The 71,383-nt window shown below is 49.9% G+C and overlaps 10 long non-coding RNA genes across 12 annotated transcripts; all 10 read right to left on the bottom strand.

Moving 5' to 3' along the window:
* Positions 1-5,142: 5,142 nt before the first annotated feature.
* LOC132326872 (uncharacterized) lies at positions 5,143-9,580 on the bottom strand. The gene is made up of 5 exons (XR_009486350.1): positions 9,461-9,580; positions 9,324-9,368; positions 9,179-9,222; positions 9,057-9,097; positions 5,143-8,975 (listed from the first exon to the last, which is right to left on the bottom strand). It is a non-coding gene; the product is annotated as an uncharacterized LOC132326872 (long non-coding RNA).
* Positions 9,581-28,644: 19,064 nt separating this feature from the next.
* On the bottom strand, positions 28,645-33,437 carry LOC132326870 (uncharacterized). Of its 2 annotated transcripts, XR_009486348.1 has the most exons (5): positions 32,642-33,435; positions 31,867-32,030; positions 31,703-31,783; positions 30,215-31,625; positions 28,645-30,118 (listed from the first exon to the last, which is right to left on the bottom strand). It is a non-coding gene; the product is annotated as an uncharacterized LOC132326870 (long non-coding RNA). The 2 variants fall into 2 exon arrangements; XR_009486349.1 differs by having other exon boundaries at positions 28,645-31,625; positions 32,642-33,437.
* Positions 33,438-37,205: 3,768 nt separating this feature from the next.
* LOC132326991 (uncharacterized) lies at positions 37,206-61,091 on the bottom strand. 2 transcript variants are annotated; one of them, XR_009486413.1, is made up of 3 exons: positions 60,930-61,091; positions 37,861-38,061; positions 37,206-37,460 (listed from the first exon to the last, which is right to left on the bottom strand). It is a non-coding gene; the product is annotated as an uncharacterized LOC132326991 (long non-coding RNA). The 2 variants fall into 2 exon arrangements; XR_009486414.1 differs by having other exon boundaries at positions 37,206-37,457.
* Positions 40,578-41,366, bottom strand: LOC132326990 (uncharacterized). Its single transcript, XR_009486412.1, has 3 exons — positions 40,938-41,366; positions 40,829-40,856; positions 40,578-40,721 (listed from the first exon to the last, which is right to left on the bottom strand). It is a non-coding gene; the product is annotated as an uncharacterized LOC132326990 (long non-coding RNA).
* Positions 41,638-42,554, bottom strand: LOC132326989 (uncharacterized). The gene is made up of 4 exons (XR_009486411.1): positions 42,526-42,554; positions 42,251-42,418; positions 42,087-42,167; positions 41,638-42,009 (listed from the first exon to the last, which is right to left on the bottom strand). It is a non-coding gene; the product is annotated as an uncharacterized LOC132326989 (long non-coding RNA).
* LOC132326988 (uncharacterized) lies at positions 43,962-44,806 on the bottom strand. Its single transcript, XR_009486410.1, has 3 exons — positions 44,332-44,806; positions 44,223-44,250; positions 43,962-44,115 (listed from the first exon to the last, which is right to left on the bottom strand). It is a non-coding gene; the product is annotated as an uncharacterized LOC132326988 (long non-coding RNA).
* LOC132326987 (uncharacterized) lies at positions 49,085-49,787 on the bottom strand. Its single transcript, XR_009486409.1, has 3 exons — positions 49,423-49,787; positions 49,314-49,341; positions 49,085-49,206 (listed from the first exon to the last, which is right to left on the bottom strand). It is a non-coding gene; the product is annotated as an uncharacterized LOC132326987 (long non-coding RNA).
* On the bottom strand, positions 50,302-51,039 carry LOC132326986 (uncharacterized). Its single transcript, XR_009486408.1, has 4 exons — positions 51,011-51,039; positions 50,736-50,903; positions 50,572-50,652; positions 50,302-50,494 (listed from the first exon to the last, which is right to left on the bottom strand). It is a non-coding gene; the product is annotated as an uncharacterized LOC132326986 (long non-coding RNA).
* LOC132326985 (uncharacterized) lies at positions 51,999-52,736 on the bottom strand. Its single transcript, XR_009486407.1, has 4 exons — positions 52,708-52,736; positions 52,433-52,600; positions 52,269-52,349; positions 51,999-52,191 (listed from the first exon to the last, which is right to left on the bottom strand). It is a non-coding gene; the product is annotated as an uncharacterized LOC132326985 (long non-coding RNA).
* On the bottom strand, positions 54,176-54,712 carry LOC132326984 (uncharacterized). The gene is made up of 3 exons (XR_009486406.1): positions 54,514-54,712; positions 54,405-54,432; positions 54,176-54,297 (listed from the first exon to the last, which is right to left on the bottom strand). It is a non-coding gene; the product is annotated as an uncharacterized LOC132326984 (long non-coding RNA).
* Positions 61,092-71,383: the final 10,292 nt, after the last annotated feature.

Below are 71,383 nucleotides of genomic sequence, written 5' to 3'. Positions count from 1 at the left end.
ACCCTAACCCTAACCCTAACCCTAACCCTAACCCTAACCCTAACCCTAACCCTAACCCTAACCCTAACCCTAACCCTAACCCTAACCCTAACCCTAACCCTAACCCTAACCCTAACCCTAACCCTAACCCTAACCCTAACCCTAACCCTAACCCTAACCCTAACCCTAACCCTAACCCTAACCCTAACCCTAACCCTAACCCTAACCCTAACCCTAACCCTAACCCTAACCCTAACCCTAACCCTAACCCTAACCCTAACCCTAACCCTAACCCTAACCCTAACCCTAACCCTAACCCTAACCCTAACCCTAACCCTAACCCTAACCCTAACCCTAACCCTAACCCTAACCCTAACCCTAACCCTAACCCTAACCCTAACCCTAACCCTAACCCTAACCCTAACCCTAACCCTAACCCTAACCCTAACCCTAACCCTAACCCTAACCCTAACCCTAACCCTAACCCTAACCCTAACCCTAACCCTAACCCTAACCCTAACCCTAACCCTAACCCTAACCCTAACCCTAACCCTAACCCTAACCCTAACCCTAACCCTAACCCTAACCCTAACCCTAACCCTAACCCTAACCCTAACCCTAACCCTAACCCTAACCCTAACCCTAACCCTAACCCTAACCCTAACCCTAACCCTAACCCTAACCCTAACCCTAACCCTAACCCTAACCCTAACCCTAACCCTAACCCTAACCCTAACCCTAACCCTAACCCTAACCCTAACCCTAACCCTAACCCTAACCCTAACCCTAACCCTAACCCTAACCCTAACCCTAACCCTAACCCTAACCCTAACCCTAACCCTAACCCTAACCCTAACCCTAACCCTAACCCTAACCCTAACCCTAACCCTAACCCTAACCCTAACCCTAACCCTAACCCTAACCCTAACCCTAACCCTAACCCTAACCCTAACCCTAACCCTAACCCTAACCCTAACCCTAACCCTAACCCTAACCCTAACCCTAACCCTAACCCTAACCCTAACCCTAACCCTAACCCTAACCCTAACCCTAACCCTAACCCTAACCCTAACCCTAACCCTAACCCTAACCCTAACCCTAACCCTAACCCTAACCCTAACCCTAACCCTAACCCTAACCCTAACCCTAACCCTAACCCTAACCCTAACCCTAACCCTAACCCTAACCCTAACCCTAACCCTAACCCTAACCCTAACCCTAACCCTAACCCTAACCCTAACCCTAACCCTAACCCTAACCCTAACCCTAACCCTAACCCTAACCCTAACCCTAACCCTAACCCTAACCCTAACCCTAACCCTAACCCTAACCCTAACCCTAACCCTAACCCTAACCCTAACCCTAACCCTAACCCGCACCCTAACCCTAACCCTAACCCTAAACCCTAACCCTAACCCTAACCCGCACCCTAACCCTAACCCGCACCCTAACCCTAACCCGCACCCTAACCCGCACCCTAACCCTAACCCTAACCCTAAACCCTAACCCTAACCCTAACCCGCACCCTAACCCTAACCCGCACCCTAACCCTAACCCGCACCCTAACCCGCACCCTAACCCTAACCCTAACCCTAACCCTAACCCTAACCCTAACCCTAACCCTAACCCTAACCCGCACCCTAACCCTAACCCTAACCCGCACCCTAACCCTAACCCGCACCCTAACCCTAACCCGCACCCTAACCCGCACCCTAACCCTAACCCTAACCCTAACCCTAACCCTAACCCTAACCCTAACCCTAACCCTAACCCGCACCCTAACCCTAACCCGCACCCTAACCCTAACCCGCACCCTAACCCGCACCCTAACCCTAACCCGCACCCTAACCCGCACCCTAACCCTAACCCGCACCCTAACCCGCACCCTAACCCGCACCCTAACCCGCACCCTAACCCTAACCCTAACCCTAACCCGCACCCTAACCCGCACCCTAACCCGCACCCTAACCCTAACCCTAACCCGCACCCTAACCCGCACCCTAACCCTAACCCTAACCCTAACCCTAACCCTAACCCTAACCCTAACCCTAACCCTAACCCTAACCCTAACCCGCACCCTAACCCGCACCCTAACCCTAACCCTAACCCTAACCCTAACCCTAACCCGCACCCTAACCCGCACCCTAACCCTAACCCGCACCCTAACCCGCACCCTAACCCGCACCCTAACCCGCACCCTAACCCTAACCCGCACCCTAACCCGCACCCTAACCCGCACCCTAACCCGCACCCTAACCCGCACCCTAACCCGCACCCTAACCCCTAACCCGCACCCTAACCCCTAACCCGCACCCTAACCCGCACCCTAACCCTAACGTGCACCCTAACCCTAACGTGCACCCTAACCCTAACGTGCACCCTAACCCTAACGTGTGTGTACTAGTCCTGCATGTATGTCTGAAGTGTACACCCTAGCCCCTGGCAACTGTGGGGTGGGTGCTTGGGTTGGGTGTTTGGGTCTTGGGCCTGGGTACTGGCATCTGTGGCCTTGGCCCCAGCTGTACCCCCCAATCATGGTGTGTGGGTGCGGTTTTGGGTGTGGGCTTGTGTTGTTATTTGGAGGCCTTGATATTGAAGCTTTTAGAGGGTTTGAAACTATTACAATTGTGGTCATTAGGGGTCTCTTTCTAATTACCTCGTGGCATCCAATATGGCGGCGCACGGGGGTCACGTGGTGGCGGGGCAACATGGCGGCGCACGGGGGTCACGTGGTGGCGGGGCAACATGGCGGCGCGCGGGGGTCACGTGGTGGCGGGGCAACATGGCGGCGCGCGGGGGTCACGTGGTGGCGGGGCAACATGGCGGCGCGCGGGGGTCACGTGGTGGCGGGGCAACATGGCGGCGCGCGGGGGTCACGTGGTGGCGGGGCAACATGGCGGCGCGCGGGGGTCACGTGGTGGCGGGGCAACATGGCGGCGCGCGGGGGTCACATGATCGGCTGCAAAGATGGCGGTGTTGTCTGGGGTGGGGTGTGGGTTGGGGCTACTGGTTATTGTGGACTGGGAGCAGGTGAGGGGGTAGGGATTATGGGTCCCTATAGGGTATATAGTAAAAAGAAGAAAAACTATATGTCTGGTGCAGCAGTAGAAACTTTCAGGCTCCCCGGGAGTAAAAGGGTGTTTCTTTTTTTTTTTTTTTTAATTTTTTTCTTTTATTCCCGGGGAGCCTGAAAGTTTCTACTGCTGCATTTGTATTCTAAAGCTAGAAAGGAAGACAAGTTATAGAAGAGGGGGAGAAAGAGAAGAGAGAAAAGAACAGAGAGAGAGAGAGAAGAGAGAAAAGAACAGAGAGAGAGAAGAGAGAAAAGAACAGAGAGAGAGAGAGAGAGAGAAAAGAACAGAGAGAGAGAGAAGAGAGAAAAGAACAGAGAGAGAGAAGAGAGAAAAGAACAGAGAGAGCAGAGAGGAGAGAGGGTAGAGGGAAAAGAACAGAGAGAGAGGAGACGGAAAAGAACAGAGAGAGAGAGGAGAGGAGACGGAAAAGAACAGAGAGAGAGAGAGAGGGAAAAGAACAGAGAGAGAGAGAGGAGAGAAAAGAACACAAAGGGGGAGAAAAGAAAGGTAGAGAGGGAGGGAGGTAGAGAGAGAGAAAACAGAGGTAGAGAGAACAGAGAAAAAAAAAGCGTGAGTACAAGAGAGGGAGAGGGAAAAAGACTGAAGGAAGGGAGTAGAAGGAAAAGAAAGGGACAGGGAGAAAGTGAGGAAGGGGTTTGGAGTTAGAATGAAAATAAAAAGGAAAGGGAGAGAGTGAAGGAGAAGAGGAATTAGAAGGGAAAGTGGTTAGGGTTAGAGTTGAAGTGAAGACGTGGGCTAGAGTGAAAAACAAAAAGAGTACGAGCGAAAAAGACGAACCGAGTAAAAAGAGAACGCGGAGCGGAAAAGAAGGGAGAAAAGTTAAGGTTTAGAGGGAAGAGAAATAAGGTGCAAATTATAGACAACAGACAGAAAAATGAATACGGTCAGAGACAAATAGGGAAATGGACAAACAGAAGAAAGGAAGCGTATGGAAACAGAGTTACAGAGGCAGAGGCACAGAGCTAGAAAGGGTGAGAAACAGAAACAAAAGGTTAGACACAGATGGAAATGAAGTCGAGTCAGAAATAGAAAAGTCAAGGGAGGAGCAAAAGGGAGAACTACAGTGGAAAAGAAAAAGACAAAACCACAGCGAAAGGAGGCAGGGGCCGGGGTGGGGGTAGGGGTTGTCTTTATTAGGGGTGATTCAACTTTATTAAATGAATATTTTAATTTACACGTCAGCAAAATACATGGAAACGGTCTATACAAATGCAAGTACAGATACAATCTATAGACACACAGGTAAAAGTCTAATTTACATACAGAGCAATACGGGGAAATGCAGCAGCTGATGCCAATACAGAGCAATACGGGGGAAATGCAGCAGCTGATGCCAATACAGAGCAATACGGGGGGGAAATGCAGCAGCTGATGCCAATACAGAGCAATACGGGGGGGAAATGCAGCAGCTGATGCCAATACAGAGCAATACGGGGGGGGAAATGCAGCAGCTGATGCCAATACAGAGCAATACGGGGGGGGGAAATGCAGCAGCTGATGCCAATACAGAGCAATACGGGGGGGGGAAATGCAGCAGCTGATGCCAATACAGAGCAATACGGGGGGGGGGGGGAAATGCAGCAGCTGATGCCAATACAGAGCAATACGGGGGGGGGAAATGCAGCAGCTGATGCCAATACAGAGCAATACGGGGGGGGGAAATGCAGCAGCTGATGCCAATACAGAGCAATACGGGGGGGGGAAATGCAGCAGCTGATGCCAATACAGAGCAATACGGGGGGAAATGCAGCAGCTGATGCCAATACAGAGCAATACGGGGGGAAATGCAGCAGCTGATGCCAATACAGAGCAATACAGAGCAATACAGAGCAATACAGAGCAATACAGAGCAATACAGAGCAATACAGAGCAATACAGAGCAATACAGAGCAATACAGAGCAATACAGAGCAATACAGAGCAATACAGAGCAATACAGAGCAATACAGAGCAATACAGAGCAATACAGAGCAATACAGAGCAATACAGAGCAATACAGAGCAATACAGAGCAATACAGAGCAATACAGAGCAATACAGAGCAATACACATTAACACACTGTGATAACCTTTTTCATATTTTCATTACAGGTTGATTTATTGTTACAGGAAACCCAAAACAACAAAAGCACATTGAAAACAACGCTCATCTACCATTAACACCCCCTTCCGACACAAAATCGCCATCGCTCTGAGCACAACTGCTAAATTACACACTGGCAGTCTTTGGTCCCCGGGAACACTGTTCCCAGAAGCCTCCAAAAAATCCTCCTGCCTGACGAAAACCCCGGTCCCTGGAGGTCCGCGCCCAAACTTTGGCGATGAACGTCGCCTCGCGGACCGGCCGGGACCGAGGAAAAAAAAACCCAGCCGGGGGGAAAAAAAAAAAAACCCCCCGGCTGGGGATTTTTTATTCTAAATTTAAAAATGAGTTGAAAAACCTGAAAGGCAAAAGTCATACAAGGTGTTAGAAACCTTCAACACACACGCTTCCTTCAGCTTACGCACAAAACCACCCTCACTCACACCTCAACAGCTCTGCTAACCCATGGCACTCATTCGCAGCGCTCCTCGGGAACACTGTTCCCGGGAGCCTCCAAAAAAATCCTCCTGCCTGACGAAAACCCCGGTCCTTGGACAGTCCGCGCCCAAACTTTGGCAATGAACGTCGCCTCGCGGACCGGCCGGGACCGAGGAAAAAAAAACCCAGCCGGGGGGAAAAAAAAAAAACCCCCCGGCTGGGGATTTTTTATTCTAAATTTAAAAATGAGTTGAAAAACCTGAAAGGCAAAAGTCATACAAGGTGTTAGAAACCTTCAACACACACACACACACTTCCTTCAGCTTACACACAAAACCACGCTCACTCACATGTTAAATCCCTCTGCTAACCCCCGGCACTCATTCGTAGCGCTCTTCGGGAACGGGGTTCCCGGGAGCCTCCAAAAAACAATCCTCCTGCCTGACGAAAACCCCGGCCCCTGGACGGTCCGCGCCCAAACTTTGGCGATGAACGTCGCCTCGCGGACCGGCCGGGACCGAGGAAAAAAAACCCAGCCGGGGGGAAAAAAAAAAAAAAACCCCCCGGCTGGGGATTTTTTATTCTAAATTTAAAAATGAGTTGAAAAACCTGAAAGGCAAAAGTCATACAAGGTGTTAGAAACCTTCAACACACACACACACACTTCCTTCAGCTTACACACAAAACCACGCTCACTCACATGTTAAATCCCTCTGCTAATCCCCGGCACTCATTCGTAGCGCTCTTCGGGAACGGGGTTCCCGGGAGCCTCCAAAAAACAATCCTCCTGCCTGACGAAAACCCCGGCCCCTGGACGGTCCGCGCCCAAACTTTGGCGATGAACGTCGCCTCGCGGACCGGCCGGGACCGAGGAAAAAAAAACCCAGCCGGGGGGAAAAAAAAAAAAACCCCCCGGCTGGGGATTTTTTATTCTAAATTTAAAAATGAGTTGAAAAACCTGAAAGGCAAAAGTCATACAAGGTGTTAGAAACCTTCAACACACACACACACACTTCCTTCAGCTTACACACAAAACCACGCTCACTCACATGTTAAATCCCTCTGCTAACCCCCGGCACTCATTCGTAGCGCTCTTCGGGAACGGGGTTCCCGGGAGCCTCCAAAAAACAATCCTCCTGCCTGACGAAAACCCCGGCCCCTGGACGGTCCGCGCCCAAACTTTGGCGATGAACGTCGCCTCGCGGACCGGCCGGGACCGAGGAAAAAAAAACCCAGCCGGGGGGAAAAAAAAAAAAACCCCCGGCTGGGGATTTTTTATTCTAAATTTAAAAATGAGTTGAAAAACCTGAAAGGCAAAAGGTCATACACACAAGGTTAGTTCCAGTCAGGGTGCACTCACACGTGCGGAGACGAGCGGACACAGACGGCCACGTGCTCTCGCACGCTTCCGACTTGAATGCTCACTGCGGCCCTTACTTGAAACGCTGGAGAACGTGCTTCGACGCGTCTTCTGGCTGCTGCTCCTCGATGTCAAATGGTAGATTCCGGGGAGAAATCGGTAGGCTCGGGGACCTGCGAGACGAGAGGAAGTGGTCAACAAGGGGCTGACAGCTAGGACTTGTCCCCACTCTGGACCGATAAAATTTCTACCCAAAATCCCATAGAAGACAGATGAGCGGTAAAGTTTTCGTAACTGTTCTACCTAGCTGTGACTACGTGCCAGGGCAGGGCAGCTCCAATCGTAACAGGTACAAAATAAGTAAACACGATATAAGCCGACGCATACGGTGCAAGTGTACGTATGGTGTAATTACAGACAATACAAGTACATAAACTATAAGCCAACATAGGTACAGCCAACATAGGTACAGACACTATAAGTACAGACACTATAAGCCAACATAGGTACAGACACTATAAGCCAACATAGGTACAGACACTATAAGTACAGACACTATAAGCCAACATAGGTACAGACACTATAAGTACAGACACTATAAGCCAACATAGGTACAGACACTATAAGCCAACATAGGTACAGACACTATAAGCCAACATAGGTACAGCCAGCATAGGTACAGACACTATAAGCCAACATAGGTACAGCCAACATAGGTACAGACACTATAAGCCAGCATAGGTACAGACACTATAAGCCAACATAGGGACAGCCAACATAGGTACAGACACTATAAGCCAACATAGGTACAGACACTAAAGGTACAGACACTATAAGCCAACATAATTACAGACAATATAAGCCAACATAGGTACAGACAATATAAGTACATACACTATAAGCCAACATAGGTACAGACAATATAGAGTACATACAATATAAGCCAACGCAGGTAGATACAGTATAAGTACACAGAGTATAAGCCAACACAGGTAGATAAGGTATAAGCCAGGACTTGACATAACTCTCTGAAAGATTAATTCTTGAGCCCTATACCCTTTGAGAAGATGGAACCTAGAGAACTACTGCGGTCACGTGAGGAGGGTGTAAGACACTCCCTCTAAAAGTCCAAGAGAATGGCGTGGAGGAAAAGGCGCTACCAAAGCCGGTAGCGAGAAGGAAGATGGATGAGGACATCTTGTGTAATCCTTCCTGTCTCAAAGAGTAAAGATTTAAAGATGCCGGAATAAGTGAAGGAATGTGTGTAAAATACGGCCGATATGGCAAGAAATAGTGCCCGTAAAGAGCTGGGATGGAACGAAGGCCTACGACATGGAAGACGGTGGAGACAGACTACGTAACACGGACATGGATGACGTAACATAGACACGGATGATGTAACGGAGAGACAAGTGGAAACTGCCTGGCGCTTTCACCTTATGGACCCGAGATTGCTAGCGCAAGATGAGCCGGGGGCTGATGATGCAAAAGGAAAGAAAGCCGTATGACGATAGGATGTAATGATGAAATGTAACTCGTTAAACGAAGTTAGCGCCGAAGCGGTTAAGAGGACGCTCGAGAGGCTCGGTGGGCCTAGAGAAGGAAGCGGAGACCGCCGGTTGACCGTGGCCGTAGCTCCGGACCTGAAGGCGAACTCCTCGGGCGAAAGATCCGTGACGATGTCGAGTTGAAGAAGGCTGACGACGCAAAGTTTACGACAATGTGGAGATGGGTCGGAACTGCCCTGCCCGGCAGAGGCTGTGGTGAGGCTGAGGAGAAACCCTCTCCCTTTGCTTCCAGAGAGCCCGTCCCGCTACAGACCTCTGCGCTAAACTGACATCAAATTGCCCCCTGTGATACTAAAGGTTTTTCCCCTTCTCCCAACTACTGGCCGCGACACTTAGCTTTTGGAAGACGAGCGGACAAAATCCATCGTCGGTTGTACGTGGACGTCGGGACGTTCTCCGTGTTTGCTTCGGTGCTGCCGTTTCCAAACTTTGGCTGCAAACCTCCTCCGGGTACCTAAGACGATACAGAAAATGTGACTATTGCCCTCAAAAAGAGTAATCCCCGGGACTCCTCTGCACCGCTGCCCCAGCTCACCTCAAATCCTGATTCTACTCCAGAGGCTGCTCAAAGGATACCTGCAAAAAGAAAAGGTACAGGCTTAGCATGCTGCTGCATAAAACTCACCTATGAGTCACCCTGCCTAAACACAGACTCACCTGCTCTCCTCTGTTCTTTGGCATGCCTGGAGCGGTGACAGCACCTGGAAAAAAGCAAAGCAGAAAAGCATGCTGAGATACTGAGAAAAGATAACCTCCCTAATCTGACAAGTATGCCATACTGATACCTTAAGCTTGTACCCACCTGACATCGGGCATGCTCGGCCAGGAGAGATGGCAAGTGGACCACCTAAAATAAAAAAATTAGGAGTAGATGTTTAGAGCTGCAGTGGAAACTGAGACCTCAGCAATACCTGCTTCTGGAAACTACTCAATGCTCACCTTGCCTACTTGGCCTTGACTGTGGCTCTCTGCCTTGACTTCCGAAAAAGACAAAGAACAGCGCTGTAACAGAGTCACCATTTACACTTCTGCTGCAGAGACAAACAGTGACGGACCTGCTCAGTGGGACTCCCAGACCCAGGATGGGGCCCTCGTGCACAGATATTATCCAGATGAATCTGAAAAACAAGTAAGAACAAACGTCAAAGGTCTCCAGGATAACTTCCCAGCTGCAAACATCTTGTGTCCATCTACAAATGCCATCTAGAGTCCAACCACACCCCACATTACCAACTACAAGGCCCCGGGACTTCCCCTATTGCACCAGGCTATGCGGCAGGGCAGAGCGGCTCCGGCACAAATGCGTGCAGACACCCGTGACACAGGACGGGACGTGACAAACAAGGGGGACACAACACGGACAGAAATCTCTTGGCAAGGAAAATGACTGCAAGGACTGAGAGAATGAAGAATGAGATGACCGAGGTGAGACCGATGGAGAGCTGATGAGGCTCAGAGAAGCCTGGAGGAAGAAGATGCTAACTGAATGATTTATCTCAAGAACTGCCAAGATGGATGCCTGGGAATCCTACGGTCAGAATCCTCTGCCTAGAGCTCGCATTCTGACAAGTCCTAACCTGCCGTAATGGATCCCTTGCAGGGAGCGGCTTCCCGTACAGCTCGGGACAAGACCTGAGAAGACATCTGACTGGATGCTTCTAAAGAAGAGATGCGAGTCTGATGGCAGTCTGAGCTCCTAAGTCAAAAGTTCTATGGCATTGGTGCCAGAATAAAGAACGCGGATCACAGATGCCAAGAATGGTTTCTGATAGGCCCCTCAAAGGCCTGAGGTAATAGACATGACATAGACAAGTGACACGATACACACCGGACCTGCTCTGCCCTGTGCACCTTGGCACTCTGATCAAAAGCGATACTTTCCCTTTACAGGGCCTAAGGGGGCACTGCTTGGACATCCTCGTCTCCAAAGACAAATCGAAATCCCCTCCCTGTGAGTTGTGACCCAGACCCCGCTTTCATCCCCTCTCTGGGTCGTAGCCCTCTACTTATCTCTCGGACAGGTGGGCGTGCCGATCCGTGCTGGGTGGAAAGAAAGCGGACCCGCTGTCTGGGAAGTCCCTGCTGACACCAGGCTGTTGTCTCTGAGTCTGCCAGGAGAAAGGAAACCAAATGTGAGCACACAATCTTAGCAGCACGGCGGTCAAAACGTGACAATTTTCCCACTCACCGTTCTCCTGTGAAGGCACAGCTCCTCGGGCCGCACGCTTCAGGCCTGCTCGGCAGCTGACACCGTCATCACACCTGGGTTAAAGTGAAGACAAGGTGACCTGGCATTGCTGAGACCTGAGTGGAGCCTCCCTCCTCCTCCCTGCCTCCTTGACTCACCGCAACTCCTTGGCCGTTCCTGAGGGCTGCCAGGATGGGACCATGAAATAGCAAAGTTGAAGGCTTCATCATCACAGACTCCTGTAATACTTCCACGGGGCTCACATTTGCAGGAAACCAGGTGCATCGGCCGGTTGGTGACGGGGGCTGGATGTACGCCGAGTCGATTGCCTAAAGTGCATGAACGAGAATGGATGCTTAGAGTTGCACCAGAAATTGAGACGTCAGCAATAACAACTGCTCCTGTACACTGCTCAATGCTCACCTTGCCCACTTGGCCTTGACTGCGGCTCTCTGCCTTGACTTGCTAAAAAAAAAAAAAAAAAGACAAAGAACAGTGCTGTAACAGAGTCAACATTTACACTTCTGCTGCAGAGACAAACAGCGAGTGACTGACCTGCTCAGGAGGATGCCTGCACCCAGGATAGGGCCCTCTGGGACAGATTTGATCCATATGAATCTGAAAGGAAAGTTAGGACAATAGTCAAACTGTTGAAAGATAACTTTACCTGCAGAGCTCCAGACATCGTGTGCCCATCTAGAGTCCAACCACACCCCACATTACAAACTACAAGGCCCCGGGACTTCCCCTATTGCACCAGGCTATGTGGCAGGGCAGAGCAGCTCCGGCACAAATGCGTGCAGACACCCGTGACGAACAAGGGGGACACAACACACACAGAAATCTCTTGGCAATGGAAATGACTGCAAGGACTGAGAGAATGCAGATTGAGATGACCGAGGTGAGACCGATGGAGAGCTGATGAGGCTCAGAGAAGCCTGGAGGAAGAAGATGCTAACTGAATGATTTATCTCAAGAACTGCCAAGATGGATGCCTGGGAATCCTACGGTCAGAATCCTCTGCCTAAGCTCGCATTCTGACAAGTCCTAACCTGCCATAATGGATCCCTTGCAGGGAGCGGCTTCCCGTACAGCTCGGGACAAGACCTGAGAAGACATCTGACTGGATGCTTCTAAAGAAGAGATGCGAGTCTGATGGCAGTCTGAGCTCCTAAGTCAAAAGTTCTATGGCATTGGTGCCAGAATAAAGAACACAGATCACAGATGCCAAGAATGGTTTCTGATAGGCCCCTCAAAGGCCTGAGGTAATAGACATGACATATCCAAACACAGAGAATGCACAATAGACAAGTGACACGATACACACCGGACCTGCTCTGCCCTGTGCACCTTGGCACTCTGATCAAAAGTGACATTTTCCCTTTACAGGGCCTAAGGGGCCACTGCTTGGAAATCCCCATCACCAAAGCTAAATTAAAATCCCATCAAAGTGAATTGTGACCCAGACCCCCCTTTCATCCCCTCTCTGGGTCGTAGCCCTCTACTTATCTCTCGGACAGGTGGGCGTGCCGATCTGAGCGAGGGGGGAAGGAAAGCGGACGCGCCGTCTGGGAAGTCCCTGCTGACACCGGGCTGTTGTCTCAGTCTGCCAGGAGAAAGGAAACCAAAGGTCAGTGCATAATCTCAGCAGCACGGCGGCCAAAACATGACAGCATTGCTACTCACCCCTCTCCTAAGAACGCCCAGGTCCTCGGGCCACACGCTTCAGGCTTGCTTGGAGGCCATCGCCATTGTTGCAGGGTGCAGCTGGGTTAAAGTGGAGACAAGGTGATTTATCATTGCCGGGACCTGAGTGGAGCCTCCCTCCTCCTCCCCGCCTCCTCCACTCACCACAACTCCTCCGCCGTTCCTGAGGGCTGCCAGGATGGGACCATGAAATAGAAAAGTTGAAGGCTTCATCATCACAGACTCTTGTAATACTTCCACAGGACTTGCATTTGCAGGAAACCCGGTGCATCAGCCGGCAGGTGACGGGGGCTGGATGTACGCTGAGTCGATTGCCTAAAGTGCACAAACAGGAATGAATGCTTAGAGCTGCACCAGAACCTGAGACTTGAGCAATAACAACTGCTCCTGTACACTACTCAATACTCACCTTGACCACTTGGCCTTGACTGCGGCTCTCTGCCTTGACTGGCTAAAAAACCACAAAAACCACAAAAACCACAAAAACCACAAAAACCACAAAAACCACAAAAACCACAAAAACCACAAAAACCACAAAAACCACAAAAACCACAAAAACCACAAAAACCACAAAAACCACAAAAACCACAAAAACCACAAAAACCACAAAAACCACAAAAACCACAAAAACCACAAAAACCACAAAAACCACAAAAACCACAAAAACCACAAAAACCACAAAAACCACAAAAACCACAAAAACCACAAAAACCACAAAAACCACAAAAACCACAAAAACCACAAAAACCACAAAAACCACAAAAACCACAAAAACCACAAAAACCACAAAAACCACAAAAACCACAAAAACCACAAAAACCACAAAAACCACAAAAACCACAAAAACCACAAACAAAAAAAAAACAAAAACCAAAAAAAAAAAAAAAAACAAAAAACAGTGCTGTAACAGAGTCACCATTTAAACTTCTGCTGCAGACACAAAGAGTAACTGACCTGCTCAGGGGAACTCCCTCACCTGGGATGGGGCCGTCTGGCACAGATTTAATCCATCTGAAGCTGAAACAAAAGGTAGGACAATAGTCAGTGTTGCAGGATCACTTAACTTGCAGAGCTCCAGACATCTTGTGTCCATCTACAAATGCCATCTAGAGTCCAACCACACCCCACATTACAAACTACAAGGACCCGGAACTTCTCCTATTGCACCAGGCTATGCGGCAGGGCAGAGCGGCTCCGACACAAATGTGTGCAGACACCCGTGACACAGGACGGGACGTGACAAACAAGGGGGACACAACACGGACAGAAATCTCTTGGCAAGGAAAATGACTGCAAGGACTGAGAGAATGAAGAATGAGATGATCGAGGTGAGACCGATGGAGAGCTGATGAGGCTCAGAGAAGCCTGGAGGAAGAAGATGCTAACTGAATGATTTATCTCAAGAACTGCCAAGATGGATGCCTGGGAATCCTACGGTCAGAATCCTCTGCCTAGAGCTCTCATTCTGACAAGTCCTAACCTGCCATAATGGATCCCTTGCAGGGAGCGGCTTCCCGTACAGCTCGGGACAAGACCTGAGAAGACATCTGACTGGATGCTTCTAAAGAAGAGATGCGAGTCTGATGGCAGTCTGAGCTCCTAAGTCAAAAGTTCTATGGCATTGGTGCCAGAATAAAGAACACAGATCACAGATGCCAAGAATGGTTTCTGATAGGCCCCTCAAAGGCCTGAGGTAATAGACATGACATATCCAAACACAGAGAATGCACAATAGACAAGTGACACGATACACACCGGACCTGCTCTGCCCTGTGCACCTTGGCACTCTGATCAAAAGTGACATTTTCCCTTTACAGGGCCTAAGGGGCCACTGCTTGGAAATCCCCATCACCAAAGCTAAATTAAAATCCCATCAAAGTGAATTGTGACCCAGACCCCCCTTTCATCCCCTCTCTGGGTCGTAGCCCTCTACTTATCTCTCGGACAGGTGGGCGTGCCGATCTGAGCGAGGGGGGAAGGAAAGCGGACGCGCCGTCTGGGAAGTCCCTGCTGACACCGGGCTGTTGTCTCTTAGTCTGCCAGGAGAAAGGAAACCAAAGGTCAGTGCATAATCTCAGCAGCACGGCGGCCAAAATATGACAGCATTGCTACTCACCCCTCTCCTAAGAACGCCCAGGTCCTCGGGCCACACGCTTCAGGCTTGCTTGGAGGCCATCGCCATTGTTGCAGGGTGCAGCTGGGTTAAGTGGAGACAAGGTGATTTATCATTGCCGGGACCTGAGTGGAGCCTCCCTCCTCCTCCCCGCCTCCTCCACTCACCGCAACTCCTCCGCCGTTCCTGAGGGCTGCCAGGATGGGACCATGAAATAGAAAAGTTGAAGGCTTCATCATCACAGACTCTTGTAATACTTCCACAGGACTTGCATTTGCAGGAAACCCGGTGCATCGGCCGGCAGGTGACGGGGGCTGGATGTACGCTGAGTCGATTGCCTAAAGTGCACAAACAGGAATGAATGCTTAGAGCTGCACCAGAACCTGAGACTTGAGCAATAACAACTGCTCCTGTACACTAATCAATACTCACCTTGACCACTTGGCCTTGACTGCGGCTCTCTGCCTTGACTTCCTAAAAAGAATGACAAAGAACAGTGCTGTAACAGAGTCAACATTTACACTTCTGCTGTAGAGACAAACAGCGAGTGACTGACCTGCTCAGGAGGATGCCTGCACCCAGGATAGGGCCCTCTGGGACAGATTTGATCCATATGAATCTGAAAGGAAAGTTAGGACAATAGTCAAACTGTTGAAAGATAACTTTACCTGCAGAGCTCCAGACATCGTGTGCCCATCTAGAGTCCAACCACACCCCACATTACAAACTACAAGGCCCCGGGACTTCCCCTATTGCACCAGGCTATGTGGCAGGGCAGAGCAGCTCCGGCACAAATGCGTGCAGACACCCGTGACGAACAAGGGGGACACAACACACACAGAAATCTCTTGGCAATGGAAATGACTGCAAGGACTGAGAGAATGCAGATTGAGATGACCGAGGTGAGACCGATGGAGAGCTGATGAGGCTCAGAGAAGCCTGGAGGAAGAAGATGCTAACTGAATGATTTATCTCAAGAACTGCCAAGATGGATGCCTGGGAATCCTACGGTCAGAATCCTCTGCCTAAGCTCGCATTCTGACAAGTCCTAACCTGCCGTAATGGATCCCTTGCAGGGAGTGGCTTCCCGTACAGCTCGGGACAAGACCTGAGAAGACATCTGACTGGATGCTTCTAAAGAAGAGATGCGAGTCTGATGGCAGTCTGAGCTCCTAAGTCAAAAGTTCTATGGCATTGGTGCCAGAATAAAGAACACAGATCACAGATGCCAAGAATGGTTTCTGATAGGCCCCTCAAAGGCCTGAGGTAATAGACATGACATATCCAAACACAGAGAATGCACAATAGACAAGTGACACGATACACACCGGACCTGCTCTGCCCTGTGCACCTTGGCACTCTGATCAAAAGTGACATTTTCCCTTTACAGGGCCTAAGGGGCCACTGCTTGGAAATCCCCATCACCAAAGCTAAATTAAAATCCCATCAAAGTGAATTGTGACCCAGACCCCCCTTTCATCCCCTCTCTGGGTCGTAGCCCTCTACTTATCTCTCGGACAGGTGGGCGTGCCGATCTGAGCGAGGGGGGAAGGAAAGCGGACGCGCCGTCTGGGAAGTCCCTGCTGACACCGGGCTGTTGTCTCAGTCTGCCAGGAGAAAGGAAACCAAAGGTCAGTGCATAATCTCAGCAGCACGGCGGCCAAAACATGACAGCATTGCTACTCACCCCTCTCCTAAGAACGCCCAGGTCCTCGGGCCACACGCTTCAGGCTTGCTTGGAGGCCATCGCCATTGTTGCAGGGTGCAGCTGGGTTAAAGTGGAGACAAGGTGATTTATCATTGCCGGGACCTGAGTGGAGCCTCCCTCCTCCTCCCCGCCTCCTCCACTCACCACAACTCCTCGCCGTTCCTGAGGGCTGCCAGGATGGGACCATGAAATAGAAAAGTTGAAGGCTTCATCATCACAGACTCTTGTAATACTTCCACAGGACTTGCATTTGCAGGAAACCCGGTGCATCAGCCGGCAGGTGACGGGGGCTGGATGTACGCTGAGTCGATTGCCTAAAGTGCACAAACAGGAATGAATGCTTAGAGCTGCACCAGAACCTGAGACTTGAGCAATAACAACTGCTCCTGTACACTACTCAATACTCACCTTGACCACTTGGCCTTGACTGCGGCTCTCTGCCTTGACTGGCTAAAAAACCACAAAAACCACAAAAACCACAAAAACCACAAAAACCACAAAAACCACAAAAACCACAAAAACCACAAAAACCACAAAAACCACAAAAACCACAAAAACCACAAAAACCACAAAAACCACAAAAACCACAAAAACCACAAAAACCACAAAAACCACAAAAACCACAAAAACCACAAAAACCACAAAAACCACAAAAACCCACAAAAACCCACAAAAACCCACAAAAACCCACAAAACCCACAAAACCCACAAAACCCACAAAACCCACAAAACCCACAAAACCCACAAAACCCACAAAACCCACAAAACCCACAAAACCCACAAAACCCACAAAACCCACAAAACCCACAAAACCCACAAAACCCACAAAACCCACAAAACCCACAAACAAAAAAAACAAAAAACAGTGCTGTAACAGAGTCACCATTTAAACTTCTGCTGCAGACACAAAGAGTAACTGACCTGCTCAGGGGAACTCCCTCACCTGGGATGGGGCCGTCTGGCACAGATTTAATCCATCTGAAGCTGAAACAAAAGGTAGGACAATAGTCAGTGTTGCAGGATCACTTAACTTGCAGAGCTCCAGACATCTTGTGTCCATCTACAAATGCCATCTAGAGTCCAACCACACCCCACATTACCAACTACAAGGCCCCGGGACTTCTCCTACTGCACCAGGCTATGCGGCAGAGCAGAGCAGCTCCGACACAAATGCGTGCAGGCACCCGTGACACAGGACGGGACGTGACAAACAAGGGGGACACAACACACAGGCAGAAATCTCTCGGCAAGAGGAATGACTGCAAGGACGGAGAGAATGCAGATTGAGATGACCGAGGTGAGACTGATGGAGAGCTGATGAGGCTCAGAGAACCCTGGAGGAAGAAGATGCTAACTGAATGATTTAGTCCAAGAACTGCCAAGATAGATGCCTGGGAATCCTACGGTCAGAATCCCATACCTAAGCTCGCATTCTGACAAGTCCTAACCTGCCGTAATGGATCCCTTGCAGGGAGCGGCTTCCCGTACAGCTCGGGACAAGACCTGAAAAGACATCTGACTGGATGCTTCTAAAGTAGAGATGCGAGTCTGAGCTCCTAAGCCAAAAGTTCTATGGCATTGGTGCCAGAATAAAGAACGCAGATCACAGATGCCAAGAATGGTTTCTGGTAGGTCCCTCAAAGGCCTAAGGTGAAAGACATGTGACAGAGGATACCCAAACGACGCATAAGACACGATAGACAAGTGGCACAATACACACCGGGACTGCTCTGCCCTGTGCACCTCGGCACTCTGATCAAAAATGACACTTTGCTTTTATGTAACCTAAGAGGACACTTCACGTACACCTCCGTCTCCAAAGCGGACTCAAAAACTCCTCCTGGTGGGTCCCTGCCCAGCACCCCACTTTGGTCCCCTCTGTGGGTCATAGCTCTCTACTTATCTCTCAGACATCTGGGGATTCCGGTCCGTGTCAGGTGCACAAGAAGGCGGCCTCGACATCTGGGAAGTTCCGCTGGCACTGTTGTTCAACAACTTCCTGTTGTTACTTAGTCGGCTGCATTAAAGGAAACCAAACATCAATGCGTGATCTCGGCAGCACAGCGGCCAAAATCCAATAATTCTTCTACTCACCGTTCTCCTAAGAATGCCCGGCTCCTCGGGCCGCACGCTTCGGCCGCGCTCGGAGGCTTACGCCGTCCTCGCGGGGTACGCCTGGATTAAGAGGAGACGAGGTGATGTGGCGTTGCTGAAACCTGAGTGGAGCCTCACTCCTCCTCCCTACTTCCCCGACTCACCGCTACTCCTCGGCCATTGCCAAAGACTACCCGGGTGACACCTTTAAATAGAAAAGGCAGAGGCTTCGTCCCCGAGTCCCGTAATACTTCCAGAGGGCTCACGGGTGCAGCAAACCCAGCGCGTCGGCCGGTCGGTGACGGGGCCCGGACGTACTCCGAGCGGATCGCCTAAAGCGCACGAACGAGAACGGATGCTTAGAGTTGCACCAGAAAGTGAGACTTGAGCAATAACAACTGCTCCTGTACACCGCTCAATGCTCACCTTGCCCGTCTCACCTTGACTGCTGATATCCGGCTTTACTTCCTAAAAATAAAAAGAACGGTGCTGTAACAGACTCACGCTTCACACTCCCCCGGCAGAGACAAACGGTGACTGACTGACCTGCTCGGCAGAACCTCCTCACCCAGGATGGGTGGATGGATTTTTCCCTGGATTTCATCCTTCTGCATCTGAAAGAAAGTGAGGACTAAAGTCAAAGGGCTGCAGGGCAACTTCACAGCTCCAAACATCTTGTGTCAATCTAGGAATATCATCTAGACTCCAGCAATACCTCACAAACTGCAAGTCCCCGGGACTCGTCCTATTGCACCAGGCTATGCGGCAGGGCAGAGCGGCTCCGGCACAAATACGTGCGGACACCCGTGACACGGAACGTGACGAACAAGAGGACGTTAAACACGACACACTATGCTAGAAACGGTGTGACGCAAGGATGAGAGAAGAGTTCCTGGCAAGATTAATAATGGCAAGGACCGAGAGGATGCCAAAAGAGATGACTGATGCTAAGGTGATGGTAGATGGAGGAGGCTCGTCTAAGGAGCAGAAGAAAAGACTGGAACAGAGTGGCCTGTTAGAAGAACTGTCGGTCACGATGATCGAGGTGGCTCTGAGACAATGCTACGTTTGGAATGCTCTCCGTAGCATACAATGTTATAAGGCCCCGAGTGTTATGACTCGGGCTGGAAAGGATGGATGGTGATACGCCGCAAAACAAAGCCTCAAAAAACATCTGACTCGATGCATCTGAGATGTGACTAGGACAGGGCCGAGCCTGCCGGTGAAGAAACAAATGATATCGGCATTGTGACGAGAAGTATGAGCATTTGAAAACCTAGAGATGATGGCTGATGCTTGTAGTAAGAGCCTCGAGAGGAAAAGCAGAGCTATCTGATCAAAGGACCCCAAAGACACGCTAGGTAACATGGTACACCAGACAACACGACACAGACCGGAACTGTTCTGCGCTGCGCACCCGACAGCTGCTATCAAAAGTAGAGCCTCTCTCTCTTTAGCTGTTCTAAGAGGCCTCTTAGAGGACATCCTTTTACCCTCTACTAATTTTTACATCCGTTCCAGGAATTTCCAACCCCGTACTCGCCTATCCTCCCATCTACCGGCTGTGGCTCCTGACTTATCTTTTGGATGATCAGTGATGTGAATCCACATTGGACCTGAAACGAGTCTGCCTCTGAGGGCCCCGTGATCGCCTCTTAGCCTCTCGGTCAGCTACAATAAAGAAAACCAAAACCAATGTATGAGTTCGGTGTTATGTGGGCCGCATCCCAGCAAGTCAGCTACCTGCCCTCTCCTGAGTGTGCCTGGGTCCTTGATTCTCCAGGTTCATCCCGATTCCAAGGCTGCAGCCGTTATTATGAGTAGCACCTGCATTAGAGAAAAGCAAGGTTAAATGGCATTCCTAAGATTGCAATGAGTGACCTTGTGGGCTGTAAGGCATGTGAATGCCTCTGCTATGCTTCTGAAAAGCCTTGGGGGGGAGGTTAGGGGTGACCCTGAAATAGACACCGTTTCTCCCGCTGCTGCCTTAACCCTCAACCCCAATAACCCCTAACCTGATACCTGCTCACCCTCCCGCTCCTAGGCACAATCCTCAACTCATCTGAAGCCTCATCTTCAAACATCATCTTGTACACTGGGCAGATCCCTCTTGTGATAGGATGGATCTGCCGAAAGAAATGTTGTATTTAAAACAACCTGGAATTTCTGCAAGCTGCACTCTTCCTAGAAAAAAAAAAAAAACCAAACAAGAACAAAACCATAATTAAAAATACGCTTTACTGCCCCTAAACACAAAACCCAAAAATGTAAACTTAAATACTCCCTGTAATCAATGCTGTTTTCTTCACAGTATCTTCAAAGCTGCTGCTGCTGCTGCTTTAGATACCCAGAAGCACCTGCTGAAAACAAGCTGAGATAGGCTGACAGAGTCTCTTCCCTGCAGTGAGAGGAGACCTCTTACCCTAGCACACCCCAGAGAGGGAATGAAGCCCCTTAGCAAAGGCTGGGGTTAATATACCCCTGATTGTGCCCGCCTCTCTTTCCCATGATGCCCGGGAAAAGGGAGGGGGCAAATCCCACCGGGTATAAAAGCCCTCAGAGCTGCTGCAGCTGTTTGGCTCCTCTGACTTGAATTTGAGGGGAGTAAAGGGCTTGTTATAGAAGAAAACTCTTCAGAGAAATTAACAGCGCTTTCTTTTTTGCTACGACTACTTGGAGCAGAAGAACAGAAAACTGGTAAGAAGTAAAACTTTGTGTTTAGGTAGTATAGCTAGATAAATTGGGTAATTTGCTGTTAACTTACATAATTAGTCCTTGGTGATTACTAAGTAGTACCTCACGTGTGACTAAGCCGAGTGGAGAAAATGACTAATGACATGAATAGTCAAAGTCTCCTTGGGACCTCTAATTAGAGCTATCTACATTGTAAACAAAAATAAGAGAAAAACTCTCCTGGGCAGCGTAAGGATTAAGTACGTACCAGGCTGACCCTTCTCTGAGATATCTAGTCTAAAGGCACAGAAAGAAGTGCCCAGAAATGAATATATAAATCCTTAAAATGCTGAAAAAGACAGAGCTTCCTTCAAGTGAACCCCTAAAAATGAAAAAAACAGGGCAGTTATCTCCACTGAAACTGATAAAATGGGCCAAAAAACTGCTTCTGCCCTTTAATTTATTCTCCAAAAATATTGTGAAAAGAAGGGTTCTCCTCAACTTAAATCTCTCCAGCAATGAAAAAAGAGAAATTTTTCCCTCAATCAAAACCCTAAACAAGGAGGGACAGCTGGAGAAGACTTGCAGGAGGCACTTGGGACCCACAAAGCAGCCCAACTTTGTGGTGGTGGCAGCTGGGGTCTGGGAGGCGTCCCGTGCGACGCGGAATTTTCAGCGTGCGGCCGGCCTCTCTGGGCACCGGGCCCCTGAACGACGGTGCCGGCCCTTTTTCCGAGTAAGCGAAACTGACTGTTCCGGGTTCCCGATGGCAGTTTGCAGGAGGCGCTTGGCATTATCAAAGCACCTTGAGTTGGCACTGGTGCTGGCTTGGGTCTGGGAGACATATTTCACAATGTGGAATTTCAGCAGGGAGCCGGCCACTCTGGGCTACAGGCCCCCGAACACCAACGTCAGCCCTTATCCCTGGCAAACAAAACTCACCGGCTGAGGTTCCTGATGTCAGTTTGCAGGAGGCACTTGACACTGTCAGTGCAGCCCAAGATGGCGCAGGTGCCAGTTTGGGTCTGGGAGGCATCCTGTGCGATGGGGAATTTCAGCAGACGGCCGGCTACTCTGGGCCGCGGGCCCCTGACCGTCCGTGCTGGCCCTTTTCCCTCGAAATCAAAACTCACTAGCCCAGGTTCCTGATGGCAGATTGCAGGAGGTGCTTGAGGCTGTCGAAGCAGCACGAGTTCCCAGTGATTACTGTGTGAATGCATTATACCAAAAGGTTTTGGGAAAGCTGCAAAAGGCAGTTCTCGGAGACAGCGGAACTGTGATTAAAAATAAGCAGTACCCTTGAGGTAGGTCAGCAGAGAAATTATTTAAAAATAGAAAAGTATGGACAAATAGAACAATGGTCTGTGTATTAATGCTTGTCTAGCATAACTCCCTAAGCTGCAGAGAAGCATTTCTAGGAAGATATTAGGAAGTTCTAAGCTTAATAATGGAGCTCTGTGCATTGTGTTTTAAGGCTTACAAGCAGGTATTGTATTTAAAATAAGCAAGCAATGTTTTAACCAAAGGTACCTGTGCTTATAGTGGCTCAATAGAACTACTGTCAATATGCTTTTGCTTTGTGTGTCCGGTCAAAAAACTGTTAAAGTAAGTTGTAACAATAAGTTCTTGGTCTACTGCCTGGGATGTGAGCTGCTGGCATCTTCCCATTGTCATAACCATGTAATGAGACTGATGCTGAAAAATAAAACAGCTCAAGGCACATTCCTAGCAGTCTCATCCTGTTTTTGATTTGTACATAGCCCCCAGCCGGTGATAGTGGCAGCTTGGGTCTGAGAGGAATTCTGAGCCGTGTGGAATTTCTGGAGGCGGCCACCCGCTCTGAGGCACGGACCCCTGAACACCAACTCTGGTCCTTTTTCCTGGGAAACGAAACTGTCCTAGGTTGACTATATGATGCTTTTATCCCCAATCGTCTCATTCCGTTTATGCTGAATAGTAAGTTTTGCACCTTTAAGACTTGCTCCAAGGATTGAGGAGGGGAGAGGAGGCACGCAGTTTGTTTTCAGACACTGAACTCACTCCTACACATTCCTGCTTCTGGACTGTGTGTTTTCTGCGGATGAACAGACGGCGGGACAGGGCTCTTTTTTTCCTTGCTTTTTAGTTAGTTTAGCTAGCTGAGGCAAAGAAGTTCCCTGGACTGCGCTTTTTTTCCCTTTTTTCCCCTTTCTCTGGACCTGTTCACACCTGCTCTGGACTGAACAACCATAAGAGCACCAGCAGCTCGCCTCGGTGGGCCGGGCCGGGCCTGGGCCACGGCATTTCCAGCGCCGGAGGGACTGATGAGGGACTGAGTGAGCTGAACTGGAATCTGGGGAGGGGACTTTCTGGGTGTGTCATCTCCTTTGGAGCAGCAAGGGGTTTTATTGTTTAATATTAAGTTTTCTTGTTTAATAAATAGTTTTTTTCCACTTTTCTCCAAGGAAGTATTTTCTCCTGGACCGGTTGGGGGAGGGGTGGTAGAATCCGATTTCCTAGGGGGGCCCTTTGGGGGTTCTCTCCCAAATTTGCCCTGAACCAGGACAAACACATCAATTGGCGCCCAACGCGTGGCTCGAGAAAGTGGAAAAAAGCATTATTGATTGCATGTTGGTTGTGCTTGCTCTGTAGTGAGTTAAAGCAGTCAGTAGCCATGTTGCTTGATTTCGTAATGTCTCTTGGGGTGGAGGCCTTCATGTGGTTCTGGTCTATAAGCCTTTTTGAGGTTTCAGTACCTTTCTGGTCACTAGGATTACTGTCCCTAAGACGTAAGTTTCACAGTACAGGGGCACGGATTGGAATAGCTATTTTGCTGGCCTTGGTGATAATGATTTATAGGGCATTTACAAGGTTGCTGGAGTCTGCTTACAATATGTATGGTGTATGGTTTCTTCGTCCTACCCCGCGTCCTAGTTCCGGCAGTATGTTTTGGGAATTCGTTAGTAATTGCACCCAGTTTGTTAGAGGAGGAGCAGGGAATGAGACTTTCCAGCCTTTCCTTTCCTTCTTCTCCTCTGAATCTGTTATGTCACTTTTTGAGAATGTTCAGTTTCCCCTGACTGTTAAGGAGACCATGTTTCTGGCATTTAATGTGGTAAGCTTCCTCTATATGGTCTGCAGCTTCTCTAGAATGAGGGCTGAGATGTCCAGAGGAGCTGACAAGACCCCTGACCCAGAAGTAGACTCAGGCATGAAAAATGATGAGTGGTGTGGAGAATGGGAAAATATGGGCCAAACCCTGAAGGAATTTTCTGATCCTGTAGACTGGGATTTTCCATGTGAACAAATTCAGAACCCAGCTGAGGTGGGAAAATACCTGAAAGAGAAATGCCATGGTGACTGTAAGGAAAAAAGTCTCATTGCAATAAGCTGGGCCCTGGCCTACGCTTATCGCACCCTGCTAGATACTGTAGGGCAGCAGACAGAGGCAGGCAGGCAGGGAGATAAAGCAGCAGCTACTCCAATCACTCAGGCTGCAGCCAACACTCCAGCTGCTCAGGCTGGAGCTGAACCAGACAGTAAGCCTAAGCCACTGGCAGTTGCTGCAGGAAAGAAGTACACAAGCAAAACCAATCGGCCAGTGACTGACGATGATGATCCAGGGGAAGGACCCTCACCACCAACTACTGATAAAAAGCCCAAAGTTAATGAAACTGATACAGCCTCAGAAGCCAATATGGAGTCCTATTCCCTGAAGGACCTTCGTGGCTTAAGGAAGGATTATACCCGGCGACCTGATGAATCTATAATTAGTTGGTTAGTCCGTCTCTGGGATGCTGCAGGTGAGGCTACAGTTTTGGATGGTAGTGAAGCCAGGCATTTGGGATCCCTGTCACAGGATCCTGTCATTGACCAAGGAATGATGAGGGGGGCTAACCCTCACAGCCTCTGGGCACGGGTCCTGGGAAGTGTTGCACAAAGATACCTGTGTGCAGACGATCTCTATATGCAGCAAACACAGTGGAAGACCATAGAGCAAGGGATCCAACGCTTGAGGGAAATGGCAGTGGCAGAGATTGTCTTCTCGGATGATGTAAACACTGTAAATCCAGACTTGGTACCATGCACTTCTGTAATGTGGAGAAAACTTGTACGACTCGGGCCACATGAATATGCTTCTGCTCTAGCAATAATGAAGCGAGATGACGGTGAGGAGACCGTGCTGGATATGGCAAAGAAACTCCGAGCGTATGCAGACGCTGTGCATGGCCCGACACGTGCCAGAATCGCAGCGGTGGAAACACGTCTGCAGAGGTTAGAGGATAAGATAGAGGAGAATCACAAGAAGCTCAGAGAGGAGATTAAGGAAGACCTTCTTCAAATCTCGGCAGTACAGATCAGAGGTTCTGGTGCCCAACGCAGACGCTCCCCAGATGGAGAGAGAAGGTACACCCCACGAGCTGAGCTGTGGTTCTTCCTGCGTGATTGTGGAGAAAACATGAGGAGATGGGATGGAAAACCTACTGCTGCTCTGGTACAACGGGTGCATGAACTGAAGACTCAGAGAGGAAGTTCCAAAAGGGAAGCAGCTCCAGTAGCCAGTAACCGAACTGTCATATATGATGATAATGACAATATTTTTGATGCCCTTGAAGGAACCTCCAAGACATATGTCCAGGGAAAGAAGGATAACCAGGCTTAGAGGGGCCCTGCCTCTAGCCAGGTAGAGGCTAGGGAAAACCGTGTTTTTTGGACTGTGTGGATTCGTTGGCCTGGCACATCTGAACCACAAGAATACGAAGCTTTGGTCGACACTGGTGCGCAATGTACATTAATCCCATCGAGACATGTGGGGGCAGAGTCTGTTTCTATTGCCGCTGTGACAGGGGGATCCCAGGATTTCACTTTGGTGGAAGCTGAGGTGAGCCTGACTGGAAATGAGTGGAAGAAACACCCTATTGTGACTGGCCCAGAGGCCCCATGCATTTTAGGCATAGACTTCCTCCAAAGTGGGTATTTCAAGGACCCAAAGGGATTCAGATGGGCATTTGGAATAGCTGCTGTAGAGGCAGAGGGCGTCAAGCAATTGAACACCTTGCCTGGACTGTCAGAAGACCCATCTGCAGTAGGATTTCTGAAGGTGGAAGAGCAACAGGTGCCAATTGCCACCTCGATAGTGCACCGCCGGCAGTATCGGACGAATCGAGATGCCGTGATCCCCATCCACAAAATGATCCGTGAGCTGGAGAGCCAAGGGGTGGTCAGCAAGACCCACTCACCCTTCAACAGCCCCATCTGGCCTGTGCGTAAATCTGAGGGAGAATGGAGATTGACTGTGGACTACCGTGCATTGAATGAAGTGACTCCACCACTGAGCGCTGCTGTGCCAGACATGCTGGAACTCCAGTATGAGCTAGAGTCCAAGGCGGCGAAGTGGTATGCCACCATTGACATTGCCAATGCATTTTTCTCCATTCCTCTGGCAGCAGATTGCAGGCCTCAGTTTGCTTTCACCTGGAGGGGAGTGCAGTATACCTGGAACCGATTGCCCCAGGGGTGGAAGCACAGCCCCACCATCTGCCATGGACTGATCCAGACTGCACTGGAAAAGGGTGAGGCTCCAGAACATCTGCAATACATTGATGACATCATTGTATGGGGGAAGACGGCAGCAGAAGTGTTTGAGAAAGGAAGGGAAATTATCCAGATTCTCCTGAAAGCCGGCTTCGCCATCAAAAAGAGCAAAGTCAAGGGACCTGCTCAAGAGATCCAGTTTCTGGGAGTGAAGTGACAAGATGGACGGCGTCAGATTCCCACTGATGTCATCAACAAGATCATGGCAATGTCTCCACCCTCCAGCAAGAAGGAAACACAAGCTTTCCTAGGTGCCATAGGCTTTTGGAGAATGCACATTCCTGAGTACAGTCAGATTGTGAGCCCCCTCTACCTGGTCACCCGTAAGAAGAACAAGTTCCACTGGGGCCCTGAGCAGCAACAAGCCTTCACCCAGATCAAGCAGGAGATCGCTCATGCAGTTGCCCTGGGCCCAGTCAGGACAGGACCAGAGGTGAGGAATGTGCTCTACTCTGCAGCCGGGAACCATGGCTTGTCCTGGAGCCTTTGGCAGAAGGTGCCTGGGGAGACTCGAGGCCGACCGCTTGGATTTTGGAGTCGAAGCTACAGAGGGTCTGAAGCTAACTATACCCCAACAGAGAAGGAAATTTTAGCAGCCTATGAAGGAGTCCAAGCTGCCTCAGAGGTAATAGGCACTGAAGCACAACTCCTCCTGGCACCCCGACTACCAGTACTGGGGTGGATGTTCAAAGCAAAGGTTCCCTCTATGCACCATGCCACCAGTGCCACATGGAGCAAATGGATTGGTCTGATCACACAGCGCGCCCATATTGGAAAACTGAATCGCCCTGGGATTCTGGAAATAATTACAAACTGGCCAGAAGGTGAAAACTTTGGTCTTGCTGATGAAGAGGAAGAAGTGACACGTGCTGAAGAAGCTCCACCATACAATGAACTGCCAGTGGAAGAAACGTGCTACGCTCTTTTCACTGACGGTTCTTGTCGCATTGTGGGAATGAAACGAAAGTGGAAAGCAGCCGTATGGAGCCCCACACGACAGGTTGCTCAAGCTACTGAAGGAGAAGGTGGATCAAGCCAACTTGCAGAGCTCAAGGCCGTTCAACTGGCCCTGGACATTGCTGAGAGAGAGAAGTGGCCAAGGCTCTACCTTTACACTGATTCATGGATGGTAGCCAATGCTCTGTGGGGATGGCTGGAGAGGTGGAAAGAAGCTAACTGGCAACGTAGAGGAAAACCGATTTGGGCTGCCGATGAGTGGAAAGACATCGCTGCCAGGGTAGGGAAGCTACCTGTGAAGGTCCGCCATGTAGATGCCCATGTCCCCAAGAGCAGAGCTAATGAGGAGCACCAAAACAATGAGCAGGTAGACCGGGCTGCAAAGATAGAAGTGTCAAAGATAGACCTAGATTGGGAACACAAGGGAGAGTTATTCCTAGCTCGGTGGGCCCACGACGCCTCAGGTCATCAGGGTAGAGATGCCACCTATAAGTGGGCACAAGACCGAGGGGTGGATCTAACCATGGACAGTATTTCTCAAGTTATTCATGACTGTGAGACGTGTGCTGCCATCAAGCAAGCCAAGTGAGTAAAGCCCCTGTGGTATGGTGGGCGGTGGTCCAAGTACAGGTATGGGGAGGCCTGGCAGATCGACTACATCACACTGCCCCAAACACGCCAAGGCAAGCGCTACGTGCTGACCATGGTAGAAGCCACCACGGGATGGCTGGAAACCTATCCTGTGTCTCATGCTACTGCCCGGAACACCATCCTGGGTCTTGAAAAGCAAGTCCTGTGGAGACATGGAACCCCTGAGCGGATCAAGTCAGACAATGGGACTCATTTCAAGAACAGCCTTATCAACACCTGGGCTAGGGAACGTGGCATTGAGTGGGTGTACCATATTCCCTACCATGCACCAGCTGCAGGGAAAGTGGAGAGGTACAATGGACTGTTGAAAACAACTTTGAAAGCATTGGGTGGGGGATCTTTCAAAAACTGGGAGCAGCATCTGGCAAAAGCCACCTGGCTAGTTAACACCCGAGGCTCTACTAACCGAGTAGGCCCTGCCCAATCTGAGCCTTTGCATAGAGTAGATGGAGACAAAGTCCCAGTGGTACATGTCAGAGGTTTATTAGGGAAGACAGTTTGGATCAATTCTGCCTCAAGTACAGACAAACCCATTCGTGGGGTTGTCTTTGCTCAGGGACCAGGTTCCACATGGTGGATAATGCAAAGAGATGGAAGAACACGATGTGTACCTCAGGGAGATCTCATTGTTGGGTGAGACCTACGTGTAAATATCACTGTTTGCTAAATGTTACTACCATTGTCTGTGTATAGCTGTATATTGAATGTCTGATGTATGTGTTTATAGAGTTAGAATATATATATTAGTTTTAGTAGTAAGCTGACGATATGGGGATAAGGGGTGGAATGTCCTAGGTTGACTATATGATGCTTTTATCCCCAATCGTCTCATTCCGTTTATGCTGAATAGTAAGTTTTGCACCTTTAAGACTTGCTCCAAGGATTGAGGAGGGGAGAGGAGGCGCGCAGTTTGTTTTCAGACACTGAACTCACTCCTACACATTCCTGCTTCTGGACTGTGTGTTTTCTGCGGATGAACAGACGGCGGGACAGGGCTCTTTTTTTCCTTGCTTTTTAGTTAGTTTAGCTAGCTGAGGCAAAGAAGTTCCCTGGACTGCGCTTTTTTTCCCTTTTTTCCCCTTTCTCTGGACCTGTTCACACCTGCTCTGGACTGAACAACCATAAGAGCACCAGCAGCTCGCCTCGGTGGGCCGGGCCGGGCCTGGGCCACGGCATTTCCAGCGCCGGAGGGACTGATGAGGGACTGAGTGAGCTGAACTGGAATCTGGGGAGGGGACTTTCTGGGTGTGTCATCTCCTTTGGAGCAGCAAGGGGTTTTATTGTTTAATATTAAGTTTTCTTGTTTAATAAATAGTTTTTTTCCACTTTTCTCCAAGGAAGTATTTTCTCCTGGACCGGTTGGGGGAGGGGTGGTAGAATCCGATTTCCTAGGGGGGCCCTTTGGGGGTTCTCTCCCAAATTTGCCCTGAACCAGGACAGAAACTCACCAGCCCAGGCTCCTGCTGGCAGTTTGCGGGAGGTGAGGCACTAGGGACTGTCAAAACAGCGTGAGTTCCCGGAGCTGGCAGGTTGGGTCTCGGAGGCGTCCCACACCGTGTGGAATTTCGGTATGGGGCCACCCGCTCGGGACCACAGGCCCTTGAACTGAAAGGTGGGTCCTTTTCCCTGGGAAATGAAACTCACGAACCGAGGTACCTGAACTCAGTTTGCAGGAAGTGCTTAGGACTGTCAAAGCAGCCCAAGTTCCCGGTGGTGACAAGTTGGATCTGGGAGGCATCCTGTGGCATGTGGAATTTCAAGAGGTGGCCGCCCACTCAGGCTCACAGGCCCCTGAACACCAAGGCAGGTCCTTTTCTCAGGGAAGAAGAAACTCAGCAGCCCAGGTTCCTTGACGTCAGTTTGCAGAAGGTGCTTGGGACTGTCACAGCAGCAGAAATTCCCAGTGGTGGCAGGCTCGGTCTAGGAGGAATTCTGAGCAGTGTGGAATTTCAGGAGGTGGGTGCCCGCTCAGGGCCACGGGCCCCTGAACTGAAAGGTGGGCCCTTTTCCCTGGGAAACCAAACTCACCATCCCAGGCTCCTGATGTCATTTTGCAGGAGGCAATTGGGACTGTCAAAGCACTGTAAGTTCTACGTGGAGGTGGGTTGGGTCTGGAGGCATCCTGTGCCATGCAGACTTTCTGGAGGTGGCCGCCCACTCAGGGCCACAGGCCCCTGAACACCAAGGCGGGTCCATTACCCTGGTAAACCAAACTCACTAACCCGGGTTCCTGATGGCAGTTTGCAGGAAGCACTTGGCACTGTCAAAGCAGCCCGAGCTGGTACTGGAGGCAGATTTTATCTAGGAGGCATCATACACCACATGAAATTACAGGAGGTGGCTGCAGACCCAAGACGAATGCTGCCTCACCTGCCCGGGGATCCGCTCACCCGGCACGCTGCTCTCTGCCGAGGATTTTGTCTGGCGGCACCTGAAAGAATGGGAGGACAAAAGTCAGAGCGCTGCAGAATAACTTAAGAGTTCCAGACATCTTGTGTCAAGCTACAAATCCCATCTAGAGTCCAGCTACACCCTGCATTACCAATCCCCATGCCCCCAGACTTGTCCTATTACACCTACACCAGGCTGTGCAGCAGGGCAGAGCAGCTTCGGGCCAAATACCCAGACACCCGTGACAGAGAACAAGACAAACGAGAGGACACAACGGGGAGAGAAAGCTCTCGGCGAGAAGAATGCCAGCAATGACCGGGAGAAGGTGGGACGAGATGACCTGGGTGAGAGTGATGGCGAGCCCGTGAGGCTCAGAGAATCCTGGAGGAAGAAGATGCTGACCAAAGAACTTATCGCAAGCGGTGCAAAGATGGGCGCCAGAGAATCCTACCGTCACAATCCTCTACCTATCTTGCCATTTTTACAAGTCCTAATCAGCTAGAATGGATGGTTGCCATGCGCAGCTGTCGAGAATGGCTCAGAACAAGACCTTACAAGTAATCTGACTGGATGATTCTAAAGAGAGATGCTATGCCCATGCCTGGCCAGCCTCCTGAGTCAAGGCTTTGAAGGAATACGCACTGGGCCGAGGAACACAGATCTGAGTTACAAAAATGGACACCTGCGTTTCACATAAGCCCCTCAAAGGACTAAGGCAAAGGACGTGAGACGCACAAAAGACACGCAAGGCACGATAGACAAGTGACACAAGTGACACGCACCGGGACTGCTCTGCCCTGAGCACCTCAGCACCGGATGACTCTTCCTTTACGTGGCCTAAGTGGCCACCTCCTGCACAACCCCGCCTCCAAAGCTGCCACTCCAAAGGCCCTCCCAGCACCTCGCTTTCGTCCCCCTCTCAGGGGGCTCGTAACCCTCCACTTATCTCTTGGACGTCCGGGGATGACAATCCGCCTCCGCTGCCAAGGAAGGCCGCCTCACCCGCTGGGAATTTTCCGCAGTCATCGGGCTCTGGTCTCTTGGTCAGCTACAATCAGCAACACCAAATATCACTGCACCCTCTTAGCTGCACAGCGGCCAAAGCCCACCGAGCCTGCCACTCACCCTTCTGCTAAGAACGCCCGGCTCCTCGGGCCGCACGCTACGGCCACGCTCGGAGGCCGCCTCCGTCATCGCGGGCTCTGCCTGGCTCGAGAGGAGACGAGGTGATTCGGCATTGCTGAAACTTGAGGGGACCCTGGCTCCCCCTCATTACTTGCCCAACTTACAGCAACTCCTCGGCCCTTCCTGAAGGCTCTCCAGGCGACACCCTGAAATGGAAAAGGTCAAGGCTCCGTCACAGAGCCCTGTGCTACTTCCAGAGTTCCCACCAGAGTGACGAACCAGGTCTGTTGGCCTGTTTTTTAGTTTCAGCATAACATGCATGGACCATCTAAAACACACAAACAAAAATGGGTACTTAGAGTTGCAACAGAAACACCACTACCCCAAGCAGATAAATACATACATTTTTCAAAAACAAAACTAAAAAAAACACCAAAAAAACCCACCTCCCTTACCGACTTCCCCACTACCTAATGTAATAACAAAGACCCCATATCTAATCACCTTAATAAAACCTGTAAAATCTATGCCAAAAAAACCCTAAAACTAAAAAACCTTGCCTCTGACCAAATAAGAGGCAAAAAACCATGTCTTCTTAACTATACAATACCATTAACCTAACACATAAACCCCACAAAATTATAAAACCTTTCTGAACATCGTTACATGCTAATGTCATCACAACATATGAAAATCCACCTATTTCTAACATAAAACATCACAAAATTTTACTGCAGTGGTATCTTAAAACCTCACTAAAAGTAAAATTTCAAAATTCCATTACAACCTGAAAACTCATACATTCTAAACATGAACTTCCTCCAAAAGAAATATTTCTAAAACCCAAAAATCTTAAATCAATATTTAAAATAACTTAGAGGGAGTGTTGTAGTGTCATAAAACCTCCCAGTGTGACCACGCTCCCTCCGTGATGCCCACCCTGGTTACGTTGACAATCCGTGGAAGCTGTAGCGAGTGTGCGGTGTTCCAAGCTGGGAGAACAGCCCAGCAACTGTAGAAGGCCTTTGCTCTGAGGAAATACATAGTAAATATACTACCCACTAACTTTCTTTCTTTCTTTCTTTCTCTTTCTTTCTTTCTTTCCTCCTCCCTTCCTCCTTCCCTCCTTTCTTTCTTCAATTCTTCCTTTCCTTCTTTCCTTTCCTCCTTCCTTTCTTTCTTCCTTTCTTTCTTTCCTTCCTTTCTTTCTTTCCTTCTTTTCTTTCTTCCTTTCTTTCTTTCCCTGTAGTTCTAACTTTATTTTTCTTTTTAGCTTTAGAATAAAAAAAGCAGCAGTAGAAACTTTCAGGATACCTGGAAGTAAAAAAAACCCCAAACTATAATGATTTAAAGAATACAATTTACTGCCTGGGAGCCTGAAATTTTCTACTGCTGCACCAGACATGTAACATTTATTCCTTTTAATATATACTTTATAAGGCCCCAATTACTGCTCCAGCTGTCAGTAACGAATAGCAATATCCATTAACCACAGCACCAGTACTCCCATCTACATTACCAGTCAAATAATGACACAACTAAGAGGTAACTGCGTCATGATTATGTAATTGCATAAACCGGCAATCCATCATCACAGCTATCAGTCACCATCAAGCCCACCCCTCACAAAAACCTCGCCGCCGCAACTGCGTCCCGCCCCGGACCCATCTCCGGCGAGCCCGCACAGCGCTGCCTGCCGTCTGCCCCGGCACGCTGCTGAAAAAGCACCGCCCAATGACGTCACCGCGTCGACACGGCGCACCGCCCCGGCCGCGCCCCCAGCGCCTTAGGAAGGACACCGAAGCGTAGCCGAACTCCCAGCTGCCTGATCAAAATGCCCGCACCGACACCGCAGCCTAGAAACAATTTCCCGCCACGCTGCCCTCTGCAGACGAACCGGAATGCCACCACCGCCACCGGGGACCCGCGGAAGGCACGGAAAAAGCGCCACAAACCGAAAAAAACCCCGGCCCCGAAAGCCGCCATCTTCGTCCGGCATCACGTGACGCGGGCAGCCGTCGCCATCTTGTACGGCACCCCTTAACGGGCAAGGCGCCGCCATGTTGTACGGGACCCCGTAAACATAGCGCCGCCATCTTGTACGGAACCACGGAACGTGGGCGGCGGCCGCCATCTTGTACGGCACGCCGTGGCGGCCAAAGCGCCGCCGACTTGCGTGAAACCACGTGACGTCCCGGGCGCCGCTGTCATGTACGGCGCCGGGTGACGGCTAGGGCGCCGCCATCTTGTACGGTCGTAATGTTCGGCTGAGCTCGTTCGATTCGACCGAAGGGGGCGTCGTTCGGTTCTGTTCAATTAAACTCAGCTAAATTCGGCTTGGTTCGGCTCTTCATCTAAACTCGGCACGCTTCGGCTAAACTCGGTCATATTCGACTCTTCGTCTAAACGCGGCTAGTGTCGGATACACTCGGCTCTCATCGGCTACACTCGGCTACCATCGGCTCTTCGGCTAAACTCGGCTATTTTCGCCTTGTTTCGGCTCCTCGGCTAAACTCGGCTACTTTCGTACACACTCGGCTAATTTCGGCTACTCGGCTAAACTCGGCTATTTTCGGCTACACTCGGCTATCATCGGCTTTTCGCCTAAACTCGGCTATTTTCGGCTATTCCCGGCAATCATCGGCTTTTTGCCTAAACTCGGCAATTTCCGGCTAACCTCGGCTATTTTCGGCTCATCGGCTAAACCCGGCTCTTTTCGGCTACAGTCGTCTAGATTCGGAAGAATTCGCTGCGGCTCGGCTCCCCGAGGGCGGGAAAGCGAGCGAGAGGACACCGGCTGGGAGAGGCGTTTACACAGATGCCCGTTAGAAACCCGCCGAAATACGCCCGCCCGCGGCGCCGATGAGCCCACAGACCGTGTCCGCGGCACTCGAAATGCCACAGAAAACCTCGCCGGGGCCGCGCCGGCGTCGGGGTGCCGTGCAGGCAATCCGGTTAGACGGACCGGGGTGGGGGGGGAGGGGAGGGCGTCTCTTCAACTTTCCCGCCCTTTTTGCCACCACCTTGGGAAAGTCAAGCGACTCCGCGACATCCGCGGCGTGCTACTCCCAACGTGGCGGCCGTGGGGCTGCCTGTTGGTGCGGGGCTGCAGTACCGCGCTCTGCCCACGAGGCGGCAGCACCGCCGCCCACCCCAGCCGGGGGCAGCCGCGAGCCTTGGGGCTGCGGGCAAGGAAGGCGGCGAAAGAGAACAGGGGCGGCCCCCGCCAAAAACTCCTCTGAAATAAATGCCAAAAAACAAGCCGGAAGAAGAAAAAAAAAACCAACAGGATCAAACCCACCCCCCCCCCACCCAACAATTTATTTTTAAAAATATTTAAATATTTTGAAAATATTTTTTATATTTATATTCACATTTCTATTTATAATGTATATTAATGGATAATGTTTAGCTATACATTTTTATTTATAAATAAATGTATATTCTATATTACATATTTTCCTATTTCTTAGATTTATTTATGTATTTTTATACACATTTTTACATATTGATTATATATTTCTGTGTTAGGATTTTTACTTCTGTAACACTTATAGTATTTAAAATAAATCTCCTGCTTCTACCGAAATAAAAGCCAAAAAAAACCACATTAATTTCAACTGTATTCAATTTTTTTTTAAATTCTATTTTTCACATTTATATTCACATTTATATTTATAATTTATCTGGCCCTATAATGTTATTTATATTCTATATTACATATCTTCATTTTACTTACATATATTTATATTTAAATTTATATTCAGAGTTTAGTAATATATCTTTATATATTTATTATACACTTCTATATTTAGATTTACATTTCTATAATACATATATTATTTAAAATAAAAGCCATGCCTCTAATCAAATAAAGACCAAAGACACCCCTTTATTTAAACCATATTTAAAATTTAAAAAATAATTTTACTTTTCAAAATTCTATTCACATTTACATTTATAATTTTATTTATTATATTTATTGATATTGTAGATATTAGAGAGAATACCTTTTAATATAATAATAGATATATTATTTTTATATTAGATATTTCTAGCACTTCATTTATATTAAATATTTATAGGTATCACTACATATATTACATATTTGTATATTTTCATTTCTATGTTTATATTATTTATATTTATATTATATATAAAAACCCTAGCCTATAACCTAATAAAAATCAAAAAAATACCCAATGTATTTTGACTATGTTTAAATATTTTTGTATTTACAATCTATATTTACATATCTTTGTATTTATATAATAGACTATAATTTTTATATATTATATGTTAAACAATATACTGTACATATTATAGTTTTATATATTTATTTATTTGTTCACTGATCTTATGTTTACGGCTTTAATTTTATATTTCTTTTAAAATTTATATTTAATTCTATTTTTATCTGTATATTAAACCATATAAATGCACCTGATACATCAGAACCACATAAATCCTGTGCCTTGGTCAGCACCCGCACAAAGGGCACGCTCGTCCCATTGCAGCACATCAAAACAAAACCTATTTCTACTACTAACAAAGAACAAAGGTCCCACTACATTTCACCCTAATAAAATCTCAAACCTAACTGTAAATAAATTTAGAAATCCCACTATAACTGGCCCAAAACCCCCATCCATTCCAATCCTAAACTTCCTCCCAAACCAGTATCTCAGAAACCCAAAAAACTCAAAATCACATTGAAAATGAAATAACTGCTAATAAAAACAAAAACCCATGAAAAAATAAACCAAACCGACTCACTGAACTCAAAACTGTGCAACTGACCCTAAACATTACTACAAAAAGCCCCCAAAGCTCCACCTTTATGCTAACTCACAAATAAGAACCAATAATCTACAAAGTTATCTTAGAAATTTAAAAAAACTCATTAAAAGCATAAAAATAAAAAATGTAAACTATTAAAATAATAAAAAATACCACTACCCAAAGTAAAAAAAAAAAGTTGCCTATAAAAACCCACCATAAAAATGCCCCTGTCCCCAAAGATAAAACCAAAAAAACCCCATCACACCAGAAATAAATCGGAACTTGGGAACGCTAAAACCGTAACACTTCAAGAAGTACACCATATCCCTTATCATACACCAACTACAAACAGCATAAAACAATACAATCAATTCTTAAAAACCACCTTAAAGCCACTACATTCAAAAAAACAATTCAAAAATTAAAAACTGCATTTAACAAAAGCCATCTAATAAATTAACACCCAACACTCCAGCAGCCGAGCTACCCCTACCAAATCTCTATGTTTATACATCCAATAAACAAAACCAAAATCCCAACAATACCTATCAGAAGTCTATTAAAGGAACCTATTGAATATAATCCTACCTCAAATAAAAACCAACCCATCCATAAAGTTAGCTTCACTCAAAAAACAAATTACGCAGATTTCATAATACCAAGAAATAAAACAACACACCATATACCACCAACGAATACAATATTGAATGAAAGAAACCACTTTTTTTGCTTTTTTTTTTTTTTAACTTCTTTTATTAGCTAGAACAAAAGATTTTGCCAGGACTGTAACCACAACTTCCTCTTCTCCTCCTTCCTCTTCTTCTGAAACGTCCCATCTCATTCCCAAATTCCTTACAACTTCTGAGTTGAAATCCAAGCAAAAAGCAAAACTCGTGCACGTGTGCGTCGGATGCTCCTGCCAGATTCTCCATTTCACCCCACGTCTTCTTACACGTTCAGTCTTCATGCTGACCTGCTGGGATGAGTTTCGCAGATGAATTGGCACATGTCAAGAGAGGATTTCACTCCCTCCCTCCTTCCCTCCCTCCCTCCCTATCCAGGTGCTGTGTAAGAGCCAGGGGGGTCAAGGCTGTTCAGAACCATAGGATCCTTTAGGCTGGAAAAGCCTTCTAAGGTCACCGAGCCCAGCTGTTGCCCCGGCACTACCAAGCCCCTCCCAAATCAGGTCCCTAAACACCCTTTAAATGTCTCCAGGGATGGGGGCTTCCCTGGGCAGCCTGCTCCTAGGCCTGACCACACCTTCAGTGAAGAAATTTTTCCTCAAATCCAACCTAAGCCTTCCCTGCTGCAACTTGAGGCCATTTCCTTTTGTCATGTCGCTTCTTACTTGGGAGATCTCGGTACTTAAACCTTACCTGCTTGTTCCCTAGGAGGTCTCTGGCTTGGCTGGATGAGAGGAGAAACACTCCCAGCATCGGAATGGGAGCTCAGGAGGTCCCACACCAAGGCAGGGGGAGCGGCAGTCCTCACCAGGGCTCACACGTCAGTTCTCAGTGCTTGGCTCTGCTTTTCCTCCCAGATCTCTGGCAGATCTCTGGTGAGCGCTTCAAAATTGGCTGTTTGGAAGAGGGAGGAAAAAGAGGTTAGCCAAGGTTTTTATCCAGACTCCTCTGATGTCTTTGCCTGCTTTGCCTCTTTCAGACTTCCTTCTGCTAAGAAAACAGCTGCCTTTGGACTTCTAGGGGGAACTTTCATGTAATGCTTGAAAAGGAGCTACAGAAAAGCGCCTCATTTTTAAAGACTCGGCCGAGAAGACAGACAACTGCAGCTTCTCCATCCCCACTGCCTGCAGAGCTGGCAGGCACCAGGCCAGCTCTGCTCCTCCTTCAAGTTGTTCCCAAACCTGCTGAAGAACTGAAGGCTACTTCGGTGTTCCATCGCTCTGCTTTTCCCGAAAAAGATCTTTGGGTGCTGCTATGCCTCCACGGGAAGGGCCTTTCTGTCTCGCACGCTCGGTGACACGAGGCTGCACGAAGCTGCAGCGACCTCTGCTCCGGGTGGGAAGGGCTTTCTGCCTCCTCTGGCACCTGGCTGGCACAAGTTGCTCAGAGATGCTGCGGCTGCCCCACGCCTGGAAGTGTTCAGGGCCCATTGGTGCTCTGTGATGAGGCTACAATCAGCAACACCAAATATCACTGCACCCTCTTAGCTGCACAGCGGCCAAAGCCCACCGAGCCTGCTACTCACCCTTCTGCTAAGAACGCCCGGCTCCTCGGGCCGCACGCTACGGCCACGCTCGGAGGCCGCCGCCGTCATCGCGGGCTCTGCCTGGCTCAAGAGGAGACAAGGTGATTTGGCATTGCTGAATCTTCAGGGGAGTCAGGCTCCTCCTCCTTACTTCCCCAACTTACAGCAACTCCTCGGCCCTTCCTGAAGGCTCTCCAGGCGTCACCTTCAAATGGCAAAGGTCACGGCACCATCACAGAGCCCCGTACCGCTTAGCGAGTTCCCACGAGAGCGACGAACCGGGTCTGTCGGCCACTCGCTGATGGGGTCTCGGCGTGATACCCGTGGACCGCCTGAAGCACACAAAGGAGAATGGAGGCTGAGAGATGCAGCAGAAATTGAGACCTGTGCAATAACCACTGCTTCCATCCAGGGCCCGCTGCTCACCTTGCCCGCTTACCTTGACTCCTCAGGTTCGGCTTTATGTCCTAAAAATAAAGGCAAAGAACAATGCTGTAAACACACAGTCACCATTAACACCACCCCTGCAAAGGGAAACGGTGCCTCACCTGCTCAGGGGAATCACTCACCCTCCACGGGGCGCTCCGCCACGGATTTCATCTGCCAGCACCTGAAAGAATGGGAGGACAGGGGTCAGAGGGCTGCAGGATGACTTAGGCCTTCCAGACATCTTGTGTCAATCGACAAATGCCATCTAGAGTCCAGCTACAGCCTGCATTACAACTCCCCAGGCCCCAGGACTTGTCCTATGATACCTACACCAGGCTGTGCAGCAGGGCAGAGCAGCTTCGGGCCCAATACCCAGACACCCGTGACACAGAACAAGACAAACGAGGGGACACAACAGGGAGAGAAAGCTCTCGGCGAGAAGAATGCCAGCCAGGGCCCAGAGAAGGCGGGACCAGATGACCTGGGTGAGAGCGACGGTGAGCCCGTCAGGCTCAGAGAATCCTGGAGGAACAAAGACGCTAACAGAAGGACTTATCGCAAGCGGGGCAAAGATGGGTGCCCCAGAATCCTACGGTCAGAATCTCCCCCTATCCTGGAATTTGTACAAGTCCTAACCAGCTAGAAGGGATCGTTGCCATGCACAGCTGTCGAAAACAGCTCAGAACAAGACCTGAATAGAACCATCCGGTCAGATGTCTTAAGAGAGATGCTACGCTGTTGCCTGTCCAGCCTCCTGAGTCAAGGCTTTGAAGGAATACGCACTGGCCGAGGAACACAGAGATCTCAGTGGCAAAGATGGACACCTGGGCTTCGGATAATCCTTTGTGGGGCACGAGGCAAAAGACACAGAAGGCACGATACACACAGAAGGCACCATAGACAAGTGACACAAGTGACACGCACCGGGACTGCTCTGCCCTGAGCACCTCAGCACCGGGTAACTCTTCCTTTACGTGGCCTAAGGGGCCACCTCCTCCACAATCCCGCCTCCAAAGCTGCCACTCCAAAGGCCCTCCCAGCACCTCGCTTTCGTCCCCCTCTCAGGGGGCTCGTAACCCTCCACTTATCTCTTGGACGTCCGGGGATGACAATCCGCCTCCGCTGCCAAGGAAGGCCGCCTCACCCGCTGGGGAATTTTCCGCAGTCACCGGTCTCTGGTCTCTTGGTCAGCTACAATCGGCAACACCAAATATCACTGCACCCTCTTAGCTGCACAGCGGCCAAAGCCCACCAAGCCTGCTACTCACCCTTCTGCTAAGAACGCCCGGCTCCTCGGGCCGCACGCTACGGCCACGCTCAGAGGCCGCCGCCGTCATCGTGGGCTCTGCCTGGCTCAAGAGGAGACAAGGTGATTTGGCATTGCTGAATCTTCAGGGGAGTCAGGCTCCTCCTCATTACTTCCCCAACTTACAGCAACTCCTCGGCCCTTCCTGAAGGCTCTCCAGGCGTCACCTTCAAATGGCAAAGGTCACGGCACCATCACAGAGCCCCGTACCGCTTAGCGAGTTCCCACGAGAGCGACGAACCGGGTCTGTCGGCCACTCGCTGACGGGGTCTCGGCGTGATACCCATGGACCGCCTGAAGCACACAAAGGAGAACGGAGGCTGAGAGATGCAGCAGAAATTGAGACCTGCGCAATAACCACTGCTTCCATCCAGGGCCCTCTGCTCACCTTGCCCGCTTACCTTGACTCCTCAGGTTCGGCTTTATGTCCTAAAAATAAAGGCAAAGAACAACGCTGTAAACACACAGTCACCATTAACGCCGCCCCTGCGAAGGCAAACGGTGCCTCACCTGCTCAGGGGAATCACTCACCCTCCACGGGGCGCTCCGCCACGGATTTCATCTGCCAGCACCTGAAAGAATGGGAGGACAGGGGTCAGAGGGCTGCAGGATGACTTAGGCCTTCCAGACATCTTGTGTCAATCGACAAATGCCATCTAGAGTCCAGCTACACCCTGCATTACAACTCCCCAGGCCCCAGGACTTGTCCTATGATACCTACACCAGGCTGTGCAGCAGGGCAGAGCAGCTTCGGGCCCAATACCCAGACACCCGTGACACAGAACAAGACAAACGAGGGGACACAACAGGGAGAGAAAGCTCTCGGCGAGAAGAATGCCAGCCAGGGCCCAGAGAAGGCGGGACCAGATGACCTGGGTGAGAGCGACGGTGAGCCCGTCAGGCTCAGAGAATCCTGGAGGAACAAAGACGCTAACAGAAGGACTTATCGCAAGCGGGGCAAAGAAGGGCGCCCCAGAATCCTACGGTCAGAATCTCCCCCTATCCTGGAATTTGTACAAGTCCTAACCAGCTAGAAGGGATCGTTGCCATGCACAGCTGTCGAGAACAGCTCAGAACAAGACCTGAATAGAACCATCCGGTCAGATGTCTTAAGAGAGATGCTACGCCGTTGCCTGTCCAGCCTCCTGAGTCAAGGCTTTGAAGGAATACGCACTGGGCCGAGGAACACAGAGATCTCAGTGGCAAAGATGGACACCTGGGCTTCGGATAATCCTTTGTGGGGCACGAGGCAAAAGACACAGAAGGCACGATACACACAGAAGGCACCATAGACAAGTGACACAAGTGACACGCACCGGGACTGCTCTGCCCTGAGCACCTCAGCACCGGGTAACTCTTCCTTTACGTGGCCTAAAGGGCCACCTCCTGCACAACCCCGCCTCCAAAGCTGCCACTCAAAAAACCCTCCCAGCACCTCGCTTTCGTCCCCCTCTCAGGGGGCTCGTAACCCTCCACTTATCTCTTGGACGTCCGGGGATGACAATCCGCCTCCGCTGCCAAGGAAGGCCGCCTCACCCGCTGGGAATTTTCCGCAGTCACCGGGCTCTGGTCTCTTGGTCAGCTACAATCGGCAACACCAAATATCACTGCACCCTCTTAGCTGCACAGCGGCCAAAGCCCACCGAGCCTGCTACTCACCCTTCTGCTAAGAACGCCCGGCTCCTCGGGCCGCACGCTACGGCCACGCTCGGAGGCCGCCGCCGTCATCGCGGGCTCTGCCTGGCTCAAGAGGAGACAAGGTGATTTGGCATTGCTGAATCTTCAGGGGAGTCAGGCTCCTCCTCATTACTTCCCCAACTTACAGCAACTCCTCGGCCCTTCCTGAAGGCTCTCCAGGCGTCACCTTCAAATGGCAAAGGTCACGGCACCATCACAGAGCCCCGTACCGCTTAGCGAGTTCCCACGAGAGCGACGAACCGGGTCTGTCGGCCACTCGCTGATGGGGTCTCGGCGTGATACCCGTGGACCGCCTGAAGCACACAAAGGAGAATGGAGGCTGAGAGATGCAGCAGAAATTGAGACCTGTGCAATAACCACTGCTTCCATCCAGGGCCCGCTGCTCACCTTGCCCGCTTACCTTGACTCCTCAGGTTCGGCTTTATGTCCTAAAAATAAAGGCAAAGAACAACGCTGTAAACACACAGTCACCATTAACGCCGCCCCTGCGAAGGCAAACGGTGCCTCACCTGCTCAGGGGAATCACTCACCCTCCACGGGGCGCTCCGCCACGGATTTCATCTGCCAGCACCTGAAAGAATGGGAGGACAGGGGTCAGAGGGCTGCAGGATGACTTAGGCCTTCCAGACATCTTGTGTCAATCGACAAATGCCATCTAGAGTCCAGCTACAGCCTGCATTACAACTCCCCAGGCCCCAGGACTTGTCCTATGATACCTACACCAGGCTGTGCAGCAGGGCAGAGCAGCTTCGGGCCCAATACCCAGACACCCGTGACACAGAACAAGACAAACGAGGGGACACAACAGGGAGAGAAAGCTCTCGGCGAGAAGAATGCCAGCCAGGGCCCAGAGAAGGCGGGACCAGATGACCTGGGTGAGAGCGACGGTGAGCCCGTCAGGCTCAGAGAATCCTGGAGGAACAAAGACGCTAACAGAAGGACTTATCGCAAGCGGGGCAAAGAAGGGCGCCCCAGAATCCTACGGTCAGAATCTCCCCCTATCCTGGAATTTGTACAAGTCCTAACCAGCTAGAAGGGATCGTTGCCATGCACAGCTGTCGAAAACAGCTCAGAACAAGACCTGAATAGAACCATCCGGTCAGATGTCTTAAGAGAGATGCTACGCTGTTGCCTGTCCAGCCTCCTGAGTCAAGGCTTTGAAGGAATACGCACTGGCCGAGGAACACAGAGATCTCAGTGGCAAAGATGGACACCTGGGCTTCGGATAATCCTTTGTGGGGCACGAGGCAAAAGACACAGAAGGCACGATACACACAGAAGGCACCATAGACAAGTGACACAAGTGACACGCACCGGGACTGCTCTGCCCTGAGCACCTCAGCACCGGGTAACTCTTCCTTTACGTGGCCTAAAGGGCCACCTCCTGCACAACCCCGCCTCCAAAGCTGCCACTCAAAAAACCCTCCCAGCACCTCGCTTTCGTCCCCCTCTCAGGGGGCTCGTAACCCTCCACTTATCTCTTGGACGTCCGGGGATGACAATCCGCCTCCGCTGCCAAGGAAGGCCGCCTCACCCGCTGGGGAATTTTCCGCAGTCACCGGGCTCTGGTCTCTTGGTCAGCTACAATCGGCAACACCAAATATCACTGCACCCTCTTAGCTGCACAGCGGCCAAAGCCCACCGAGCCTGCTACTCACCCTTCTGCTAAGAACGCCCGGCTCCTCGGGCCGCACGCTACGGCCACGCTCGGAGGCCGCCGCCGTCATCGCGGGCTCTGCCTGGCTCAAGAGGAGACAAGGTGATTTGGCATTGCTGAATCTTCAGGGGAGTCAGGCTCCTCCTCATTACTTCCCCAACTTACAGCAACTCCTCGGCCCTTCCTGAAGGCTCTCCAGGCGTCACCTTCAAATGGCAAAGGTCACGGCACCATCACAGAGCCCCGTACCGCTTAGCGAGTTCCCACGAGAGCGACGAACCGGGTCTGTCGGCCACTCGCTGATGGGGTCTCGGCGTGATACCCATGGACCGCCTGAAGCACACAAAGGAGAATGGAGGCTGAGAGATGCAGCAGAAATTGAGACCTGTGCAATAACCACTGCTTCCATCCAGGGCCCGCTGCTCACCTTGCCCGCTTACCTTGACTCCTCAGGTTCGGCTTTATGTCCTAAAAATAAAGGCAAAGAACAACGCTGTAAACACACAGTCACCATTAACGCCGCCCCTGCGAAGGCAAACGGTGCCTCACCTGCTCAGGGGAATCACTCACCCTCCACGGGGCGCTCCGCCACGGATTTCATCTGCCAGCACCTGAAAGAATGGGAGGACAGGGGTCAGAGGGCTGCAGGATGACTTAGGCCTTCCAGACATCTTGTGTCAATCGACAAATGCCATCTAGAGTCCAGCTACAGCCTGCATTACAACTCCCCAGGCCCCAGGACTTGTCCTATGATACCTACACCAGGCTGTGCAGCAGGGCAGAGCAGCTTCGGGCCCAATACCCAGACACCCGTGACACAGAACAAGACAAACGAGGGGACACAACAGGGAGAGAAAGCTCTCGGCGAGAAGAATGCCAGCCAGGGCCCAGAGAAGGCGGGACCAGATGACCTGGGTGAGAGCGACGGTGAGCCCGTCAGGCTCAGAGAATCCTGGAGGAACAAAGACGCTAACAGAAGGACTTATCGCAAGCGGGGCAAAGATGGGTGCCCCAGAATCCTACGGTCAGAATCTCCCCCTATCCTGGAATTTGTACAAGTCCTAACCAGCTAGAAGGGATCGTTGCCATGCACAGCTGTCGAGAACAGCTCAGAACAAGACCTGAATAGAACCATCCGGTCAGATGTCTTAAGAGAGATGCTACGCTGTTGCCTGTCCAGCCTCCTGAGTCAAGGCTTTGAAGGAATACGCACTGGCCGAGGAACACAGAGATCTCAGTGGCAAAGATGGACACCTGGGCTTCGGATAATCCTTTGTGGGGCACGAGGCAAAAGACACAGAAGGCACGATACACACAGAAGGCACCATAGACAAGTGACACAAGTGACACGCACCGGGACTGCTCTGCCCTGAGCACCTCAGCACCGGGTAACTCTTCCTTTACGTGGCCTAAGGGGCCACCTCCTCCACAATCCCGCCTCCAAAGCTGCCACTCCAAAGGCCCTCCCAGCACCTCGCTTTCGTCCCCCTCTCAGGGGGCTCGTAACCCTCCACTTATCTCCTGGACGTCCGGGGATGACAATCCGCCTCCGCTGCCAAGGAAGGCCGCCTCACCCGCTGGGGAATTTTCCGCAGTCACCGGTCTCTGGTCTCTTGGTCAGCTACAATCGGCAACACCAAATATCACTGCACCCTCTTAGCTGCACAGCGGCCAAAGCCCACCAAGCCTGCTACTCACCCTTCTGCTAAGAACGCCCGGCTCCTCGGGCCGCACGCTACGGCCACGCTCAGAGGCCGCCGCCGTCATCGTGGGCTCTGCCTGGCTCAAGAGGAGACAAGGTGATTTGGCATTGCTGAATCTTCAGGGGAGTCAGGCTCCTCCTCATTACTTCCCCAACTTACAGCAACTCCTCGGCCCTTCCTGAAGGCTCTCCAGGCGTCACCTTCAAATGGCAAAGGTCACGGCACCATCACAGAGCCCCGTACCGCTTAGCGAGTTCCCACGAGAGCGACGAACCGGGTCTGTCGGCCACTCGCTGATGGGGTCTCGGCGTGATACCCATGGACCGCCTGAAGCACACAAAGGAGAATGGAGGCTGAGAGATGCAGCAGAAATTGAGACCTGTGCAATAACCACTGCTTCCATCCAGGGCCCGCTGCTCACCTTGCCCGCTTACCTTGACTCCTCAGGTTCGGCTTTATGTCCTAAAAATAAAGGCAAAGAACAACGCTGTAAACACACAGTCACCATTAACGCCGCCCCTGCGAAGGCAAACGGTGCCTCACCTGCTCAGGGGAATCACTCACCCTCCACGGGGCGCTCCGCCACGGATTTCATCTGCCAGCACCTGAAAGAATGGGAGGACAGGGGTCAGAGGGCTGCAGGATGACTTAGGCCTTCCAGACATCTTGTGTCAATCGACAAATGCCATCTAGAGTCCAGCTACAGCCTGCATTACAACTCCCCAGGCCCCAGGACTTGTCCTATGATACCTACACCAGGCTGTGCAGCAGGGCAGAGCAGCTTCGGGCCCAATACCCAGACACCCGTGACACAGAACAAGACAAACGAGGGGACACAACAGGGAGAGAAAGCTCTCGGCGAGAAGAATGCCAGCCAGGGCCCAGAGAAGGCGGGACCAGATGCCCTGGGTGAAAGCGACGGTGAGCCCGTCAGGCTCAGAGAATCCTGGAGGAACAAAGACGCTAACAGAAGGACTTATCGCAAGCGGGGCAAAGATGGGTGCCCCAGAATCCTACGGTCAGAATCTCCCCCTATCCTGGAATTTGTACAAGTCCTAACCAGCTAGAAGGGATCGTTGCCATGCACAGCTGTCGAAAACAGCTCAGAACAAGACCTGAATAGAACCATCCGGTCAGATGTCTTAAGAGAGATGCTACGCTGTTGCCTGTCCAGCCTCCTGAGTCAAGGCTTTGAAGGAATACGCACTGGCCGAGGAACACAGAGATCTCAGTGGCAAAGATGGACACCTGGGCTTCGGATAATCCTTTGTGGGGCACGAGGCAAAAGACACAGAAGGCACGATACACACAGAAGGCACCATAGACAAGTGACACAAGTGACACGCACCGGGACTGCTCTGCCCTGAGCACCTCAGCACCGGGTAACTCTTCCTTTACGTGGCCTAAGGGGCCACCTCCTCCACAATCCCGCCTCCAAAGCTGCCACTCCAAAGGCCCTCCCAGCACCTCGCTTTCGTCCCCCTCTCAGGGGGCTCGTAACCCTCCACTTATCTCTTGGACGTCCGGGGATGACAATCCGCCTCCGCTGCCAAGGAAGGCCGCCTCACCCGCTGGGGAATTTTCCGCAGTCACCGGGCTCTGGTCTCTTGGTCAGCTACAATCGGCAACACCAAATATCACTGCACCCTCTTAGCTGCACAGCGGCCAAAGCCCACCGAGCCTGCTACTCACCCTTCTGCTAAGAACGCCCGGCTCCTCGGGCCGCACGCTACGGCCACGCTCGGAGGCCGCCGCCGTCATCGCGGGCTCTGCCTGGCTCAAGAGGAGACAAGGTGATTTGGCATTGCTGAATCTTCAGGGGAGTCAGGCTCCTCCTCCTTACTTCCCCAACTTACAGCAACTCCTCGGCCCTTCCTGAAGGCTCTCCAGGCGTCACCTTCAAATGGCAAAGGTCACGGCACCATCACAGAGCCCCGTACCGCTTAGCGAGTTCCCACGAGAGCGACGAACCGGGTCTGTCGGCCACTCGCTGATGGGGTCTCGGCGTGATACCCGTGGACCGCCTGAAGCACACAAAGGAGAATGGAGGCTGAGAGATGCAGCAGAAATTGAGACCTGTGCAATAACCACTGCTTCCATCCAGGGCCCGCTGCTCACCTTGCCCGCTTACCTTGACTCCTCAGGTTCGGCTTTATGTCCTAAAAATAAAGGCAAAGAACAATGCTGTAAACACACAGTCACCATTAACACCACCCCTGCAAAGGGAAACGGTGCCTCACCTGCTCAGGGGAATCACTCACCCTCCACGGGGCGCTCCGCCACGGATTTCATCTGCCAGCACCTGAAAGAATGGGAGGACAGGGGTCAGAGGGCTGCAGGATGACTTAGGCCTTCCAGACATCTTGTGTCAATCGACAAATGCCATCTAGAGTCCAGCTACAGCCTGCATTACAACTCCCCAGGCCCCAGGACTTGTCCTATGATACCTACACCAGGCTGTGCAGCAGGGCAGAGCAGCTTCGGGCCCAATACCCAGACACCCGTGACACAGAACAAGACAAACGAGGGGACACAACAGGGAGAGAAAGCTCTCGGCGAGAAGAATGCCAGCCAGGGCCCAGAGAAGGCGGGACCAGATGACCTGGGTGAGAGCGACGGTGAGCCCGTCAGGCTCAGAGAATCCTGGAGGAACAAAGACGCTAACAGAAGGACTTATCGCAAGCGGGGCAAAGATGGGTGCCCCAGAATCCTACGGTCAGAATCTCCCCCTATCCTGGAATTTGTACAAGTCCTAACCAGCTAGAAGGGATCGTTGCCATGCACAGCTGTCGAAAACAGCTCAGAACAAGACCTGAATAGAACCATCCGGTCAGATGTCTTAAGAGAGATGCTACGCTGTTGCCTGTCCAGCCTCCTGAGTCAAGGCTTTGAAGGAATACGCACTGGCCGAGGAACACAGAGATCTCAGTGGCAAAGATGGACACCTGGGCTTCGGATAATCCTTTGTGGGGCACGAGGCAAAAGACACAGAAGGCACGATACACACAGAAGGCACCATAGACAAGTGACACAAGTGACACGCACCGGGACTGCTCTGCCCTGAGCACCTCAGCACCGGGTAACTCTTCCTTTACGTGGCCTAAGGGGCCACCTCCTCCACAATCCCGCCTCCAAAGCTGCCACTCCAAAGGCCCTCCCAGCACCTCGCTTTCGTCCCCCTCTCAGGGGGCTCGTAACCCTCCACTTATCTCTTGGACGTCCGGGGATGACAATCCGCCTCCGCTGCCAAGGAAGGCCGCCTCACCCGCTGGGGAATTTTCCGCAGTCACCGGTCTCTGGTCTCTTGGTCAGCTACAATCGGCAACACCAAATATCACTGCACCCTCTTAGCTGCACAGCGGCCAAAGCCCACCAAGCCTGCTACTCACCCTTCTGCTAAGAACGCCCGGCTCCTCGGGCCGCACGCTACGGCCACGCTCAGAGGCCGCCGCCGTCATCGTGGGCTCTGCCTGGCTCAAGAGGAGACAAGGTGATTTGGCATTGCTGAATCTTCAGGGGAGTCAGGCTCCTCCTCATTACTTCCCCAACTTACAGCAACTCCTCGGCCCTTCCTGAAGGCTCTCCAGGCGTCACCTTCAAATGGCAAAGGTCACGGCACCATCACAGAGCCCCGTACCGCTTAGCGAGTTCCCACGAGAGCGACGAACCGGGTCTGTCGGCCACTCGCTGACGGGGTCTCGGCGTGATACCCATGGACCGCCTGAAGCACACAAAGGAGAACGGAGGCTGAGAGATGCAGCAGAAATTGAGACCTGCGCAATAACCACTGCTTCCATCCAGGGCCCTCTGCTCACCTTGCCCGCTTACCTTGACTCCTCAGGTTCGGCTTTATGTCCTAAAAATAAAGGCAAAGAACAACGCTGTAAACACACAGTCACCATTAACGCCGCCCCTGCGAAGGCAAACGGTGCCTCACCTGCTCAGGGGAATCACTCACCCTCCACGGGGCGCTCCGCCACGGATTTCATCTGCCAGCACCTGAAAGAATGGGAGGACAGGGGTCAGAGGGCTGCAGGATGACTTAGGCCTTCCAGACATCTTGTGTCAATCGACAAATGCCATCTAGAGTCCAGCTACACCCTGCATTACAACTCCCCAGGCCCCAGGACTTGTCCTATGATACCTACACCAGGCTGTGCAGCAGGGCAGAGCAGCTTCGGGCCCAATACCCAGACACCCGTGACACAGAACAAGACAAACGAGGGGACACAACAGGGAGAGAAAGCTCTCGGCGAGAAGAATGCCAGCCAGGGCCCAGAGAAGGCGGGACCAGATGACCTGGGTGAGAGCGACGGTGAGCCCGTCAGGCTCAGAGAATCCTGGAGGAACAAAGACGCTAACAGAAGGACTTATCGCAAGTGGGGCAAAGAAGGGCGCCCCAGAATCCTACGGTCAGAATCTCCCCCTATCCTGGAATTTGTACAAGTCCTAACCAGCTAGAAGGGATCGTTGCCATGCACAGCTGTCGAGAACAGCTCAGAACAAGACCTGAATAGAACCATCCGGTCAGATGTCTTAAGAGAGATGCTACGCCGTTGCCTGTCCAGCCTCCTGAGTCAAGGCTTTGAAGGAATACGCACTGGGCCGAGGAACACAGAGATCTCAGTGGCAAAGATGGACACCTGGGCTTCGGATAATCCTTTGTGGGGCACGAGGCAAAAGACACAGAAGGCACGATACACACAGAAGGCACCATAGACAAGTGACACAAGTGACACGCACCGGGACTGCTCTGCCCTGAGCACCTCAGCACCGGGTAACTCTTCCTTTACGTGGCCTAAAGGGCCACCTCCTGCACAACCCCGCCTCCAAAGCTGCCACTCAAAAAACCCTCCCAGCACCTCGCTTTCGTCCCCCTCTCAGGGGGCTCGTAACCCTCCACTTATCTCTTGGACGTCCGGGGATGACAATCCGCCTCCGCTGCCAAGGAAGGCCGCCTCACCCGCTGGGAATTTTCCGCAGTCACCGGGCTCTGGTCTCTTGGTCAGCTACAATCGGCAACACCAAATATCACTGCACCCTCTTAGCTGCACAGCGGCCAAAGCCCACCGAGCCTGCTACTCACCCTTCTGCTAAGAACGCCCGGCTCCTCGGGCCGCACGCTACGGCCACGCTCGGAGGCCGCCGCCGTCATCGCGGGCTCTGCCTGGCTCAAGAGGAGACAAGGTGATTTGGCATTGCTGAATCTTCAGGGGAGTCAGGCTCCTCCTCATTACTTCCCCAACTTACAGCAACTCCTCGGCCCTTCCTGAAGGCTCTCCAGGCGTCACCTTCAAATGGCAAAGGTCACGGCACCATCACAGAGCCCCGTACCGCTTAGCGAGTTCCCACGAGAGCGACGAACCGGGTCTGTCGGCCACTCGCTGATGGGGTCTCGGCGTGATACCCGTGGACCGCCTGAAGCACACAAAGGAGAATGGAGGCTGAGAGATGCAGCAGAAATTGAGACCTGTGCAATAACCACTGCTTCCATCCAGGGCCCGCTGCTCACCTTGCCCGCTTACCTTGACTCCTCAGGTTCGGCTTTATGTCCTAAAAATAAAGGCAAAGAACAACGCTGTAAACACACAGTCACCATTAACGCCGCCCCTGCGAAGGCAAACGGTGCCTCACCTGCTCAGGGGAATCACTCACCCTCCACGGGGCGCTCCGCCACGGATTTCATCTGCCAGCACCTGAAAGAATGGGAGGACAGGGGTCAGAGGGCTGCAGGATGACTTAGGCCTTCCAGACATCTTGTGTCAATCGACAAATGCCATCTAGAGTCCAGCTACAGCCTGCATTACAACTCCCCAGGCCCCAGGACTTGTCCTATGATACCTACACCAGGCTGTGCAGCAGGGCAGAGCAGCTTCGGGCCCAATACCCAGACACCCGTGACACAGAACAAGACAAACGAGGGGACACAACAGGGAGAGAAAGCTCTCGGCGAGAAGAATGCCAGCCAGGGCCCAGAGAAGGCGGGACCAGATGACCTGGGTGAGAGCGACGGTGAGCCCGTCAGGCTCAGAGAATCCTGGAGGAACAAAGACGCTAACAGAAGGACTTATCGCAAGCGGGGCAAAGAAGGGCGCCCCAGAATCCTACGGTCAGAATCTCCCCCTATCCTGGATCTTGTACAAGTCCTAACCAGCTAGAAGGGATCGTTGCCATGCACAGCTGTCGAAAACAGCTCAGAACAAGACCTGAATAGAACCATCCGGTCAGATGTCTTAAGAGAGATGCTACGCCGTTGCCTGTCCAGCCTCCTGAGTCAAGGCTTTGAAGGAATACGCACTGGGCCGAGGAACACAGAGATCTCAGTGGCAAAGATGGACACCTGGGCTTCGGATAATCCTTTGTGGGGCACGAGGCAAAAGACACAGAAGGCACGATACACACAGAAGGCACCATAGACAAGTGACACAAGTGACACGCACCGGGACTGCTCTGCCCTGAGCACCTCAGCACCGGGTAACTCTTCCTTTACGTGGCCTAAAGGGCCACCTCCTGCACAACCCCGCCTCCAAAGCTGCCACTCAAAAAACCCTCCCAGCACCTCGCTTTCGTCCCCCTCTCAGGGGGCTCGTAACCCTCCACTTATCTCTTGGACGTCCGGGGATGACAATCCGCCTCCGCTGCCAAGGAAGGCCGCCTCACCCGCTGGGAATTTTCCGCAGTCACCGGGCTCTGGTCTCTTGGTCAGCTACAATCGGCAACACCAAATATCACTGCACCCTCTTAGCTGCACAGCGGCCAAAGCCCACCGAGCCTGCTACTCACCCTTCTGCTAAGAACGCCCGGCTCCTCGGGCCGCACGCTACGGCCACGCTCGGAGGCCGCCGCCGTCATCGCGGGCTCTGCCTGGCTCAAGAGGAGACAAGGTGATTTGGCATTGCTGAATCTTCAGGGGAGTCAGGCTCCTCCTCATTACTTCCCCAACTTACAGCAACTCCTCGGCCCTTCCTGAAGGCTCTCCAGGCGTCACCTTCAAATGGCAAAGGTCACGGCACCATCACAGAGCCCCGTACCGCTTAGCGAGTTCCCACGAGAGCGACGAACCGGGTCTGTCGGCCACTCGCTGATGGGGTCTCGGCGTGATACCCGTGGACCGCCTGAAGCACACAAAGGAGAATGGAGGCTGAGAGATGCAGCAGAAATTGAGACCTGTGCAATAACCACTGCTTCCATCCAGGGCCCGCTGCTCACCTTGCCCGCTTACCTTGACTCCTCAGGTTCGGCTTTATGTCCTAAAAATAAAGGCAAAGAACAATGCTGTAAACACACAGTCACCATTAACACCACCCCTGCAAAGGGAAACGGTGCCTCACCTGCTCAGGGGAATCACTCACCCTCCACGGGGCGCTCCGCCACGGATTTCATCTGCCAGCACCTGAAAGAATGGGAGGACAGGGGTCAGAGGGCTGCAGGATGACTTAGGCCTTCCAGACATCTTGTGTCAATCGACAAATGCCATCTAGAGTCCAGCTACAGCCTGCATTACAACTCCCCAGGCCCCAGGACTTGTCCTATGATACCTACACCAGGCTGTGCAGCAGGGCAGAGCAGCTTCGGGCCCAATACCCAGACACCCGTGACACAGAACAAGACAAACGAGGGGACACAACAGGGAGAGAAAGCTCTCGGCGAGAAGAATGCCAGCCAGGGCCCAGAGAAGGCGGGACCAGATGACCTGGGTGAGAGCGACGGTGAGCCCGTCAGGCTCAGAGAATCCTGGAGGAACAAAGACGCTAACAGAAGGACTTATCGCAAGCGGGGCAAAGATGGGTGCCCCAGAATCCTACGGTCAGAATCTCCCCCTATCCTGGAATTTGTACAAGTCCTAACCAGCTAGAAGGGATCGTTGCCATGCACAGCTGTCGAAAACAGCTCAGAACAAGACCTGAATAGAACCATCCGGTCAGATGTCTTAAGAGAGATGCTACGCTGTTGCCTGTCCAGCCTCCTGAGTCAAGGCTTTGAAGGAATACGCACTGGCCGAGGAACACAGAGATCTCAGTGGCAAAGATAAACACCTGGGCTTCGGATAATCCTTTGTGGGGCACGAGGCAAAAGACACAGAAGGCACGATACACACAGAAGGCACCATAGACAAGTGACACAAGTGACACGCACCGGGACTGCTCTGCCCTGAGCACCTCAGCACCGGGTAACTCTTCCTTTACGTGGCCTAAGGGGCCACCTCCTCCACAATCCCGCCTCCAAAGCTGCCACTCCAAAGGCCCTCCCAGCACCTCGCTTTCGTCCCCCTCTCAGGGGGCTCGTAACCCTCCACTTATCTCTTGGACGTCCGGGGATGACAATCCGCCTCCGCTGCCAAGGAAGGCCGCCTCACCCGCTGGGGAATTTTCCGCAGTCACCGGTCTCTGGTCTCTTGGTCAGCTACAATCGGCAACACCAAATATCACTGCACCCTCTTAGCTGCACAGCGGCCAAAGCCCACCAAGCCTGCTACTCACCCTTCTGCTAAGAACGCCCGGCTCCTCGGGCCGCACGCTACGGCCACGCTCAGAGGCCGCCGCCGTCATCGTGGGCTCTGCCTGGCTCAAGAGGAGACAAGGTGATTTGGCATTGCTGAATCTTCAGGGGAGTCAGGCTCCTCCTCCTTACTTCCCCAACTTACAGCAACTCCTCGGCCCTTCCTGAAGGCTCTCCAGGCGTCACCTTCAAATGGCAAAGGTCACGGCACCATCACAGAGCCCCGTACCGCTTAGCGAGTTCCCACGAGAGCGACGAACCGGGTCTGTCGGCCACTCGCTGACGGGGTCTCGGCGTGATACCCATGGACCGCCTGAAGCACACAAAGGAGAACGGAGGCTGAGAGATGCAGCAGAAATTGAGACCTGCGCAATAACCACTGCTTCCATCCAGGGCCCTCTGCTCACCTTGCCCGCTTACCTTGACTCCTCAGGTTCGGCTTTATGTCCTAAAAATAAAGGCAAAGAACAACGCTGTAAACACACAGTCACCATTAACGCCGCCCCTGCGAAGGCAAACGGTGCCTCACCTGCTCAGGGGAATCACTCACCCTCCACGGGGCGCTCCGCCACGGATTTCATCTGCCAGCACCTGAAAGAATGGGAGGACAGGGGTCAGAGGGCTGCAGGATGACTTAGGCCTTCCAGACATCTTGTGTCAATCGACAAATGCCATCTAGAGTCCAGCTACAGCCTGCATTACAACTCCCCAGGCCCCAGGACTTGTCCTATGATACCTACACCAGGCTGTGCAGCAGGGCAGAGCAGCTTCGGGCCCAATACCCAGACACCCGTGACACAGAACAAGACAAACGAGGGGACACAACAGGGAGAGAAAGCTCTCGGCGAGAAGAATGCCAGCCAGGGCCCAGAGAAGGCGGGACCAGATGACCTGGGTGAGAGCGACGGTGAGCCCGTCAGGCTCAGAGAATCCTGGAGGAACAAAGACGCTAACAGAAGGACTTATCGCAAGCGGGGCAAAGAAGGGCGCCCCAGAATCCTACGGTCAGAATCTCCCCCTATCCTGGATCTTGTACAAGTCCTAACCAGCTAGAAGGGATCGTTGCCATGCACAGCTGTCGAAAACAGCTCAGAACAAGACCTGAATAGAACCATCCGGTCAGATGTCTTAAGAGAGATGCTACGCCGTTGCCTGTCCAGCCTCCTGAGTCAAGGCTTTGAAGGAATACGCACTGGGCCGAGGAACACAGAGATCTCAGTGGCAAAGATGGACACCTGGGCTTCGGATAATCCTTTGTGGGGCACGAGGCAAAAGACACAGAAGGCACGATACACACAGAAGGCACCATAGACAAGTGACACAAGTGACACGCACCGGGACTGCTCTGCCCTGAGCACCTCAGCACCGGGTAACTCTTCCTTTACGTGGCCTAAAGGGCCACCTCCTGCACAACCCCGCCTCCAAAGCTGCCACTCAAAAAACCCTCCCAGCACCTCGCTTTCGTCCCCCTCTCAGGGGGCTCGTAACCCTCCACTTATCTCTTGGACGTCCGGGGATGACAATCCGCCTCCGCTGCCAAGGAAGGCCGCCTCACCCGCTGGGGAATTTTCCGCAGTCACCGGGCTCTGGTCTCTTGGTCAGCTACAATCGGCAACACCAAATATCACTGCACCCTCTTAGCTGCACAGCGGCCAAAGCCCACCAAGCCTGCTACTCACCCTTCTGCTAAGAACGCCCGGCTCCTCGGGCCGCACGCTACGGCCACGCTCGGAGGCCGCCGCCGTCATCGCGGGCTCTGCCTGGCTCAAGAGGAGACAAGGTGATTTGGCATTGCTGAATCTTCAGGGGAGTCAGGCTCCTCCTCCTTACTTCCCCAACTTACAGCAACTCCTCGGCCCTTCCTGAAGGCTCTCCAGGCCTCACCTTCAAATGGAAAAGGTCAAGGCTTCATCAATAAGGCCTATATAACCTCCCGAGTTCCCACGAGACTGACAAATTGGGTCTCTTGGCCGCTTTTTTATTCTCGGCATGACACGCATGGACCATCTAAAACATGCAAACAATAATGGATGCTTAGAGATGCATCAGAAACACCACTACCCTAGGTAGACAAATATATAAATTTTAAACAACAAAACTCAAAAAACACCCACCAAAAAACCTGCCTCCAATTACTCATAACCACACTACCTGATATATTAACAAAGACCCGACGTCCAATCCCCTTAATAAAACCTGTAAAATCTGTGCCAAAAAAAATCACTAAAACTGAAAAAACCTTGCCTCTTACCAAATAAAAGCCAAAGAAACATGTCTTTTGATCTATAAAAAATCATTAACCTAACACAAAAAAACCACAAAAAGATAAAACCTTACTGAACAGCATTACACGCTAATTTCATCACAACATATAAAAATCCACCTATTTTTAACCTAACAAAAACATCACCAAATTTTACTGCAATAAAACCTTGAAAACCTCACTAAAAATAAAATTTCAAAATTCCCTTATAACCTGAAAACTCATACATTAGTTATACATACTAAACATGGACTTCCTCCAAAACAAATATTCCTAATACCCAAACATCGCAAATAAAGATTTAAAATAACTACTAAAGAGCCAAAAGCCATAAAACAATTAAAAACCATACCTCAACTATCTAAAACTGTCTATAATATCTCTTCTTAAAAAACAGCCCCACAAATACCAATTACCACCTCAACAATACACCACCAGCAACACCCAACAACTCAAAATGCTGTCATCCCCATCCAAAAGATACACCATAAACTAAAACACCAAAAAGAAAAAAATCAATCAGCAAAACCCACTCACCCTTCAACAAACCCATTTAGCCTCCACACATAGCCAAAACAAATAAAAATTAACTATAAAGTATCATACCTTAATTAACCCCACCATTAAACACTGCTGTACCAAACTTAATTTAAAAAAATCACAAAAACCAAGTTACAAGTGGTAAATAACACCAACAAATAAACCAACACGCTATATACCACCAGAAAATGAATAAAAGCCACATATAAATGCCACTATTTATTAAACAGCACTGCCATTAGATATATTTACCTGTATATATAAATGTATACATACAATAAAAATATATTAATTTGAGCATTAAACCAACGATATAAGAAAATAAAACGTCCTAAAGTGATAATATAATAGGATATTCTCTATCATCCTCACCCAAATTCTCTCTGAACTATATTGCCGACCACAAACAATAGAAAAAAAAATCAATTTTTTACTTATTCTACCTTACGTCTCATGTATTAGCCAAAACGAAAAATTTGGCCAAAACTGTAATTTCTTCTTCTAAAACTATTCAACTTTACTGCGATACAAAAAACCAAACCACCACCAAAAACCTGATGACGAAAAGATGCTGGTCACACCCCATGCACAATTCCGTCCGCCCCTGCCGCTGCACGGACGCAGCAATGTAAAAACGGACACCCGGAGGTCTCACGACACAGTGCGAAACGCGTGGAACACTGTTTCCATCAGACGCCCACGGTATTATTTAAAGCTGTGGCTCGCTTGCAGAGCAACACCAACAAAGCCCACAAACAAAAAGCCCTCGTGGTCGGCGCTGGGTTTTTTTCCCCCTTCTTCCTTTCAGTGACTTTGGCAAGCATGCTCCGAGGCTGACAAGCCACAAGCGTCCCCGAGCGCCCCTTGCCGGGACTCGCTCCCGGCTGGCGCCGCTCCGCGGGGCGGGCGGCACCGGGAAGGCCACTCGAGCCACGGGAACGGCGGCACCCGGTGCCCCAGGGCGGCCCGGGGATCCCGGCACCGGAACAAGCGCGGCTGCCGGCAGGACAGCGGCTCCTCCGGCACGCAGGGGCAGCGCCGAGCCGGGAGACTTCCGCCCGCTCCCCCCGGCCCGGCCGGACCGGCACCGGGCCCAGGGGGCCCCGGCGGCGCCCGAGCCCCGCGCCCGGAGCGGGCAGAGCGGCCGGCACCGGCCGGGCCAGCGCAGGGCCCATGCCGCCTCTCCCGCCCGCCGGCCCGGCACAGCTGACCCGGCTCGCACCGGCGCGTCCCACCTCCCCGCCACCCCGGCGCCGCCCCGCGGGATTTTCCGGCACGCGGTCACTTCCAGGGCCTGGAGAGGGGCGCGCAGCCCTGTTCCGACGGGGGTCTGGGGTTGCAGCCCTGTTCCGACGCCGCTCGCCCGCCCCCGCCGGCTGCCCCCGGCCCGTGGAGCGCTGCGATCGCGCCCCTGCCGACCGCCGAAACTGGCCCCGCCGGGCCTCCCTCGCCGCTGCCATTCACCCCAGTCATCGTGTCCCGTTGCACTCCTGAATCTCCTTCCCTCCTACCCTCTATTTACAGACACCGCCACGCTCGCCGCTCGCTCCCGCCCCTCGCCTTCCCTCGACGGGCAGCGGTCCTTCCCCCGCCCCCCCGGCACCCAGCGGCGCGGGGCAGGGCGCTGGCTCGGGGGGTGCTGCAGTACCGCTGCCTGTGCACAAGGCGGCAGACGGACCGCGGTCCTCGATTTTCCCGCCCTTTTCCTCGCCATCTAGAAAAGGTAAAAGCGAATCCGCGACACCCGCGACACGCCACTCCCAAGATGGCGGCGGCCAAGTGACGACGCCGGCAGAGAGGCGTTTACGCAGATACCTTTCAGAAACCCGCCGAAATAGAACCGCTCGCTGCGCCGCTGAGCCCACAGCCAGTGTCCGGGGCACTTTAAACGCCACAGAAAATCCCGTCGGAGCCGCGCCGCTGTCGGGGTGCCGCGCAGGCAGCCCGCTTAGACCGACCGGCGGGTCTTCAATTTTCCCGCCCTTTTTGCCGCCCCCTTGAGAAGGTCACGCGAGAGTTCGCGAGATCCGCGACACGCCACTCCCAACATGGCGGCCGCGGGGCTGCCTGCCGGCGCAGGGCTGCAGTACCGCGCTCTGCCCACAAGGCGGCAGCACCGCCGAGCATCCCAGCCGGGGCGGCGGGCAGGGAAGGCGGCGAGAGAGAACAGGGGCGGCCCCCGCCAAAAACTCCTCTGAAATAAAGGCCAAAAACCTGCCTCTAACCAAACGAGAACTAAGGAAGCCCGCTTCCTTTAAAAACATATTAAACTATATTTTAGATTATATTCTTCATATTTATGATCACATGCATGCGTATTATAGACATTGATGTGTTATGTAATTTATATATGATGTCTATTCCTATTATTTATATTTATTTTTATTACATATCTTTATATATTGATTGTACATTTCTATATTTAGATTTATATTTCTATAATACTTCTATTATTATAAACAAAAGCCCATCTCTAACCAAATAAATACCAAAAAACCCTTCTTTTAAACTATATTGAAATATTTTTATATTTACACTTTCTATACTTATATTCACATTTATATATATCGTTTCTTTTGATTTATTATATTTATAATCATATATAATATGTATAAAACTCTAAAAATATATTTAAACGAACATTTGCATATGTATCTTATCTACTGCTACAACCTTTTTTCTTATATTTTTATTTTAATATAAATCTCAATGTATTTATGATATATTTCTATACTTAGATTTCTACCTTTATACTATCTGTATTTATAATTTTTATAATCAAAACCCTGCCTATTGCCAAATAAAAACCAAGACCCCCCCTTTATTTAAACTACTTTAAAATATGTTTATATTTCTATTTTTCATATTTATATTTATAACTTCATATATAACATATGATATAATATTGATGAACTATATTTATATATGTTTCCTATAATTAATTATATTAAGATATTCAGAGTATTACTTCTATTATGCATTGTATCGATTTCTATTATTTTATGTTTATGAATATTTTATATTTTTATATTTGTCTACATTTATTTGTAATACATTTCTATATCTATATTTTGTATGTGTTTGTTTATATTTACAATCTATATTTATATATTTCTATAAACATATAAAATACTCTATAAGAAACAATATAATATTGTAATATATAAGGACTTATGTTACATGTTTTATTTTCATATATTCTTTCTGCATTCAAAATTCAAGTTTTTATTCTCATTTCTATACATATATTTGTTTTGTTTAAATATAGTTTTAATTTTACATTAAAAATCTAATTCCTAAACAATTACAAAACAAACAGCATCAAATATCCACAAATATCGTCGAAAAACATAAAAATACCCCCACCAGCCAACCAACTGCCAGCAAAAAACCCCCAAACCATGCTCTTTTCACTAACGATTCTTATTACACCAGAAAAATGGAACGAAAATAAAAAAAAAACCCTATGAAAAAACACAGGAAATCACAAAAACTACTAAAAAAAAAAATCATACCAACTTACTAAACTATAAACCGTACCGCTGACCCTGAATATTACTAAAAAACAAACAAACAAACAAAAAAAACCCACAGAAACAAAAACCACAACACTACCTCTACAGTAACTCAAAGAATAACCAGTACTCTATAAAAATAACTAAAAAACCAGAAGTAATTAACGATATTAAAAAAACCCTCAACCAATAAAGAATAAGAAAATAACTACCCAAATAAAAAAACGACCTAAGGAGACCCACCATAAAAACCAAAGTAATAAACAACAACGAAAAAAAAAACCAAAACAACTTCAATTGACAACAAATAAATTATTCCTAACGGATAAAAGCCATAAACCATACACTCCAATCAAACAGACCAAACAAGTAAAAGCCCCGTAAGATAATAAACAAAACTGCAATTATAAGTATTAAAACACCCTCACCTATTAACTACATGACGCCACCTGAAACCCACCAAAACAAACGCTACACACTCACGCTAATAAAAGCCACCGCAACAGACTTAAAACCCGAAGCGCTACTTCACGCTACGACCCATAAAAACCATCGCACACCTTTAAAAACCATTGCACACCCCGGCAAAAAAATATATCCGACTACAAAACTCCATTCAAAACAAACCTTTATCGTCACCACCTGAACCGAGATCCACAGCATTCAGGAAAAACACCCTATCCCTTAGCATCCAGCAACTGCAAACAGAACGAACCGATGCAATCGATTCCCAAAACCCGCCTCGAAACCACGACGTCCAAGAACTTTCAGCAATCGAAGCCCGCGCTGCCGGCACGGACGGAGCGCGGCTGCCGGCAGGACAGCGGCTCCTCCGGCGCGCAGGGGCGGCGCCGCCCCGGAGCCCCCCGCCCGCTCCCCCGGCCCGGCGGGGCCGGCACCGGGCCCAGGCGGCCCCGGCGGCGCCCGAGCCCCGCGCCCGGAGCGGGCAGAGCGGCCGGCACCGGCCGGGCCAGCGCAGCGCCCATGCCGCCTCTCCCGCCCGCCGGCCCGGCACAGCCCCGCTCGGCTCCGGCACGGCTCGCACCGGCGCTGCCGCGGCAGCCCCGCCGCGCCAAATTCCCCGTCCGCCTCAGCGAGCGCCCGGGCGGTGCCGGGAGGGCTCCCGAGCGGGAACGTTCGGGGCCGGGCCACGGGCAGAAGAAGCGCCCTCGAATGCAGCGGCGCGGCCCGATCGCAAGCCTGCGAACGCTGCGAGAGCTGGAGGTGCCCGCAATTGTACCCCGAAACTGACGCCGCGGGCGGGGCTCACCTCGCTTCAACAAGGGCGAATAAATGTGTGTTCTCCCCTTCAGTTTCATCCCCTGTAATAACAGAAAATAAGGGGTTCTCCTCAAATGAAAGCCTTCAACTGATGGCAAAGAGGGATTTTGACCCCAATTCGAACCCTCGAGAAGGAGGGACAACAGGGCTGCCCCCTCAATTTAAACCTTAGGATGATGAAAATGGGGTGGCTGCCTTCAAATCAAACTCACAATACGACCACGATATTTTTCCAATTCCCCTTAAAACAGAACGCGGGGATTCCCCCCTGCGTCACCCCTGTGATACCCCTAACAGCCTGGAAAAGGCAGGTTTTCCTTCAATCAACACCCTTAAAACCGCAAGTGAAGGGGGATCCCCCCCCCCGGTTCAAACACAGACAATAACAGAAGAGTAGCTGCTTCCTTCTCCTTAATTTCTTTTGTCCTCATAAGCTCCATTTTTGTTCCTGGGGAACCGGGGAGGGACTGGCAAGATGAAATTGAGAAGGGAAAGGACAAAAGTCCCCGCTCCGAGTCCACACGGGCTCACCTGTTCGGCTGCCGCTTCCCGGCACAAAGCTCTGTCTCTCGGCACCTCCTTTAAGCAACGCTCCGCGTATCCAAGCGCGCATCCTGGTGTTCCCCCAGAGCCCGTGAGAAGCTCTCACCGTCCTTCCACGAGACAGCCCCGGGAGCCCACCATGAACCCCGCTACTCAGCAGCACCATGCAAAAGGGAGCTGAGGCAAACCCAAACCCTCCCCCTAAAACAGACCCCGGCAGGAGCTGGCCCCTCCTCATCCTCACAACTCACACCTGGGGCTGCTCCGAGCCCTCATCATCGTCATACTCACACCTGGGGCTGCTCCGAGCCCTCATCATCCTCACACTCACACCTGGGGCTGCTCCGAGCCCTCATCATCGTCACACTCACACCTGGCGCTGGTGCCACTCTCCAACAGCGCCTCTCGCTGACCAGCGCAGAGCCCGCTTCTCACAGACCCAGAGCAAACAGAAATCTGCTACGGGTGTTGGCTTTTCTCATTCCGTCTGGTTCCACAACTAAAACGCGTTCGTGCGCTGATGGCGTTGAGAGAAAGCTTTCCAGGGGAGAGAACTGTCATTCAGGTAGCACGCTTTGATACACCTTCAGAAAAAGCAGAATCAGCGCCAACTCCTAAGACCCCTGCTGAGGAACCCAGCCCTCCTTGGGACACCCAATGCACCTCGAAAAAGGAGGGGAGAAGTCAAGCTTGGAGTGGAAAAAGAGAATATAAATACATTCCGGGATAGAGAGTGGACAGAGAGAGGGTTTCTTCCCAAATGAATTTAGAGACAAATTCCTATTCTTTACCATTACCTATAAAAACGAATAACTGGACAGGTTTTAGCATTCTCCACCCACCCTTCCCTGTGAATTTTGAGGCAGCTTTGGGTCCCTCTGGGGGACGGCACCCAGCATGACCCCCCTCGTCCGCCACCCACCTGCTCCCCCACCGCAGTGAGTGTGGCTCGCTCTCCCAGGGACCTTGGGGTGCCCCAAATGGCATCAGAGCCCCGAGTCTTCACCCCCTTTTCCTCACCTCCGAAGAAGGCACAGAACGAGTCCAACTGCCCTGGAGAGCAGCGCAGCGCTTCCTTGGAGCCCTTTCCACATGTACATCCCCCCAGAAGGGGATTCTGCTGCAACAAGAAAGGGGGGACAGCCCCCGGCAGGGCTGAGGTTCCTCCCCAGCCTCGCTGTCACGGGCGAGGGGCAGCGAGGGGGAGTGACAGAGACGGCGGGGACGGGACGGCACAGAGCGGGGGCCACTCTCAGCGGGATGTCGGGAAAGGCGCAGGTGCGGCGGTGTCGGGCGGGGTGTTTGACCGGCACGGGGGGATCCGCCGAGAGCCTCCGGCCCCGTGCGGGGACGCCTGCAGGGGCCGAGGGGCGCCGGGCTCCGGCCCTCTGGGCTTTATTCTCCGGCACCCCGAGCCCCGCGGCTGCGGGGGAAAAGAAGGAAAGGGGGGACGGGAAGAGAGGAGCGATAGCAGGGGAAGAGAAAGGGCAGGGAGAGAGGTCGGGCTGTGGAGGAAAGCGGGAGGGGAAGGGAAAGCCCGGGAGGGGGAAGAGGGATGGTGGACTGAGGAGAGAGAGACGGGGAATAGAAGGGAGTAGCGGAGTAGGGACAGGAAAGGAAGGAGCCGGGCTTGCGGGGACGAGGGAATGGGGGAAAGGGAGCGAGAGAAGAGGAGGAGGGGATGGGGAAGGAGGGATAGAGAGGGACAGGCGGGGAAGCCCCACAGAGCCCCGGCTCCACCCCAAGCCCGCCCGGCGTCCCGCCCTGCCCGGGATGCTGCGCTCGGCGGAGCTCGGCTCGGTTAGGCGACGCTCTGCTAGAGTCGGCTGTTCGGCTGAATTCAGCTGTTTTTTGCTAAACTCGGATATTACCGGCTGCATCCAGCGAGATTCGGCTGTTCGGCAACGCTGGGCTCGCTTCGGCCGAACTCGGAGCCGCTCTGTGTGTTCGGCGCGGCTCGGTTCGCTTCTGCCGAACTCAGAGCCGCTCTGTGTGTTCGGAGGTCGGGAAAGCGGCGCCGCCTCACGTTAAACTCGCACAGCTCGGGGCTCTCCTGCTGCCGCGGGCGGCCCGGCCGTCGCACGGACACGGACGGCAGCGCGGGGTTGGCCAGGAGCTCATTAGGCTGTGACCGCACTCGCGCTAATTAGCGGGCACGAGAGCAGGCGGCTCGGTTCGGCTGAGCTCGCTTCGGTTCAGCCAGCCTCGTAAGCTTCGCCTCGGTTCGGTCGAGGTCGCCAGGTTGGGCTGGTGTCGCCTTGGTTCGGCTGAGCTCGTTCGATTCGGCCGAAGGCGGCGACGTTCGGTTCTGTTCCATTGAACTCGGCTAAATTCGGCTGGGTTCGGTTCTTGGGCTGAACTCGGCACGGTTCGTCTACACTCGGTCCTATTCGGTTCTTCGGCTCCACTCGGCTATTGTCGTCCACACTCGGCTATTTTCGGTTCTTCGGCTGCACTCGGCTATTTCCGTCCACACTCGGCTATTTTCGGTTCTTCGGCTCCACTCGGCTATTGTCGGCTAACCTCGGGGGGCTGCAGTACCGCGCTCTGCCCACCAGGCGGCTAAAAAGCAAAAAAAAGTCAACAAAGAACAACCCAAGCCTTTCTTTTAAACAATATTTAAATATATTTTATTTTCAAATTTTTCATGTTTATACCCAAATTTCGATTTAGAATGTATATTGATGCCTAATGTTGATTTCTATATTTATAATTTTCTATTGATATATACATTTATATTCTATATTTAATCGATTCCTATTACTTAGATTTATTAATATATTTTACATATTGATTATATATTTCTGGTTAAGATTTTATAATTCTGTAACAATCATATGATTTCAAATAAAACCCCTGCCTCTACCCAAATAAAAGCCAAAAAGAACCCCTTTCTTTCAAACTTTATTTAATTTTTTTTAAATTACATTTTTCATATTTATACTTCCATTTACATTTTATATGTATATTAATGTATAGTGTCATTTGTGCTCTATATTACATCTCTTCCTATTATATTTATTTCTATTTTATATTTCTCTATCTATATATTTATATCCTGATTATATATTTCTATATTTAGAAATAGTCAAAAATAATAACTATATTAATTTTATTTAAAACAAAACCCCTGCCTCTAACCCAATAAAAACGAAAAAAAAAAAAACACCAACCCTTTGTTGTAAAAAATATTTAAAATTTTAAATTTTTTTTTAGATTTATATTCCTTTCTATTTAAAATGTATATTGATGTACAACGTTTATTTGTACATTTATGTTTATCGTTTTCTATCTGTATATAAATTTATATTCTATATTACATACATTCCTATTGTTTATATTTATTTATATATTTTTATACATATGTTTTTATATTGATTATATATGCCTGGTTAAGTTTTTTACTTCTGTAACACTTCTATTTTTTTAAAAAATAAACCTGCCTCTAAGCAAATAAAAGCCGAGAAGAACCACTTTTTTTTAACTGTATTTAATTTTTTTTTTACTTATGGTTTTTATATTTAGACTCACATTTACATTTCAAATGTATATTAATGTATATATTAATTATTTGTGCTCTCTATTACATCTCTTCCTATTATTTCTATTGATTTATACTTTATATCTACATTTATATCCTGATTATATAGTTCTATATTTAGAAATATAAAACAATAATATCTATATTCATATTATTTAAAATAAAAGCCCTGCCTCTAACCAAATAAAAACGAAAAGAACCCTTTCTTTTAACCTCTATTTACATATCTTTATATTTACATTTTTCATATTTATATACACATTTATACGAATGAATTATTTTGCCGCCTAATATTATTTATATTCTAAATGACGCCTCTTCATATTACTTACATATATTCATATTTAAATTTAAATTTATCGTTTAGTTATAGGTGTATATCTTGATACATTTATTTTATCTTTCTCTATTTAGATATAGAAAATATTTCTAAAATATTTACATTATTTAAAATAAAACCCTTGCCTCTAACCAAATGAAAACCAGAAACACCCCTTTATTTACAACCTATTTAAAGATTTAAAAATAATTTTGTTCTGCATAATTATATTTACATGTCCATTTATAATTTTTATTTGTTATATTTATAGATGTGATATATAGTCTAGAGAAAACCTTTTGATCTATCAGATATATTATTTTTATAATAGGTATTTCTATAAGTTTAATTTATTTATATTAGATATTTACAGGTATCGGTATATATAGTATATATTTGTATAGTCGGATTTATATTTTTATATTATTTATATTTATATTATTTTTCAAAAACTCCAGCCTATAACCTAATAAAAACCAAAAAAGCCCCAATTTATTTTCAACGACATTTAAATATTTTTCTGTTTACGATCCCTATTTCTATCTCTTTGTACAGATCTCTATCCCTCTAGCGCCCTTTTTGCGGTCGCTTCCAACGCCTGGGGATGGGCAGGGCGCTGGCTCGGGGGGGCTGCAGTACCGCTCTCTGTCCACAAGGCGGCAGACTTACCGGGAGGGGCGCGCTTCGATTTTCCCGCCCTTTATGCCGCCACCTTGAGAAGGTCAAGCGAGTCCGCGACATCCGCGACACTCCACTCCCAACATGGCGGCCAAACGAGTACCCCCCCCCCCCCACCGTGAGGCGTTTTCGCAGATGCCTGTCAGAAACACGCCAAATTACAACCGTCCGCGACTCACCTGAGCTCACAGCCCGCGTCCGAGGCACTTGATACGCCACAAAAAATCCCGCCGTGGCCGCGCAGGCGTCAGGGTGCTGTGCAGGCAGTCCGGTTAGACCGACCGCGGGGCCTTCTTTTTCACCGCCATCTTGAGAAGGTCAGAGAAAGTCCGCGACATTCGCGACACGCCACTCTCAACATGGCGGCCGCGAGAAGCCCCAGCAGCAGAGAGAGGCGTTTACGCAGATGCCTGTCAGAAACCCGCCGAAAAGCGCCCGCCCACCGCGCCGCTGAGCCGACAGCCCGCGTCCGGGACACATGAAACGCCACAGAAAATCCTGCCGGGGCCGCCCTGGCGCCGGGGTGCCGTGCAGGCAGTTCGGTTAGACCGACCGCGGGTCTTCAACTTGCCCGCCCTTTTGGCCGCCACCTTGAGAAGGTCAAGCGGCTCCGCGACACCCGCCGCACGCCACTCCCAACAAGGCGGCTGCGGGGACGCCTGCCCGTGCCGGGCTGCAGTACCGCGCTCTGCCCACAAGGCGGCAGCACCGCCGCGCGCCCCAGCCGGGGGCAGCCGCGCGCCTTGGGGCTGCGGGCAGGGAAGGCGGCGAGAGAGAACAGGGGCGGCCCCCGCCGAAAACTCCTCTGAAAGAAATGCCAAAAAATAAGCCGGAAGAAATTAAACCCTGCCTCTCACCCAATAAGAAACAAAAAGGAAAACACAAAACAAAAAAACCCCCAAAAACCAGCCCAAACCCGAACATTCCTTTAAAACAGTATCTATTTTACTTTTTATATTTTTTCATATTTATATTCACATTTTAAACTATCATGTACATTGGTGTATCATGTAATTTAACAATTTATACTTACAAATTTCTATTTAGATAGAAATTGAATTTCTAGATTTCATCTGTTCCCATTACTTAGGTTTATTTCTATGGTTTTATACATATTTTTATATACTGATTAGATATTTCGGGTTAAGGTTTTTACTTCTGTAACACTTACATTATTTCTAATTAAACCCCTGCCTTTACCCAAACAAAAGCCAAAAAGAACCCCTTTCCTTTAAAATGTATTTCATTATTTTTTATTTTATTTTTCATATTTATACTCGTATATATCTTAATGTATGGTGTCATTTGTGTTCTATATTACACCTCTTCCTATTATTTATATATATTTCTAGCTTATATTTCTATATCTGTATTTTCATATCTTCTTTCTATATTTCGATATTTAGAAATATCAAACAATAATATCTATATTCATATTATTTAAAACAAAAACCCTGCCTCACACCAAATAAAAAGAAAAAACGACCTTTCTTTTAAATTATATTAACATATTTTATAGTAATATTTTTCGTATTTATTTTCCCATTTATATTTATAATTTCAATTGCCCTATAATGTTATTGATATTCTAGATTACATCTCTTCACATTACTTACACATATTTATATTTAGGTTTACATTTAGAGTTTCATTATAGTTACATATCTTTATATAATATATTTCTATATTTCGATTTACATTTCTATAATACTTGCCTTGTTTAAAATAAAGCCCCTGTCTCTAACCAAATAAAAACCAAAGACACCCCTTCGGTTAAACCGTATTTAAAAGTTTAAAAATAATTTCATTTTTCATCATTATATTCACATGTACATTTCTATTTTTTACTATATTTATAGATTATCTAGTATAGAGAATGCCTTGAAGAACAGACCTGTCTTTATACTATATATTTATATTACTTATATTTAGTTATATTAAATATTTATAGGTATCAGTAGATATATTATAGATTTGTATAGTTGGATTTATAGTTTTATATTATTTATATTTCTACTATTTATAAAAGAACCCAGCCTATAACCTAATAAAAACAAAAAAAAATCCCCAATTTCTTTTAAACTATAGTGAATATTTTTATATTTACAATCTCTACTTATATATATTTGTGTATATATATTAGACTCTATTTTCCATATATTATAGTATGTCACAATAACATACATTATATGATAGTTTTATATATTTATCTGTTTTCCATGTTTATGTTTACAGTTATAGTTTTAGATTTCCTTTCAAATTTATTTTTATTTCTATTTTGACCTGTCTAATAAACCATATCAACTCACTCACCTGACACGTCAGAACCAGAGAAATCCCGACGCGCCTCGGTCAGCGCCGGCGCGCAGGGCACGCTCGTCCCATCGCAGCACATCCAAACAAAACCTATTTCTGCTACTAACAAAGAACAAAGGCCCCACTACACTTCACCCCATTAAAAACTCACAGAAACCCAACTGGAAATAAATTTTAAAACCCCTCTATAACTAGCCCAAACCCCCCCATCCATTCCAACCCTAAACTTCCTCCCAAACCAGTAGCTCAGAAACCCAAAAAACTCAAACACACATTGAAAATGAAATAACTGCTAATAAAAACAAAAACCCATGAAAAAATAAACCAAACCGACTCACTGAACTCAAAACTGTGCAACTGACCCTAAACATTACTACAAAAAGCCCCCAAAGCTCCACCTTTATGCTAACTCACAAATAAGAACAAATAATCTATAAAAATTATCTTAAAAATTAAAAAAAAACTAATTAAAAGCATACAAATAAAAAATCTAAACTATTAAAATACTAAAAATACCACTACCCAAATTTTAAAAAATGTTGCCTATAAAAACCCACCATAAAAATGCCCCTGTCCCCAAAGATAAAACTAAACAAAACCCATCACACCAGAAATAAATCGGAACTTGGGAACGCTAAAACCGTAACACTCAAGAAGTACACCATATCCCTTCTGGTACACCAGCTACAAACAGCATAAAACAATACAATCAATTCTTAAAAACCACCTTTAAACCACGACCTTTTTAAGAAAACTTTCAACAATTTTAAAACGGCTTTTAACAAAAGCCATCTAATAAATTAACACCCAAAACTCCAGCAGCCGAGCTAGCCCTACCAAATCTCTCTGTTTATACATCCAATAAACAAAACCAAAATCCCAACAATATCCCAAGTCTATTCAAGAAACCTACTGAAATTAATCCTACTCAAATACAAACCAACCCATCCATAAAGTTAGCCTCACTCAAAAAGAAAACAATGACAGAGAGTTAATAATACCAAGAAATAAAGCCACACACCATACACCACCAACGAATATAATATTCAAGGAAAAAAAACACTTTTTTTTTTTTTTGTTTTTTTTTGTTTTTTTTTTTTTGGTTTTTTTTTGTTTTTTTTTTTTTGTTTTAAACTAACTTCTTTTATTAGCTAGAACAAAGGATTTTGCCAGGACTGTAACACTGTAACAACAACTTCTTCTCCTCCTTCCTCTTCTTCTGAAACGTCCCATCTCATTCCCAAATTCCTTACAACTTTTGAGTTTCAATCCAAGCAAAAAGCAAAACTCGTGCACGTGTGCGTCGGATGCTCCTGCCAGGTTCTCCATTGCACCCCACATCTTCTTACACGTTCAGTCTTCGTGCTGTCCTGCCGGGATGAGTTTCAGAGAAGGATTGGCACATGTGAAGAGAGGATTTCCCCTCCCTCCCTCCCTCCCTCCCCCCCCAGAGCCGGTTTCCTTAGCCCATTTCAATAAATTCCAAGCCTGCAATGATGCACACTCGTCCCAAGGCTCACAGCAAGCACGCAGGAGCTCAGGCTTACTTGCTTCCATGGCTCTGTGCCTGAGATAGCTGAGGAAATTTCCCGTGACCGACCCTCTGTTGCAATAAACTGGAATGCAAACTCGGCTCCATCTCAGAGCCTCAGTGGGAGGCAGGAGCACATCTGGCTGACCCACAAAAATCCTTTCTTGGGCGGCGGCACCGCGCTGGAAAGGGGAAACACGTGCTAGTGAACAGCAGCTCAGAAACCATTCTTGTCCAATGTTACCTGCTCTACTTGGCAGCTCACTAACACCAGTCTAATTTTATCACTGCAGGGAGAATTCTGTAGGAAAGTGTCTGATGAGCAGCGACAAGGGCTTCACTCCCTGCTACGCAGCCTGCAACACCCTTGAGAGAGCAGAGCAGCAAAATCACCAAACTCTTCTTGCCGTGGGGCAGGGTAGAAGATCACTGTGGGAGGCACATAAAAAGAGGGGAAATGCTCTATAAATGCACAGACATTTGATTTCAGAAGCCCAGAGATAAGGATGTTCTCTAGGAAGCCAGACGTGACATGATATTTCTAAGATTTTCTTCTTCATTGAAGGAAATCTATGTGTATATATACACACTTAGAAATGATTGCGTGAGGTTTTTTTTTTTTTTTTCTTTTGAAGCTCCAAGAATGATTTCCCATCTTGAGTCACTCAGGAAGAAATGGCCCCTGTGACTCAGGACAGAAGGGCTGCCTGCTCTTTTGATCATGACAGCTTTTGGGTGTACCCGGGAAGCAGGAGCAGCAGCCAGAGCTGAGGCTCAGCAGAGGCTGACCCCGGCCAGCCCCTTCCTCACTTCCCTGTGTCACAACCCTTCCAGGCAGAAGGACGCAAAGCAGGTTACGATTTCTCTCCTAG

Source organism: Haemorhous mexicanus, chromosome 4 (genome assembly GCF_027477595.1).
Source record: "Haemorhous mexicanus isolate bHaeMex1 chromosome 4, bHaeMex1.pri, whole genome shotgun sequence".
In the NCBI taxonomy this organism is placed as follows: domain Eukaryota; kingdom Metazoa; phylum Chordata; class Aves; order Passeriformes; family Fringillidae; genus Haemorhous; species Haemorhous mexicanus.
This window is presented reverse-complemented; position numbering and strand designations above follow the sequence as displayed.